This window comes from Pongo abelii, chromosome 3, assembly GCF_028885655.2.
Source record: "Pongo abelii isolate AG06213 chromosome 3, NHGRI_mPonAbe1-v2.0_pri, whole genome shotgun sequence".
In the NCBI taxonomy this organism is placed as follows: Eukaryota; Metazoa; Chordata; class Mammalia; order Primates; family Hominidae; genus Pongo; species Pongo abelii.
In genome coordinates, this window is record NC_071988.2 from 209,482,235 (window position 1) to 209,554,323 (window position 72,089).

The 72,089-nt window shown below is 39.8% G+C and overlaps 1 long non-coding RNA gene across 1 annotated transcript; it reads left to right on the forward strand.

The window, feature by feature from the left end:
- The first annotated feature begins 5,869 nt into the window (after positions 1-5,869).
- On the forward strand, positions 5,870-37,919 carry LOC129059198 (uncharacterized). The gene is made up of 4 exons (XR_008524921.2): positions 5,870-6,025; positions 27,166-27,251; positions 29,922-30,000; positions 37,651-37,919. It is a non-coding gene; the product is annotated as an uncharacterized LOC129059198 (long non-coding RNA).
- Positions 37,920-72,089: the final 34,170 nt, after the last annotated feature.

The following is a 72,089-nucleotide window of genomic DNA, read 5'->3' on the forward strand; positions in this document are numbered from 1 at the left end:
AGTTTGAGATCAAGATGCTGGCAGGTTCAGCGTTTGATGAGGGTCCCCTTCCTGGTTCAGAGACATCGCCACCTCCTCTGTCCTCATGCGGTATGAGGGGTCAGGTGGCCCTCTGGGGCCTCTCTTATAAAGATACTGATTCCGTTCATGAGGCTTTGCCATGTTTGCTATATCAACTCCTCCATTAAGTTAAGTATTATTATATTCCCTAGTTGTCAGATAAGGAAACTGAGGCAAAGAGAGGTTGAGGCACTTGTCTAAGGACACAGAGGTAGAAAGCAATAGACAGTAGGTGGCAATTCTGAATCAGCCTCCTGAGCTACTGTAGGAGAGTGGGGAAGGCCATTTGTGGAGAGATAGCCTTCACAAAGGCCAACTTGTCCTAGGGAGAGGAGTGTGGAATTGTTGGAGGGATACAGGGAGCCGAGGGACATTGTTTAAGATTAGAGATATTTCAGAGTGTTTATAAGGTAATAACAATAAACTCGTCTACATACAGGCTAAAAAAGAGATTGACAGTTGAACAGAAGCCCCTCAGGAGGCAGAAGGGGGTAAAATCGAGGCAAAAAGGGACAACTTTGTAACAAGAAGGAAAGGTAAAAAATAAGACTGGAGGAATGGGAGGAACTGCCATGTGGGGGGAGTGGCACAATGCTGATGTATTGATTTTCCTTGTAAAGTGTGAGGAGAGTGAAGGAGGAGGTAGAACGAGAGCTTTGAGTAGAGTGATGTTTTGAAAAACAAGTGTCATAGAGAATGGAGAGAACGGTGGATAATGAAACTAAGAAAGATCTCCTGGTAGTGACGAGAGCCTGGGTGGGTTTGGAGAACAGAAAATGACGGTGGCAAGCTAGTAAATAACATTTTTTTTTGGGAAAAAAAGTCAAATGCTCTGATTTGGAGGGTTTGCTAATTTTGTTGGTGCAAACACCAATTTTGTTGGTTCAAACATGGTTCATAACAAACCACTGGTGGTTTAAGAAGTGGCTCAAAAAATTTCTGCATGTTTAACCACTGACTGTCAGGAGAAGCACGATCTTAGGCCAGTGCATCACTGACCCGTACCGGCTTGTGTGATTTCCTCCACAGCACAGTGAAGAAACAGAAGCAGAGTGCTTGGGTTGGCCCAAGGTTGTGGTTTTACCTGGTGAATGGTACAAAGGAAAAGGGACAGAAAGATAAGAATATAACTAAGGGAGTGATGTGATTACATGTAATCCAGATTGCACAGACATAGCAGAGGTGATGAGAAACTAGTATTGGTGACAGTGAAGAACAAATGTACTGGGAATAATAGATATTTAGCGTCATTCTTATGGGGTGGTTTGTGTTGAGGGGAGAGGTTATGGAAGGAATGGAAGATCATGTGTAGGTGGTCAAGATCAGGTGAAAAATAAAAGCTTACAAGTCTTTTAGGGACCTGTTGAAAGCAACAGTACCGGATAGATTATGAATTGGAGTGACATACCTGGACGCATCCCTGGAATGCACAAGGTGACACTCTGTTTACTGTCCCTGAGACCTTACAGGTGGTCAGCTCCTTGGCTGCTTTGGAAGCCAATACCCATGAACCAGGACTCAAAGGGACTGTATAATTTCAAAATTCCACAGCTTTGTTTGAGAAAGCCCCAAACTTCTAGCAGAGAATAGGTGTTCCACAGTCTGAACCAACCGGTTTTTGTGGCTAATTTCTCATTCTTTTTTTTTTTTTGTATCCATTCCACAAACCTCTTTCACCCACACTCACAACTGTCAGACAAGATTGTTCTGCACTGTTTAGTACCTCTCTGCTTTTACACATGCTCTCTCCTTCCTATTTATACATAGAATGCCTTTTCTCACCACCCATCATCTTTGGCCACCTGGCAAATATTGACTTATTCTTTATGCCTTCTTTCTAAAGTTCTCCCTTTTATAGGAATTCCTTCCCTTGCCCTCTCCAAGATGGCTTGCCCTTCATTGTGATAGTGTAGTGTTCTGTGCAATAAAAATGGAAATATTTCTCACATTGCATTCTCACTTTAAATTTATTTATATCTCTCTAGCACTAGACTGCCACCTTCTTGAGGATAAGGATTATGTTTGATTCATACTGGTATCCCTATTACCTAGCAAAGCACCAGGTATATACATTCAAAGCTTTTGTTTTGTTTTGTTTAATGGATGAGGTCCATGTTGCCTGGAACCTACACTCAAAAGATCTAAATCATTCTGAAAAAATGACATAAAGACAATACACATATGTTTCCAATGCTACCTTCTCATTATGTTAGCAACAAGCCTAAGATGAGCATATGGAAGGAATTTTGAGAACAGGGTATACCAAAATGGTTAAAGGCAAGATGGCTAATATATGTAGTGATTTCCCATTCTATAACTGATATGGTTTGGCTGTGTCCTCACCCAAATCTCATCTTTAATTCCCACATGTTGTGGGAGGAACCTGGTGGGAGGTAATGGCAGCAGATCTTTCTCATGCTGTTCTCATGATAGTAAATAAGTATCACAAGATCTGATGGTTTTAATAATGGGAGTTTCCCTGCACAAGCTCTCTCTTTGCCTGCCACCATCCATGTAAGACGTGACTTGCTCCTCCTTGCCTTCCACCATGATTGTGAGGCTTCCCCAGCCACATGGAACAGTAAGTCCATTAAACGTCTTTTTCTTCCCAGTCTCAGGTATGTTTTTATCAGCAGTGTGAAAACAGACTAATAGAATAACACAAAGGAGAAACTGCTAACCCATAATGACACTTTCCCACTGAGCCAGGATGAAATCTTAAAACCCTTCTCAGCAAAGCCTTCCAAGCTGTCACAAGAAATAGTGTGGAGTTGGCATGTGGGAGGAACCTTGTGTACCACCCACAACAGAAAGTCTCTCTCCCTAGCAGCTGACTCTCAAAAGTGGTAAAGAATATTTTTCCTCTGCCTTTGGTTCACTGAAACTGTTCTAAATAATATGCTCCATTTCACTAATAAGTAAAAAGCAGCAGATTGAGTTTGTTCCCAAGCCTTAATTATAAATCATTTTATCTTCCACTAAAGAGTATATTTTGATGTTTTGAAAACATTGAAACCATTCCATGTCTTAATGAACAACATAGAAAAGAGTTCTACCTCTTGCATAAATTCATTTTGCTTAAGTATTTCCATGGTCCACTGTATAACACAGTCTATCTCTAGTTCAAGAAAATTCTTTTATAAAACAAACACTGTGTTTTATGCCCTGTTATCACATCATGATTCTTTATGTCTAGCTGATTAATAATTAGATGAAGATACTTTTTTAAAAAATCAAGAGGTGAATTTAAAAAAGTGTGCTGGGGAATCAGTTTTCTCTTTCAGTCAAAAAATATTTATGTATTTCTTTAGTTCTTGGACATTTTCTAATATCCTTTTTTTTTTTGAACAGTGTCTTGGTATGTTGCCCAGACTGGCCTTAACTCCTGGGCTCAAGCAGTCCTCCTGCCTCAGCCTCCCAAATAGGTGGGATTACAGGTGCACACCACTGCACCCAGCTATTTCTATTATCATTTATTTGATAATTTCATGTCTTTAAATTTCTTGTCATCTTTTATATTTTCCAATCTCATTAACCTTTTATCTTTTTTGTTTTAGATTTCCTCATGGTTGTTTCTAAATCTTTGCATGGAGTCATTTATTTCAGATATTGTATTTCATTATTTGAGAGATTCTTTGTTCTCTAATTTTTTCTATAATATCTTGTTTGTGTTTCATGGATTTACCATATTTTAAAATTTGTGGAAGCATAGTAATTGAACTTTTTAGTTATTTTTTTCAATGATTGTCTCTTCTCTAATTTCTCTCTTTTCTCCAGTGCCAGGTATTCTTCCATATTGAAATTTTGAAATTTGTTTTTTATTTGCTGAGTTTCTCTTATATACGTGCCTAATGAGTCGCATGTCATTCAAGAAGAGAAACAACTCTGGGTATGTCTTTGCAGGAGGTAATTGAACCAAGGAAACGGGAAACTACAAAACCATGGGAAGAGCGGTAGTGAGTCTGGGCCCAGCAGGTCTCTCCTGCGGTGCAGGGGTGGCGCAGGGCGCATGCGCAGGGCCGGCAGCAGCCCTTCCGCCATCCGGCGCTTGTGCAGGTGCCTCCCGCGGAGTCAGTCTAGGAAACGTTTCCAGGCGCCTAGTCTTTGCAATCAAAAGAATCAGAAATGTTGCTGAGGCCCTAAGAGACAGTTCTGCACACCTGCTCAAAACAGAGTCGGAGGATGGATGATGGGGGATTGGGTGTGCGCCTCTTTGCTGGCTAGGTCTCCTACCAGACTTTTAAAAAGTAGCACGTGAAGATGTGTAGAGGTCGGCACACAGCGCTGCTTAGGACTCTGTCTTCACAGAAAGTGGGTAAGCAGCTAGCTGTGAGATGCAAGTTCCTCAAATAGTAACAACAACAACAACAACAAATATTTAATTTGGAATGCCACCTTCCAAGTTTGGAGCACCAGCTTTCCCCAGCATTCCCTTCAGTTTCTTGGAGGAGAACCTCTGGGGTTTGGCACTGGGGAAATATCAGCTGTTATTTGCTTTCCATTTTGAATAAGGATTGAAGGATGGAAGTGCTGATTCAGTCACTGTTTCTCTCTTCAGCAACACGCCTGCCTCAGCCTCAGCCCTCGGCAATGCCTTCTGACTCCGAGCCGAGAGCCCTTCCTGACCTCGTGGCTGGGCGTCTCCGGCCTTCTCTGCAGCTCCTCAACGGTGTGGCAGCGCAGCGCAGGCCCTCCTGCCTGACCTTCAGAAATCTGTTGAAATCTTAAAATAAGAAAACAAGGAAGCTTGCTGCATCGATTGACTCTTCCTTTCACGAAAGATTTCTCTGTAGCGTACAATGCTATGCACTGGATAAAAGAAAGAAAGAAAGAAATCTGTTGAAATCACTCGTTCGTTGCTGTTGACCCTCTCCATACCGTTGTCTTTGAGAACCTGGATTGTACTTATAGGCTTTATTTCATGGAGGCTTAGGGCAAACAGGTGGCAAGGGCATATGTCTAATCTGCCATTTAACTCGGAGAGTTTTGCCTGCTTTTTAAGGTATCTTTGAGTACTTACTATGGGCCTCTATCTGATCTTTGCACCCTGACTTTTCATAACGGTACAGTGCACGTGCAAAATTCTGTTCAGTCAAGCCTGAACTGCCTTCTGAACTCAGATGCTCATTTTTGATTCAGTTTCTTTGTAGCCCTAGGAGGACCATTCTTCTTCCTTTCTTCCCCTATGTATTTGAATAATTCATCAAGGCCAAATTAATTCCATTTCCTTCATCAAGGTGAATTCAGCTAATTGTAGCATTCTCCCTTCTCTGAACTGTAATTGGACCACTATTACGTGATAAAGACATGTCTATACTAGACAACCTGGCACTACATATACTTTTTGTTTTATAATTATTCATGTGTTCTAATTAGTTAAGTAACACTCTACTAGATTCTAGAAGTTATTTAAGGCATGTCACATATATACTCACTGCAGTTAGATTTACCTTGCTGAAACCAATGTCTCTTTTAGGGCATAGCATGATACTGGAGATACGGTAAAATATTAATACACAAATGTACAATTTATTCATTACAAAAAATTTACACTGCTATCAACTACATACACACGTTCTTTTTTAAAATTTTTTAAATTATACTTCAAGATCTAGGATACATATGCAGAACGTGCAGGTTTGTTACATAGGTATACACGTGCCATGGTGGTTTGCTGCACCCATCAACCTGTCATCTACATTGGGTGTTTCTCCTAATGCTATCCCTCCCCTATGCCCCCACCCCCTGACACGCCCTGGTGTGTGACGTTCCCCTCCCTGTGTCCATGTGTTCTCATTGTTTAACTCCCACTTATGAGCGAGAACATGTGGTGTTTGACACATACTTTCTTTTTACTTATCTTGGTAATTTTTCTTTTCCTATCCTGAGTTTTCCAGACAAAATAGCTAAAGAAGTCAAGAAAACCAAAGGATATTAAAAAGAAAGTGGCAACAGACAACAAAAGGTATTAGTAATTGACACCCATTGAATCCTTCTTCTTTTTCCTTATTATTTTTATCAGTTGTGCTTATCTTTACTTGTACCACAGTGAGCACTAGGATTCTTCCGTGGTAGGTTGGTGTGTAATACTAAATGAGCACTCTTATAATATTTAGGCATTTCATAGTGTGTCATCTTAAATTAATGTAATTTTCATAATTTTTACAGTTTGAATATATTCTATATGCTATTTTAATTTTTTCTGAGAAAGAACTGTCTGCTGAGAAATAGTGAAATGAAACCCTTCATTTTGATGACTGGAAAAAGAGATGGGAGTAGTGTCTCCACTGCCAGACAGACTGCATCTCTGCTGCCAGACGTCCTGGGATGTTGCTGTGGGTTTTTGACAGGCTCCTTGCACTGTTAAAGTCAAATTCTTTCCTAGTAGCACACATCTTTCCAACACTAATCTATGTGAAAAATAAGAAAATCTTTCTTCCTGTTGTTGGCTGGAGCACCCCTGCATCTTTGAAACTATTATTTTGTTTGTTAGGCAGAAGCTCCTGGGCAGCTGCCAGCCTTCTCTATGGCGTTTGAGCACTGACCCCTGAGCACTGTATGTGACATATTATTAAAGAATTATTAAAGACCAATGGCATGCTTTGGTCATTTTTCTTATCTAACAGTCATAGTAAAACTGAAAACTAGAAATTATGAATGACAAGAAGGGGAAATTTAAATTAGGGCCCCGATTTACTTCTTTTTACTATCAGTTTTGATAATTTATTTTTCATTAGCAGAGGTATTTTACATGAATTTTCTTAGTCTTCCCTTCCTTTCTCCAGAGTGCAGGTTCGAACTTTATCTAAAAATTAATATACATTTTAAATTATCATACAATAATGGTAAAACATTAATTAAAAATTTATATGTATTTTAAAGTGTAATGCTACCATATAAATTATGTATATTTTATCTGTATATCTATCTGACACTTACCTATAACATGAATGAAAAGAGGTTATACATAAAATTCACGTTATTATTTTATTTGCCATGCAATTTAGAATTAAATCAGGATGTTGGCAGAAAGCTAGCTAAACCCTTAACTGACATGTACCCTCTCAGCAATGTAACGAAGGATGATCACACTCTGGCACCCATGCTAGGTATGTGGTAGAAAGCATGCCAATTCTTGGGACAACATACAACAGAAGGAATTTGGTGTAGGACATCTGGATATTTAGTACTTTATGCAAAAATACATAGATCCTTTATTTTTCCTTTTCTTTTGACATTTGTTGTACAAAGTCTTGAAAATCTATTCTTTGGAATACATAAGTTGGCCATATTCATATGCTTCTTGAAAAAGCTATTTTTAAAAAACTTTTAGTTCTAGCATTTAATGTTGGAGACCAGTACTACCCACTTGGGCTTTGCACAGTGATGGACACACTTTATATCTGCAAAATCTAATAAAGTGATGACTGGCTACGTGTGTCCATTGAACACTAGAAATGTACTTGGTGCAACTGAGGAGCTGAATTTTCATTTTTATTTAGTTTTAATTCATTTAAGTTTAGATAGCCACATGTGGTTGATGGTTACCATACTAGTAAAGCTATAGGCTATTAACAGTCTCAGTTTACCAGTGGTTAAGACTAGCTGAAGTATAAGATATTTCTTAATTACAGAAGGAAAATTGTCTGATGAAATATTAAGGACCTTTCATTGTACATGCATTATAGTGATATTAAAGTAGTTTCAAAGTAGAATAGCATAATATTAATAAATATACATGAATATATATTCATGCACATATATATACTTTTATACATAAATATGTGTGTTTATTCAAACCAGAGAATTCATTAAATCTGATTATACAGTAATAATATACAAAAACTGAAAAACTGCTATAAAATTTCATGGCTAGAAACATGTTGTTGTCAGTAAGTCTGTAAATATTGGTACATACATAGCAATAAAGCATAATAAACTTAATGACAAAATAAGTCCCACCATATATGCAGTACCAAAAAGCAAAAAAGGTACTATATTTTCATGAATGTTGGTGACTAAAAAGTAAAGCAATGTAAAATAGGTTTGATGAAATTTCTTTTAAGATAACCACAGTTTGCAAATAAAATTAATTTATCAAAAAGCAGCAGGAACTATACATCTAGATAGTAATGTTTAAGAGCATTCAATGTTGTTCCCTGGAACTCAGAAAAGTAAATTTCTGATTATTATTAGATAACTAGTAAAAAGTGAACAAGAGTATTTATTCTATGAATTTTAACCTGTGGGTTTAGTAGTTCTATATCTTAGTCTAAAATTTTAATAAAATAGCCTAAATTTTATCTCTCATCAGCATTGTAAAATCAGATTTTTTGTGTAGTTAAAAATAATAAAATGACAAGCTCTGAAATCCCTGTCTTTGATGTGATGGGGGTGGTGCTTTTCACCATCAGTAGGGGTAACATGCCCTCCCCACCTCTGATCTCTGGGGCTGAGCTTTCTGTTATTATTATTTGCACACTGGACACAGATCTCATAAAATAGATCTTAGTCACTGGAAAATGTATTAATGTATGGATTTTTCATACATATCTAATAGTCCAATCAAGGTGTCAACACTGATGAGGTTTATATGTGTCCCTGTGCATACATGTGTGAAGGGGGGCATTTGGGGAAAGGGAGGTGGAAAATGCTTCACTTGTTAGAGTCATGAATTAAATGATGCAAGTCTGAATCTACTTGCAAATATTATAATAGCAATGAACAATATGATGGTTATATTTAAAAAAACACTTTGGGAACCAAGCAAAAACAAAGCAAGCTGCATTTGGAACAGTGAGATGCTAGTTCCTGTAGCCTTCAATGTGCTTTGTGATTCTGGCTAAATCTGTGACTATAGTTTGAAAAGATGATAAAGAATTACATATTTGCTTGTTTTTTCAACCATTAGTTCTAAATTCCTTTGCAAGAGAGTGCATTGAAAAAAAGCACAAGACAAATAGTCAAGAGATTGTGCTATTTTTCTGACTCTTCCCATTACATCTCTGTGATCTACTACAAATATTGTCCTTAGATCTCAGTTTCCTTATCTATAAAATGAGAAAATTACATAGATGATTTCTTACTACATTCAATTACAGAATTATCTTCTGGAATGGAAGAGACAAAGCACTATGCAACCAATAACATTTCCAGAGAAGGCAACTGTGTTAGTTTCCTAGGGCTGCCATAACAAATTATCACAAAGTAGGTGGCTTACAACAACAGAAATGTATTGTCTTATAGCTCTTGAGTCTGGAAGTCACAAGTCAAAATGAGGGCAGGGCCACGTTCTCTGTGTAGACACTGGGGGAAGACCCTTCCCTGCTTCTCCTGGCCTTTGATGGTTGTCAGCAATCCTTGCTGTTCCTTGGCTTGCAGATACATTGCGCCAATCTCTGCTTCTGTGAGGTCTTCTTCCCTGTGTGTCTGTGTTCAAATTTCCCTCTTCTTATAGAGACTCCAGTCAGATTAGGGCCACCCTCATCCAGTATGACCTCGTCTTGACTTGATTACATCTGCAAAGAACCTACTTGCAAATAAGTTCACGTTCATAAGGAGAGGGAGTTAAGACTTGAACATTTATCTTTTTGACTGGGACAAAATCCAGCCCACAAGAACACCTGAAGGTACAGTCTATTTCTTCTTTCTTCTTTTTTTCTTTTGTTGAGTTATTTTAGTGATGTTCAATCTTTACATAAAATTAAAATCTTTTTTTAAAAATAAGTGTTAGTGCCAGAACTGTAAATGAAAATAATCAAATAAAAGTTAAGAATAATTAATTACTCATTGACTTTCCTTGCACTTAAAGCATCTACAATGACAATCTACCTCTGTATATTAATGTAGTCCTACTCATTTTAATGATATTTTACCTCTTTTGATTATGGATAAGATCAATCATCTTTAAAAACTATTTTATAATACCTAAAAATTGTTCCAAAGAGTTATTCTAAATAGTGAATATAAAACTGGGAAATGTGGTGCTTAGGAACCCTTGAAGTAATATTTCTGGTTATTGTCAGAACCAGATGTTAACATGAACCATGAAGCTGAATTGTCAGAAATTATCCTTGGTGGTTGTTTTGTAAGTAGAAATGAAAGTCCTGCTGGAAGGCCTGATGAGAGTTCCTTTTGGGACTCTGTTGCTCTCCCTTGCCATTCTGCCCCAGTCATAGCTTTTATTAGCAAACATACACTTGTGTGATATGGGACACATCTCCATGGTTAGTTGTGTGTCATCCAGAGCCTGACTTAGAAATAGCCCAAGGAGATCTTCTGAAAACTCTAGACTTACTGCCATTCAAAGGCTTACAGTGGAGTTACATCTAACCAAGGTTCTTAATAACAGCAGGTGAGGCAAAAATCCTGGAGTGGAAATGACACTTGAAAATCCCATAAATTACATATGAATTGTCCATTCACCTGAATAGTGGACAGCTGAATAGTGCAGTACATGTCAGTATCAGTGGGCAGGAAAATCCTCATTTAGTTGTCCAATCCTGTGGGGTAAACATTGTTATCCTTTTCCTGGTACTAAAACTTAGTTCAAAACATTTTTGTCACATGCCCAAGATCACACTAGAAAGTCATACAAAACTATTATCTGCAGCGAATACATCAAGGGTATTCCCCTTTACGTCCTCATTCAGAACATCATCTTTCCAGGCCCAGGCAGATAGATTACAAAAACAGAAACTGTGGAATCCTTGCATTGTAACTTTTTAAAAAATTTTACTTTAGGTTCTGGGATACAAGTGCAAAAGATGTAGGTTTGTTCCAGAGGTATACGTGGCGCAGTCTATTTCCCTGGGAGGAGTCAAAAGCCTCAAAGAAAGTAGTGAGATAGTTCTGTGATTCACACATAGAATAAAGAAAAATGGAAAAGCAATATGAATATAATTTGTATTTTTTGACACAAAGATGTGCAAACATACATAAAGATATATAGCATTCATTGTAAATGCTAGAAATAGGAAATAAAGCAAACATAAAACCCTATTTTAACTTTAAATAAAATCAACTCATTTGCTTGGAAAGGCATGAGAGAGTCTCAACAGGAGAAATCAACTGGAAGAACCGGGAGCCTCCACGAGATCCCTTTTTACCTGGATTCACTGTAGGCCGAGGTCTGCCTTCAGCCTTCAGTGCTCAGAGGCTGGGATCTCAGTCTTGCTGAGACATTCAGCATTGCTGGGCCTCAGTTGTGCACCCAGATTAGTGCAATTCAAAAGAAATGAGCATAGCCGCACAGCATTCTTGCTAATTTCCAGTGGAATACCTTATGGCCACACTGGCCAGACGTCATAGTAGTTGTTCAGACAGCCTCATCCTATTGTAAGCTGCATGGTAACCAGCCAAAGAATCAAGAGGATGTGTTGTGAATGCTTAAGGACATTGAGTTTTGCTAGTCAGGCGCATCTACCTCCACAATAGGCAGTATTTGTTAAATGGCCTAGAGACTTGATTTAACCTGACCTGTCTTTGGAAAATTCAGTGATTTGGACCAAACAATCATAATATAATTTCAGAGTTAGAATACACATATTTTTTTCTCCTTGCTTCCTGAAATGACGTCTATGGCTGAGAGAGAGCAAATTAGTTTGGGGAGGGCAGGTCCAAATAAATAATATCGAAGGCCCTGACAGGGGGACCCAGCCTGAGCATGTTCATCTTTATTTTCTACGGTTTCTGCACATTACGTTCTTCCTATCTCAATGGATGCCAGAAAGACAAAGATCCCTGAAGCAAAGTAAAATGTCTGTGTGTGTGTGTGTCTGTTATATGTGTACATATGTAGAGTAGATTATCATTATTTGTGGATTTGATTTTTGTGAAATTGCCTACTTGCTAAAATGTATTTGTAACCCCTAAATGAATACTTGGAGTGCTTTTATGGTCATTTGTGAACATGTGCAGAGCAGCAAAACACTTGAGTTGATCAATGCACATGGGCCCAGCCGAAGTCAATCAAAGCAAATGTCATCATGTGGCACATGACTGTTGTTGGAGTACATCAAAACTAAAAACTTGTGTGTGTTCAAGAGCACTAGCAAATAAAAGGCCACCCAGAGAGTGGAAGAAAATATTTGTAAGTCATATATCTGATAAGGGGTTAATATCCTGACTATAGACAGAACTCTTACAACTCCGCAACAACAACAACAAAAAACCTGATTTTAAAAACGGGCAAGTTCGCGAATAAACATTTCTCTAAAGAAGATACACAAATGGCCAATAAGCACATTAAAAAGATGCTCAGCATCACTAATCATTAGAAAAATGCAGATCAAAACCACAATGAGATACCACGTCACACCCATTAGGATGACTACTGTTAAAAACAACAACAGCAACAATACAGAAAACAGGTTTTTGGTAAGGATGTGGAGAATTTGAATACTTGTGCATTGTTGGTGGGAGTTTAAAATGGTGTAGCTGCCGTGGGAAACAGCGTGGCAGTTCTATTTTACAGAACTGCCATGTGGTCTAGCAATTCCACTTCTTTGTATATACCTAAAAGAATTGAAAGCAAGGTCTTCAGATTTATACATCCGTGTTCACAGAAGCATTATTCATGATGCCAAAAGGTGGAAGCAACCCAAGTGTCCGTTGACGAATGAATGGATAAACAAAATGTGCTATATAAATACGAGGTAATATTATTCAGCTTTAAAAAAGAAGGGAATTCTGTGATACGCTACAACATGGGTGAACCTTGAGGACATTATGCTAGGTGAAATAAGACAGTCACAAAAGGATACATACAGTGTGATTCCAATGATATGAAGCTCCTAGATTCATAGATACAGAAAGTGCAATGGTGGTTCTCAGGGAAGGAGGGGAGGCTGGACGGAAGTTAGTGTTTAATGGGTATAGAGTTTCAGTTAGGGAAGATGAGAAAGTTCTGGAGATGAATGGTGAAGATTAAGTAGTATGTGAATGTACTTAATGCCACTGAATGTGAACTTTGAAATGTTTAAGATGGTAAATTTTATGTTTTGGGTATTTTGCCACAATTAGAAAGAAAATATACATGATTAAGACTGTGGAATTTAACATTGTAATGCATTTTTCTCCAGTCATTTTAACAATTAAAATCACCCAGTCAGTGTCAATGGCATGTAACTGATAAGACCTTGGAAAGGAAAATAGAAGAATCTATAAAATCGAATGATTCAAATAAATGTTTCTTTGGAAGCCAATAAAATCATTTTAAAGGGAAAAAACTCTTAAGGAGGAATGACACAGATTACACCGTTCCTAACACACTGGGTACTGAGAATAAGGTTCAATATTTCAGGAAAACATTTGAAAAGAAGTTAATTCCTGCTGTAATCTGCCTTTCATAGAGAATTTTAAGAAAGGTAATACTCTACCTCCTTCAAAACACAGACATGAAATATTCACACACACATTAAGAGAAGCTCTAAAATTCTTGACACTGAAGAGATGAAATGTGGATGTCCTGACACCTTATTTGCACAGTCCATGCCTGTATAGTCTCAATTTGCATTTGCACCTGCAGATGGCTTTTTTCCTGAAGAACAATTTGTATGTTCAGCTATTTATTTTGCATATTTCAATTCACATTTGGCATGCATAGCAGCCTGTGTGACTGTTACTGAGGGGCCAATATTTGCAAGTCTTATCTGTGAACATGAATGTCCCTTGGGCCACATTTGGTTCAGCCATGGAACTTCGTTAAAGGTGGATGGGTGGCCTCTGTGGGTGAGTTAAGAGTGGCTTGGCTGTGGAGGCCTCATCTTCAGTTAGTTGTGCCGAAGTGCCTCTGGGAAGGCTTTTTCTGGGTTATTGAGTAAGCTTTAGTATTTCGGGGAGTGATCTGAGGTGTGGAGGAAGAAAGCAAGCCGGAGCCTCTGTGTCTTTATGATAATGTACTCCTTTCTAGCTTCAGCCTTAGGCCCCAGAGGCAGTTTTTCAGGCAAGCATGGAGCAGTGGGAAGAACAGGCATGGTGAGCTGGCAGCTCTGGGTTTGAATTTGGCTCCCTTGTTTAAGAGCTTTGTGATCTTAGTCCAGTTCACTGACCTTGCTGACCTTCAACCTCTCTATCTTTAAATTGGAAATAAGACTCCACTCACGAGGTTATGATGTGAATGCAGGGAAATCATGTAGGAAAAGCTGGTGAAGTGCCTGGCGTGGAGCATTTGCTCAACAAATGAGAGCTGACGCTGCCATTCTCATTTTATTCCTATGGATTTGAGAAGGATCTGAGGAAAGGGGATACGCTCTTCTGAGTTCGAAAGAGACCCTCAACACCGAGGGATGAGAGAGAGATGAGAGGGTCACAGAGGAAACACCGTTGCTTTGATTTGCCAGTCAGCAGCCAGACAGGTTTGTCTGATTTGCAGCTTTTAATTATCATTCTGATAATTTTAGAATGTGCTGGAAACAAGGTGGTCACCTTCAGAGACCACCCTCTGAAACCAGGTTCATCTCTGACCCTGAATGAAAACTCCAGGGAGGCATCGTTATGATGACTGTCCATAGCTTCGCTGTGTTAAGAGGTGCTCTGCCCTTTTAATTGGACTGAATAGAGTTCCTGAGAAACCTCAGGTTGAATTACTCACGTCTTTGCTGCTAAAATTGCACAAAGATATAAATTTGCTGCTTTACATGAAATCTGCTGGAGAGATTTAAAATTTATCAATCCTCTTAGCTTTGCTGCTTTTAAGAACACCAAAAAATGGCCTGTCTCAGAGAAACCTTGCATATTACAATTCAGTTTTTAGACATGGCAGGAGCTCATTCACAGTGGAATTTATTTCACATTACATTTGGGGCATGCATGAGATTTAAAAGCAATGCTTTTCCTCTAAAGTACTCACTACAAAAGATATATCACACATACTCGGGCTATTTAAGACTCACCAAGGGGAATACCAACAGATTTTTCTCCAAGTGTGCTCTCTGATCAGCTGGGGAAATAAAATCTTTCTTGAAAAGCAACGAATTGAAACAATTCTGGTGCATTAAAGCCTAGGGGTCTGTCCTTGTGTGGTTGGAATTTTTGGCAGCTTTGAATATAGAAGTAGTGTTTATATAGGTGTATGTGTATATGAATGTTATTTTTGCCCCTTTGAATGGTTTTCTGACTTACACACCTTCAGTGTTTTATTAATAAAAATATTTATGGCTCACTGTAATCCCAGCACTTTGGGAGGTTGAGGCGGATGGATCACTTGAGACCAGGAGTTCGAGACCAGCCTGACCAACATGGCGAAACCCTGTCTCTACTAAAACTACAAAAATTAGCTGGGCACGGTGGTGGATGCCTGTAATCCCAGCTACTTGGGAGGCTGAGGCAGGAGAATTGCTTGAACCCAGGAGGCGGAGGTTGTAGTGAGCCGAGATGGTGCCATTGCACTCCAGCCTGGATGACAGAGCAAGACTCCATGTCAAATATATATACATATATATATATATGAAGAAATAAAATGCCATTAGCAATTTTTTTTGGCTTGAATTACTTATGTAGCTGTCAAGAATCCATCAACTGTTTGTAAAAGAATCGATCTAGTACTATTTTTCTTAAAAACAAAATCTGTGGGCTCTTCAGTTGGGATATTCAAGAGTGACAGATTCAGATATGATATGATCTGATTCAAAATTATCATCAAGATTACCCTTTTCCCCTTACTCTTGATTTTGGGCTGAGAAACAGAATCAATAGGATAGACTGTGTGTGTGTGTGTATGTGTGTGTGTGTGTATAGATGAATATATGTATATATGAATATATGTATATAGATGAATATATGTATATATATGAATATATATGTGTGTGTGTGTGTATATATATATATATATATGAAAAGAGAAAGAGAGAGAGAGAGATTGAGAGGGCATTGAATTTCACAGGATAGGATGGCAGGCGGGGATCCCAGGAAGAGTCAATGTAGCTAGAGTCTGAAGGCAGTGTGGAGATGGAATTTCTCCTTCCTTAGGTGTAGGAGATCAGCCAGAGTGGTGGGAGAAAGCCTAACTGAACGTAGGTGATCTCAGTCTTTTTTTGAAGGCCTTTGATTGATTGCATGAGGTTCACCTACTTATAATATGGAGGGTCAGGTACTTTACTCAAGTCTACCGAGTTAAATGGTAATCACATCTAAAAAATGCCTTCACAGAAACATCTACACTGGTGTTTGACCAAAAACTGGGTACCATGACCCAGCCAAGATGATAAAATGAAATTAACCATCACATCATCCTTCTCTGGAAAGTTATCCTGCATAATTGCATAGGTGGTGGCAGGGAGCTGTAGGCTTCCATTGTCCTTATGGTTTAGCAACCCCAGCAAGAGAAAGGGAGTGAGTGCCTCTCTTCTGATTGTCTCACCAGAGTTCCTGGTCTGACCTGTTCACGTGTCTAAATCAAGAACTGGGGCAGGGGGCTGGGGTTTACTGACGGGGCAGGCTGCTGTCACTCCTCTATTGTGCTAGAGAGAAGTGGTCCATCAGCCCCAGCATAGGTCTGGGGAACACTTTCCTCATTGAAAAGGGTGTAGTCCCAGAGGAAGGATGTGGGGAGCACGCTGGGCAGGAAAAGGACTCCCTCCTGTCATCTCTTCAGAGCAAACTGTGGTGCATGAGGCAGGTCCAGCCCACTGCCTATTTTTGTATGGCTCATGAACTAAGACTGGGTTTTCCATTTTTCAATCAGTGAAAGAGAATCAGAAGAATGATATTCCTTGACACACAGAAATTATCTGAAATATAAGTTCGGAGTCCAGAAATGAAATTTTATTGGAACACACTTGTGCCCACTTGTGATGCTTTCTCTAGACGGCTGATTTCACATTGCACAGCAGAGCTGAGGGCTTGTCAGAGACAGCCTGGCCTGAAGAGCCTAAAATATTTACTGTCTCGTCCTCCACAGAGAAGCGTGGCTTGCCGTGTTATCGCATTGCAACCGCAACTGGAATTTGTAATACTAGGTATTTTCAATTCAATTTGGAAGCATCTGTTTAGACACATGCATATTTGTGTATTTATTCTAAAACTGGTTCCTCACGGAGAGTATCAACAATTTCAATCATGGAGAAGGTTCTAAACTGAAATGCTAAATTTCTTTCCATTTCCATCTCCAAGTCCTTCTTTCTACATGTAATTCCTTTCACCATTTTTTTAGTTTTAATTTTTTTTGGTGGCTATAAGCCCTAATTCAATATTATGCTTTCATTTATTTCCCGGTTGGCCAGCATTAAACATCAGCTACATGCTATAATAGATGGGAAACTTAGTTCCTATTCTTTCCTCCTTACAGTTTCTTACAGAACATTTTAAAAATTCAAGCTTATATATTAGCTATATTTATAACGTCATATAATATATACTTAACTCTTTATTTTTGACCTATGGAATTTAGAAATATGCCTTGTCCTCTTGCTCAGTAAAAAAAGAAATTTTGGGCTCCTCTTCGTCTTCCAGCTTCTGCTCTTGTGACTTTAAATGTTGACGATTAATGGCAGTTATGTTCTGTTCTGTAAAATTAATCTCACACTCTTGATCTCTAAGTTAAATTAAATTTTCATCTTATTCAGTGATTGGTGAACCCATTTTATCTCAAGATACGTATCTTTTCTACAGCTATTACTTTGATTATTGCTTCCCATCATTTTTGTTCTCTTTCTCTTTAATTCCTATTGGATATGTTTCCTTGCAATGATATTCTAAACTCTAAAATTTTTCTTGTTCTCTTCTTTCCTTTGGGGCATTTCCTTTACTTTTATTTCACATATTTTTGTTTATTCTTTAATTTCCATAATCTTTAAAAAATTGTTTACCTGCTTCTTTTTATAGAAGCCTATTATGATTTTCTTGTGTGTCTGTCAGAGTTGATCTCCTCTTGTTGAGTCTCGTTGAGGTTACTGCTGGCATTATTTTAATGTTCTCTTTTCCCTCAATTAGCTGTGTTTCCTGCAGTGGGGTTGTTCTGTTTCTCTCCCGTGGTTCTTCTCGTTTGCGTTACTGCTGTTCCTTAAGTGTCTGCTGACCTGCAGCTGTCCCTTCAAATCTGTAGGCCTGGTTCGGGTAACATAGCTCCTCTGCGCTGCAGCTTCCTCCGGCATTTTCTGAGTGGTAGTTCGCTCTGTTCTGACTTGTTCACTAATGTAAAAATAATAATAGAAAATATGGATCCAGTGCTTACGATGTAGCAGACGCTATTCAAAGCAGTTTAGATGAATCATTGTATTTAATCCTCATGAAAATCCTAGCAAATAGGCCTTATTATTCCCATTGTACAGATGACGAAACTGAGGCATAGAGAGGTTAGGTAAGTTGTCTAAAGTCACACAGCTTGTGAATGGCAGACTCAGGTCCTAACCCACGCAGTCTTGCTTGAGCAACCGTACTCCTTCCTCTTACCTGCTGAGCTATATGGATCTGATTCGTGGGCACTTCCAGAAACTTAAAAATTCTTCAGCCTGCTGGTGTCATCCTGCAAGTTCTTGCAATTTTTATTTTGTCTTAATTGACTCCATGTGGTACTTTAAAACTGTTGTTTAAATTTTTTTTTTTTTTGGTAGGAAGGGCCATAAATATCTGTGCTCAGTTTACTGTCCTGGTGAAAGTCTCAGCTGGGCTGACTCTGTTCTTATCATTGTGTTGATCACCCTGAGGGAAGTGGGAGGGGTGGAGGAGGAGAGACAGTGCCAGATTCCCGGGGGGGAACTTTCGGTGGCGGGATTGGCTGATGTGCAAACGTCATATTGCTCCACTGTTCTGTATTTTTTCTATGTTCTTGCGCGTTCTGTCTGCCCTCCCTTCTGTCTTAGTAGTTCCCATACAACCTTCAAAACCAATCTTCTCCAAGAAGCCTTTGCTAATTCTCCAGTCCGAGTCTTGGGCTCTGCTTTTCCTGTGCCTGGTGCACACCTCTATTACACACCCTCTAAAAACGCACTCTCGTGGCCTCCCTGAGAGCCTCAGCATGCGCAGGGCAGGGAAGTACTACCGCCCATGCCCAGCAAGCAAAGGCCCGGCCTTTAGCCATTGTCCATTGTTGTTTTTGTTTCTTTTTCCAGATGAGTGAGTGAAAGCAACTAATAGAAAAGAGGTCGATTTCTTATTTCCAAATACTTTGCAGGAATGGGGTTTATTCAGATAAATAAGATATCTAGTTGTATTGATACAAATCCAGCTGGGCTGTGGCTGAGAAAGTGATCACACATGAAATTCTCTGGGTGTCCTCTGAGTTCTATGCAGAATGGCTGTACCCCTAGGTTTCTGAGTCCAGCCATCTGTGTTATATTGTTGAGTTACAGAAGACTGCCTTGCCAAACCAATCTTTTCTTTTTTCTTTTTTTTTTTTAAGATGGAGTCTCACTCTGTCGCCCAGGCTGGAGTGCAATGGCACTATCTTGGCTCACTGCAACCTCTGCCTCCAAGGTTCAAGCAATTCTCCTGCCTCAGCCTCCTGAGTAGCTGGGACTACAGGCGCCAGCCACCATGTCTGGCTAATTTTTGTGTTTTTAGTAGAGACAAGGTTTCACCATATTGGCCAGGCTGGTCTCAAACTCCTGACCTTGTGATCTGCCCCCCTCGGCCTCCCAAAGTGCTGGGATTACAGGTGTGAGCCACCATGCCCTGACCAAAGCAATCTTTTCTTAACTTGCTACTCTGCATGATTTTTTTTTATCTTGAGAGAAATTTTAAAACATAGTCATGAATGAATAAAAACATGATCTGAATGCTATCGATAATAAAACTTGAAAAGGGAGACAAATTGTTTAGAGTTTTAGAGACACTGAATTGGTTTTAGTTTCTGGGCTTTGAGAAATAGGCCTATACCAACCCTCAAATTGGCTACCAAGGCTTTCCTTGAACCTCCAGCTCTATGACACTGGACATATGAAATAGGCATGTGACATCTGTGGCACTAGCTCGACATCCTATTTTATGATTATGTCTTTAGATCTATTTCTGTCTCTAGACCGACGGCACCAACTCGGTGCCTTTTATCATTGCAACAACCTCCTCAATGCTCCCCCATCCTCCAGCCTCGCTCTCCTCCAGGGTACTCTCCACGTTGCCTGCAAACTCAGCTTTCCAAGCAGAGAATCCATCGCGTGATACCCTTTTCACACATTACATTCTTAGAATAAAGTCCAGACATCACTGCGATGCACCTGAGCCCTCCCAGTCTTGCCTGGTAAAGCTTTCCACTCTCTTCTCTGGTAGTTTCCTGTGGCTGCTGTAACAAATGAGCACACACTCAGTGGCTTAAAACAACACAGATCGCAATCTTGCAGTTCGGTAGCTCGGACATGTGATGTGGATCAGGAGCTTGCAGTTCGGTAGCTCGGACATGTGATGTGGATCAGGATCTTGCAGTTCGGTAGCTCGGACATGTGATGTGGATCAGGATCTTGCAGTTCGGTAGCTCGGACATGTGATGTGGATCAGGATCTTGCAGTTCGGCAGCTCGGACATGTGATGTGGGTCTCACTGGGCTGAAATCAAGGTGTTCTCAGGGCTGCATGTCATTCTGGAGTCTTGAGAAAAAAATCCATTTCCTGGTCCTCTCCTGCTCCTCCGGGGCTGCCTGCGTTCCCTGGCTTGGGGCCCCTTCTTCCACTGTCAAAGCCAGCAATGCAGGTCAGTCCTTCTCACATCACATCTCTCTGGCTTCTTCTGCCTCCTTCTTCTACTTACAAGGACTGTCCTGATTATACTAGGCTGCCCAGATAATCTCCCTATATTTGGGTTAGCTTATAGCAACCCTACTTCCCCTTATGAAACATAACATTTTCACAGGTTCCAGGTCTGGCCCATGGACACAAATGGGGGACCTTACTCTGCTTAACACAATGATACTTCTTGCTACCATGTATTCCTTGCTCTGGTCAAACTAGAAAACCTGCTGCTGCTGCTCAGAGCATCATTCACATTTACGCTTCCTTTGTGCTCACATTGCTGTCTATGTCTGAATTATACCTTCCTCCCATTCTCTATATATTCTTGATGTCTCAATTGTCATTTTCTCCAAAGCCTTTTCTAAGTGGCCCAGGCAGCAACGCTCCCACCGCTACCATCCCATGCTACTTGTTTATATAGTTATCCCCCTTATCCTTGGGGAATAGGTCCCAAGACCCCTCGTCCATTCCTAAAACTGCAGATAGTACCAAGCCTATACATACTATATCTTCTTGTATACACATATACCTAGGATAAGGTTTAACAATAAAATAATAAATAGAACAATTATAACAATATAATGTAATAAAAGTTATGCACATGTGGTCTCACCCTCGGTTGCCTGCCAGTAACTGAAAGGCCAGCAAGCGAAACTGCTGAAGGGGGAGCTGCTACACCACCCACCCCAGGCTGACGGCACTGTGCGCTAGGCTGCCATTCCCATCCCATGTCAATTCCCAGAACTTGCCTTCACTTAATCATTTTTGCATCTTCTCTAATGGCCACCAAAAAATGTGCACATAGGAGGAGCTCAAAAATACATGTGGCCAGGCACGTCCCTGCAGTCCCAGCTACTGAAAAGGTTGAAGCAGGGAGGTGGCTTGAGCCCAGGAGCTCGAGTCCAACCTGGGCAACATAGTGAGGCACTAGTCTCTAAAATGTTTTAAATGTGCTATATGGAATGGATTTTTAAATGTATGAAGTCTCTGGGAGGGAATTATGATCTTCATTTAAATAGTTAAGCTCCTTCTGGTGAATTCTATCTATGGTTCAGAAGTTCTATGTATTGGACAGTTCCATAAATTGCTGCCACTGGGGGATGGGTGGAAAGGAAGCAAAGCTGCAGGCACGGTTTTCGGTCATGAAGGACCTGCCTATCGTGTGTCTCCGGTATTTCCTTACAGAGGCTGAAAGAGGAGACTCCACGTAACCCTGAAGCACTCAGAGTCCCTTCAGCATTACCCCTGGGTTTGCATTCTATTTGAAAACCTCTGAAGTTAGTTTTCTTTTTTTTAATTTTTTCTTTTCATTGCACAAGAAGAAGAAGTTATTTTTCTTACTTGGGAGAACATTCCATTTTTTTGTCTTAACACCAGACTGGTATGTTTTAGGTTTCCAAGAGAGATTTTTGAAATTATTCTACCATTATGATTGATATATATTTTAAAAATGAAGATATAATAAATACACACTTATGATGACAGTTGTTAGTATCTTTTAGTAATTTTTTAAAAACATAAGTTCCCAAAGAATAGGCCATTTTTCTTCTTCTCAAAAATATGAAACATTAAACAAGGATTATTTCTACTTGTTGGACTATTTAAATACAGCTATTCAGGTAAAATTCATAATCCCTCGTCACACAGATGAGAATGATTCTCAGAAAGCTTGAAGGCCTTTCCCTGAGTCTCAGAACAGGTGGGCTGATATCCAGTCTCAGGTCTTTCTAGCTTACAAGCACCTGCTATTTTAGGTATGATGATCCTATGTCCTAACAACACACATAGAAAAGACTCCGCATTTGCTTTCAAAATTAATTATTCTGAATATTACTGAAAATTCATATCTGACGAAGTACAAAATGTATAATATTTGGAATATGGAGTTATATAGATCTGAGTAAGTTGCTCAGACTTTTTGAATTTCAGTTTGTTACAAAAAATTAGAAATTAGAAGCTACCTCTCAATTGGGTAAAGATTAAAACACATAAATCAGCTAATTTATTTCATTATGTTTTATTTCCTACTGAATAGTTTGAAGACATCAGAGACTCTGGTGCCATAAAATCCCCTGCTCAGAAGCAGCATCCCCCACATACTACGAATGAGAACACCAGATGTCCTTCAGTATACAAACATATGTGGGCTGTCATATCCTCACGGGCAAATCACTGTATCACGTGAACACCTAACGGACTGACGGGATCCTTGAAGCGAATTGTTTATAACGAAGAAAGAGAAGAGAGTGATTGGGGGCCTGGAGCCCTGGTGCTTGGAGGAAGCGGATTTTCCCGGGACTGGCACCTGAGTGTCCGTATCAGTCATGGAGGAGTCAGGAGAGAGGCGTCACGGAAGAGGCTGGCGGGGCCGGGAAGGCGCTCTGCCCCGTCTCATGGTCCAGGGACGTCCACTCAGCCTGTGGCTGCTGCCCGTGGCTGGCTCTCTGCGGAGCAGCCAGCGCCCGGTGGAACAGGGCTTTCTGGAAGGTGGCAGGTCTCTGACCATGTCCTCGGTGCCAGCTGGGTCAGGGGCTGCTGTCCACACTTCCCACTTAAGCCGGTATTTAAGGCAGAGGGAGAAGGGAGGAGAAATGAGGAACAGAGGGGAGAGGTTCACATGGGGCAGTTGCTCCTGAGGAAAAAGAAAAGGGGTCCCCAGGCTGTCTCCCATGGCGTCCTTCCTGATGCGCACCCTCCATGCACTACCTGCAACCCCACGTGTGCATAAGAGGACGGACGTCTCTTCCAGCCAGAAGGGAAAGTGCAGAATTTCCACATCTACCTCGCAGCCGTATCTTGTAGAAAATGCCAGCAGGTAATTTGCTAAAAGTTGCCTGAGTTCTCCATGGCCCAGTGGTTTTTATCTGTGAGTTGTGTTCATCTTACAGATGGACTGTCTTTCAGGAATTTGCAGCTATGTCATTTTATTTTAACTTGTATTGTATCATAGAAAAAAAGTCAGATAGGCTCTGACTATCATTTTAAAAGCCTATTTCATCCATGACGTGGCAAAAATTCCCCATTTTTTTCATTTATTTTCTTATTCAGTCATTTCAAAAAAATAAATTATATAACATTTAAAATATTTTAATGTTTCCCATTTTTTTGTCATGCAATCCGTTGCTAGCAAAGTTATGAATAACATGATTCTCTTCAGTATATGAATGTATTCTTCAGTAAACACTGTTGAGCCCTACTCTGTGCCAGGCGTCGGTCCCTGCTATTTTGGAGCTCACTTGAAAGGAACTGTTGAGAGTCCTTGCCTCGCCCCCAACTTCCCCCACCACATGCAGATTAGAGTGAACAGGCTTTACATTTTTTTTTATAATAAACAATCTATGAACAAACATATAAAGCTTTGGTATCTCAATAGCAAATTATATTGCTGCTTCTATGTAAAAATATAGCTTTTCCCATGAAAACAAACAGAGAAATGTGCAAGAAATCTGACAGGAACTTCTTCTGGCTATTTTACCCTTGTTACTGTAGAAACTCCTTATGCTACGCTATTTTTATTGTGGTTATTTTGGCTGAAGTGTCCTCAGGAAACAGCTCAGATTCAATGTGATCAGAACATTTGCTTTCTCCTGTTGCTAGGGCCGTAGTGGATTCACCTGGCATTTTTTTTTTTAAGAGATGGGGTCGCCTAGGCTGGAGTGGAGTCACCCCATCTTGGGTCACTGCAGCCTCAACCTCCCAGCCTCAGGCAATCCTCCCGCCCCAGCCTCCCGAGTAGCTGGGACTTACAGGCACACATCACCACACCCGGCTAACTTTTAAAAAATTGTTTGTAGAGATGGGGGTCTCACTATGTTGCTCAGGCTGGTCTTGAACTTCTGGACCCTAGCCTCCCCACCCTCCCAAAGTGCTGGGATTACAGGCATGAGCCACTGCCCCGGCCAACTTCCCATTTTACAGAGAAGGAAGGTAGGACCCATGAAATGAAGTGAATTGCTCAGCATGGTGCAGCAGTCATGGACAGACGAGGCTGCAGTCCAGCCCTGCTGACCTTTCCTGTGCACTGCGATGTCTGTGACGTTCCACGTGCGACTCTGCAGTGCTCGTGGGGCTTCCAGGCCAATAGCTCTTTTGCTGGGAAAACAGCCGGTTGCATAGGCTGAAACTATTGCAAGGACAATTTGGTAAAATCTTGAAGACCTTAACCAAAATAGTGCTAGTAAATGAGGCTCAAACTCTCCCCATCCATCAGATTTGAAGCTTTTTCATTAAGGCTACTACTGAGCTTTCTTTATTCAGGAAACCTAATCAGCAATAAAAACCCGACTGATCAGTGCAATATGAATTTTACTGCTGTGTGGAGACACGGTTTTATTCTGCCGTCAGGAAAAGTGAGATCTAACTGGGGAATGAGTGACTTTATAATCCTTCCTGCATCTTTCCTGCTGGTCATGAAGGCGCCAATCCAAAGACTGCGTCCTCTTAGATGGGATCTGATTTTTAAACACTTCCGAGATGTCTTATTTTCCTTAGATCCTAGATCTGACATAACCCTAATGCATCTTGCATATTTTTTGGCTCCCTAATGGTTTCTGAGAAATTCCATTCCTTTTTTTTTTTGGCTGAAGTCGTGAAAAGACAAAACGAGGGGGAGGGGAGAGAGACGGACATTTAGAAACTGTATTTTAAATTGCAAACTCAGATTGCTAGGCTGCATTTGTACATGGAGAAGGAAGGGAGGAATGAATCAATAATTCAATGTTAAAACTGGAATCTTGCTTCAATTATGTGGCTATTTTAACCAGAGTTATTTCAATCCGACCATCGATAATGACTCCATCTCCTCCTAGTCCTGAGCCTAGAGGTTAGCTGGGCCTTCACCTGTGCAAAGGTCAGGGTCCTCAGTGTGTTCCCTTCCTCTGGGGCCCTAGATCCTCAGATGGCTTCCTTTGCACTTGATCCAAGTCCACTCACTCTCACACCAGTGGGTCAGAAAATTAGGCTCATTTCTTTTGGAAGCAGTTGTTTCCCATGGCGTAGACATATGCTATGACGCTCTGTTGAATTTCACAGTTCGTTTTGTATCAAGATATTTCTAAGCAGCTCTTCTCTTATTCATATGTTTGTCTACTGGGAAAATCACATGGTCACATCATATTGGTGGAAACTGTTGCTGAGGGGAATACAACTTGATTTCAAATTTTGAAAGATAAATTGGACCATCTAATTAGCCTTGGTCAATGCAAAAATCTTTGGCTAGGAAAGTAACGTTTTCTTCTGATCTGGAGCAGCGAAACAGGTTTTTAAATCAGTGGGAACAAGAGAGGGGAAAGACTTCCAAGTGTGTCCAGAGAAGAAGCAGATTTGTTTTACACAATCAGACTGCAGGGAGAACCTCTGAGAACAGACATGATCATCTCCAGAGACTTTTAAGTTACTCACAGCCAAGTGGAACATAAGGGCTTCTTATTCAGGAAAGGCACTTAACCATCTTCTAATATAATAAACAGACAGGGACATTTTAGCGTTTTACCAAAGAGAAATAAGTAAACGTAACTGTACCTAACTCCGTAATCTGAGCTGATCTGACGTGTACCATGTGACCGTAACATTGGAAGCTGCAAGGGGACCCTTGCAAAATGCGGGTAATGAGAGTCATCTCCGAATGAATGAGCAAGTCTGGGTAAAAAAACCCAAGCACTGAAATATTTAGTGAATGGAAAGGGCCTATGCATGCCCTTCACAAAGTTAGAATCATGGACTAAAATTAGAGTTGAATACAGTAAACCTAAGCTTTGGAAGGTTTTTGATAATGTGATTTTTTTTTTTTTTTTTTTTTTTTTGTGGTACAAAAGCAGCAGTAAGAGCAATAAAAAAAACCATTTCCCTTCTCTGTAGAATCACACCATATTAAGAACATATAAAACCTGTGCTATCAAATTAAAGTGTAAAACTAAGCAACTGGGATTGAGAAATATCATCCAGGAGTTTGAATTTTTAACTAGAAATTAGCTCTAAAGAAGTAAACTGTAAATAAGACAATTGGTATTGAAAAGTCTTTTCAGGGAGTCAGAAGAATTTAACCCTAGTTCCATCTCTATTAAATAGTTTATTTTGTGATTTTTGTCATGCCACTTAATCTTTTTAGGTCCAGGTTTCCTTATCTACAAAATGAGGTCATTAGACCCAGTGCCTTCCAGCTTTAGTATTTCTCTGATTTTGGAAATTTTAAATCAGGCAGATATTGGTTCAAATTTAGAGAATCTGACATAAAAACTTTTGTAGGAGAATAGGGTGAGAAGATTGGCCTAAATTATTCAGAAATCTGCCTTACTATTATACATTATTTTAAACCTATGAAGAGTAAGAAATTGTTATGAATTATTTAACAAAACAAATCTGTACGTAAAATAATTTTGCTGAGTACTGGTGTAAACAGGCTATCTGCTAAATATGGGATAATGACAAATACTCTGCATTTTTACAGATATTGAAAGGTGGAAATATTCTCTCTAACACACTAAGGAGGAATCAAAGGAACTGATCCTAAAACTATGTGTTGTCCAAGCAAAGGTAAGGGGTCAGCACTGTCGTTTCTGCAGCGTCTCAGTCTCATCACAAAAGTGAGAATTTATGGGGAAAAGGAGTTTAAAGTTTCCATTGTAAAGAATGTTCCTTCAAAGATAATTGAAAGGAAATTTTACAAGTGAAAGGGAGGAAATAAAAGCAGAAATGTGATTCTTGAAAGTATAGTTGAAATGTCCCAGTTATTAACCTCTCTGATACTCACTGTTAGTGATTCATGTCATCTCTCAACCTCCACTTTAATAATTGCTTTGTTAGTGCACACTGAAAAGATTCATATTAAGTGATTTTTCCACAAGGGGCTTCTCTTTCTCCTCTTTAGTGAACTGGACTGTAAATATGTGAACATGGAAGCTGTTTTGCCTTTTGTTTTTTTCTGAAACTCAGCAAATAAAGTTGAACTTTGGACATTTCCTTACGTATTTTTCTTCAGCATATGAAAAACTTCCTGGCACAGTTTTCTGTCCAGGGAAAATACATTTTCTCCACTCCTGATGGTTTTTTTCATGTGAAGGGAGATCCATGGCTGTCGTAATCTTTGACTTTCTCCATTCCTGGTGGAATAACTTATCTGATTGCTTGTAAGTTTGGAGAAATCTAGACATGTTGTCTTCATTGTCTCTTAATAGTTAAGTTTGGACATAGAGGGCATATATTTATCTCTGTTCCTTCAAGTTTTACAGGGACTGCCTGTGCTTGAATGAATAAGTCTGTTTAAAACTGGGATTCAATTTTAGGAGGCCCACTTTCCTCCAGATTTAAGCCAATATCCTTCAACCTAAATTTTGTCCATAATCAAGGCAATAATCTGGCCTCATCTACCTTACTCTTTGGTCCTTTTTTTTTTTTTTTTCTTCACAGAACTGTGTTCTGTGGTTAAAAACACAGTTGCAGAAGATGGAGATTTTAAAAAAGTTGGACTCCATTAAACAATTGCTAAGGTGTTATTGTAGTCCTTTCTGAATAATAGGAAAATAGGAGAGATGAAAAAGGTTTACTTGATATCAGATTGTAACATCATTATTGCTCTGCGGCAAACACAGAGTTACATTGCAGGATTTAAGTATTAAATGATATGTTTTTAAGGTCTAAGAAAGGACATTTGCTTCCCGATTGATTGGATTAATATAATGCAATTTAACACACGTTAACTACAGAGTCAGCCAGGCTTGAGTTTAAGTCCTGACTATTACTAACTAGATGGTGTTGGAGACTTTGCTCAAACTGAACTTCAGTTTTTTCCAACAGCAAAATGGGGAATAGAAATCAATTATTAATGAAAAGACGCCTATGAGGAGCGCCATAAACAGTACCCCAAACTCCCCCTCCCACATACGCTCCTTTTCATCACAGAAATAGTGTAAAATATATTTACAAATGGCATGATCATACTTTGGCAAATAGTTTCTCATGAAAACATTTTTGGAAATGATTTCTAATAGAACAAATGTAAAAACAAAGATATTTATATGAAGGGTCTATTTACATAAAATAGAAATTTTTCTAAGTTAATTGAAGGAATTACCATACTTTTTTTTTGGTAAAACTCATCAACATTAAAAACAAAAGTCACCTCCAAACTTAATTATTGCAGAAAAAAGTTGGTTGGAATAATGCTTTCAAGTGTACATCACTTTGATGTTCAAAGACCCCTGATTAGAGTGTCCTTTCTATAACCAATCTTGTTCCTTAAAACATCTTGAATGATTTGATCTCAGATCCCCTGAAGGAACTGCTGAGATCATCTGCACCAATCCTAAAAAAAAAAAAATCTCTCATGCCCCAACCCTTAGCAAAGCTAGTTTCTTGTGGGACTCTTAATCCCTTTTATCCTGCTTGACGCAGAGGTGCTCACCTGCTGTGCATCAGAAACACTATGGATACTTCTTGAAAGTGCCTGCAACAGAGATACTGATGCATCTGTTGTGGGGTGGGCCCTAGGTATCAGTAATTTAAAAAGTTTTTTAAATTAGGCCCAGATAATTCTGATTGCTTGTAAATGGCAAAGGTTGAGAAGCACTGCTGGAAGCTTTTGAGCTCCTGTTGGGTAAGTTCAAGCGACAGGAGAATCTCATAGTGATCATAAAACAACACTCTGAATTCTTGGAGAAACCCAGACTCATCTTATTTGACTAATTTCCTTAATGTGTACCCCAAAACTGTCCTAGCACGTTCACAGGTACACCAGGTAATGCTATTCTAATTGAGCACCCAAGAGTCTCATTTAGAACTAACTTTTTTTCTGTTATGTAAACAATAATGTAATCCTGACTCAATCTGATACATTTATTTTACTCTATCTGTCATGATTGCTGTTAACATTTTTTCCCAAAACTTGTCAGCAAAATGTTAAAGGGAAACTCAAACATTCCGTGAACTTCCTTTGACTATTCACCAATTCCATTCTTTTAATTACAGATGTGATTTGGTTTCTCTTATTCCCACCTGGACTATTTCGCACCTGGATAAATCTTGGTTGGGCTGGTGGAGGCTTATTTCAAGATGTTCTCCAGATCTGACCCACATCCCATAGGATTTAGGCCTACAAAGAATTCAGTGAAGTGTTAAAACAAGTAATACACTAACACAGTTGGCAAGCTCAGGATTGCTGCCCGGCAGTTTGGGATTGAGGGAAATGACGAGGATTTCTTTTTTCAGGGTGGGATGCGGTTGCCCTATTCTGCTGCTGAATGTATTCTGAAAAGAAGCCCTCCTAGGTGGCGGTTTCTTCGGGGAGGTATGATTAACTGAGCAAGACTGTTCTCTGTTTTGGTTTTGGAAGAACAACTGGGTACGGACACTTTATTTAAAGAGCACATTTGTTTGGCCTAAATACCAGTGTCTTTCTATAACCACACTCGAGTTTAGATCAGTAATTCATTTAATTTCTGATTTAAACTCATGCCCTAACTTTGAAAAACTATGCCTGGGGAGAAGAAAATTACCAGAGCGTTCACCATCTCCAAAAAAGCTTTCGGCAATGGAGGACCGCTACTTGTTTAGCACATGACTTTGGAGAAACCACAAAGCTCGAAAATACTAATTTTTTTCATTAGAGTGCCAGAAAAGTCAACCCAACAGTTTTAAACAGTGGTTTTTATATACTATTAAAAGCTCTATAATAAGCAACTTTGGGAATCAGGATGAAAGCTAATTATAGAACTTCTTTGCCATGGCTGTTTCTATTTACATCTTCAAAACCACAGAAGCAAATAATGTAGGCTTTCCTAATACGTCAGCATCTTCTTGATTTCTGAATTCTTTGAAGCTGCTCTAAATCTTTCCCTTGAAAACACATTGTGGTTGAATATTCCCAGTTCAAGGACAATTTCAGTTTAGAGTTTTTAGTCCAAGTATACTATTCTTTCCTTGAAATACTGAATCTCAGGACTCAGACAAAACATCAAAATTGTTACTCAACATGGTGCATGTTATCCAGTCCCTTTTGTGTGGGTTTAATTTTTTGTGTGTTTGCTGACTTCATCAGTAGCAGCAAAACACAGAAGAAACATTAGTCAAGAGCATGATGTATCTGCTATGTCCTGATCTTTTCTACCACCAAAAGGCAGGTGTAACTTATGAGTCGATTTTTAAGAAAAAGAAAATGTTAAAAGTGAAAGAAACTGTTTAGAGCAAACATTTCAGGATACTGCCATGTCTAGCTAGATTGAATGTTTCAGCTTCAGTCTTACTCCCAAAGCTTTGTAGCCAATTTACACTGTGGCAATTGACTCAGTTGGCCTGGAGAGCTATTATGAAAGCAATTCTCTCCAGTGCCCAGCCTTGCAGACACACCCAATTGACCCCGAATTAATCAGTACCCACCTACACCGCAGTTCTCAGTCCTGGCTGCATATTAGAGTCGCCTGGGGAGCTTTTTAACAATCCCCATGCCAAGTAATTAAATCAGACCAATTAAATTACAGTCTCTGGGGGTGTGGCCCAGTCATCAGCAGCTTTTACAGTTTCCCAGGTGATTACTGTGGGCAGGCGCGGCTGTAAAACTGCAGCTCTATCAAGAGCACATCAGTGAGGTTCCAATTCCTTGGGTATTTCCATTCTTCGTTTTACACAGTGTGGGGTAAGACGCTGCCTTGGACTCCCAGAACAGTTCCCCATTTTTAAAATGTCCCTGAATTGGGCAAACAGTCTAATAGAAAAAAAGCAAAAGGTAAAACATACATATCCATCATAGATTTATGGTCTCATAATTTCAATCTCAAAAGTAATCAGCATTTTTCTAAAAGGAAAATCTGCATGTACCTATTGTTTTGTAGTGATGAGTATGAAGTATTTACTATCCAATGCCTTTGGGACTGAGGGAAAAGAGATAGTCTCGCATCTTCTGCAGGCGTGAAAATACTACTGCTACTACTGAAGTCGCTAATATTTAATAAGCCGGGGCAAGGAGCCAGGACTTGCTCTAGGAACTCCATGTGTATTAACTCATTTGATCCTCACAACAATCAAGTGAGGTCAATATCATGATTATCGCCATTTTCAGCAGGGAGATAGAGGCACTCCTGAGGTCACACATCTCACGAGGTGAGGGAGAGGGATGCAGAGTCGGGCATTCTAGGTCCAGAGTCTGTATACCTGGGGACTCATAAAAAGGTAGGGAAATTGACTAATCTCTGCCCATAGCCTTACGTAGGCCCCAAGATAGCAAAATTCCTCTTTTAGGAAATTATCTTAAGAAAATAACCAGATACATGTATAAGTATGTTCATTAGAAATATAATAAAATATTCAGGAAAAAAATGAGTCAAAAGTCCACACATAGGGGGTTGGTTAAGCGAAACATATTATAGCATGTCATGGGGCCGTATGTTCCCATTTAGAAGCTGTGTTGTAAAGTGGTTCTTCTCAGCCCTTTTCATGTCATGAAGCACAAACTGAATGACAGTGTTTTTAATCACACCCTGCATTAACACTCAAGTTGGCTGGAAGTGACTGTTTGGGAAACTGGTGGCATAGCCCCCACCAGCTGCTGCAAGAGCTGACAGCATCAAAATCTTGGTGTGCCCATTCCTCGTCACCAAAGACCAGTTAGAAAGTTCTCGTGTGTAGGAATATATTTTGCTGTAGGAGAGTGTTCCCTAGATTTTGCTAAGCTCAGAAAAGGCGTACTATAAGGAAGCATCTTGAATATATTCCAGGCTGTTAACTCCATCAGTACATATAGGCACAGATGGTTGTACCAATTGTTAAAACATCAAACGACCTTCATATCATGGGCGCACAGCCAGTGCACCAAGAACCCCACCACCATCACCACTACCCACACACAGGGCTTCCCTGAAATCCGGCAGCCCTGGACCACCTCAAGGCAAAGCAACCGCCAGGTAAAGCCTAACTTGGAGGGCTTGGTTGTCAGTGGTGGCAGTTATTGTTCTCCATCAGCCAACATGTGTTCTGATTGGTTGGTGCCTAAGCTTGGCAGGTGTTTAAATGTTTTGAATATTACATGTGTACATAAAAAGAAGTTGATTCATGGATACGAATATGTGGTTTGATAGAAGAAAAAAGACCCAATGTTAGCTAGATCAGCAGGGCTACTACAGTTTCCAATAACCTATTGTCCATTTTGAAATAGGTAGAGAAGATTGGGAATGGTTCTAGCATAAAGAAAAAAAACAAAGATTTAAGGTGATGGATATTTCAAGAACACTGATTTGATCTTTACAAACTATATGATTATATTAAATTATCATGTGTACCTTCAAATTATGTACATCTATTATGCATCGATAAAAATGCATCAATAAAACAATTATTCTTAAAAAATCTAGGTGGAGAAGAGTTTCTGGAGGGATATATGTCACAGTATTATTGTTTATTCTGCTCTTTTCTGGATTTCCCACTCTTCAGCTTTGGGCAAGTGTATATTTAGAAAAAATAAAGACCAAAACATCATTTTTATTTGGAAGTAAACTTGCAATTATGGTTGAATCTGGGTCCTTAAATCCTATTAATTTACAAAAATATACTTTGTCTTTGTAAGCATCAGAAAGTTCCTCAGCTAGTGGAGGAAAGTTCCCACTGATTGGGACTAAGAATACTGGATGTCACAATGATGACCTAAAAATCAGAAGATCTTTTCCCCATTTTTTAGATACTACAAGAAATTCTCTTATTCATGTTGAACCCTAAAGAGTGGAAGGGGCCCCAGGAATAAGTGAGATGGAATTTCAAAGTCAAATCATTTTGATTTAAAAACAATTTTTAAAAATATGGTATATCTTCTACCTTTAGGCTGTGGACCAAAGTCTCATGCAAGTGCGTAAGTGGCCAGGGTTCTTTCTATGTGTTCCCATCAAAGGGCTCTTCCAGTCTCCCATGGGTTTGTGCCACTGTGGACCAGGGTCAGCGTGATTGCAGTCAGAGAAGGCAGCAACCTGTTTGAGTGGCGCAGGTCAGAGGCCCTCAAAGTGGCCCCCGATCAGCAGGGCTCCTGCTTTGCCTGGCTTAAGGAAATAATGGCATCTCCTTCGTGCCTCTCAGTCCCCCTTACAACTTCAATGCGATTGCAAAGGGCACCCTTTAGTATTGCTCTCAGCCTGCACTTCTAAATTGACAAAAAAAGGTCTAGCTTTTCCTTAATAATTGTTTGGCTCAGAAGGCAGCCAAAAATGGTTCCATATAGATTTATATGTGATTATCTGCTAGGAATTCTTTCTCCCAGAAAATACTTCCATGTAGCCACCTGGCTGTAATGGGAAATTTCATGTTCTTACAGGACCGCTCCACCCCATCTAACACGACCCAATCGTAATTCATTTTCCTTCTGCTCAGAGTTGGCTTATGAATGGTCATAGACCCAAGCCAAGCCCATCAGAATCCTCCTGGGTTTCTCTGTGTGTTTTGGTTATATGTGCATGGTACCTGCAAGTGTACGTGCCTGAGTGTGTGTGCTTTATAGGAACTCCAAGAATCAGTCCCCTTTTAGTTTGGGGAACTATCACACGTACAACTGGGGAGCTGGCGGTGGCCGTAAGGTCACGTCTTTCATAAGGAGGAAGCTGCGCTCCCAGGCAAGAGATGGAAGCGGAGGTAAGAGGTGGGGAGGTGCTCTTGTTGTTTTTAGGCCTGACTTTATCCTGCCCCTTCTAATTTTTAGTCAACCTATTTCTTGGATTCTGTGAGGTATTTCAGTTTGTGTTTGTAGCATTTAGAACCTGAAGAGTCGTGATTAATGCATTGTCTTCCCTATTTTACTTCTCAGCTTCTTTTTTGCCCTAGGATAATGCCCTAAGTGAATTAGATTCAGCAAAGTCACTTGTTTTGAGAAGCAAGGAGTGAGCAGAGAGAATTTGAGGGAGGGAGAGGTGCCACCAGGAAAGGTGGCTAAGAGCAGCATTAAGGTCCCGGAGGGATGGGGCCAAGAGCATAAGAGATGCCTGGGAGAAGTAGCAGCACAGAGAAAACAGAGTGTGACTAGCTCAGCATCATGCCAAAGGCCCTGCTGAGGTGCTGCTTGCAGGTGTTAGTGGTTTTTCTGTCTTCACGTGTTATTTAAAGATCATGTTATTTAAAGCTAGACATTTTTGGGGAATGTAGAAGCGAAGGCTGATAACAATACTAAAGGGTGCCCTTTGTGGAGTTTTGAAGTTGTAAAGGTGGACTGGGAGGCACGAAGGAGATGCCATTATTTCCTTATGCCAGGCAGAGAAGGAGCCCTGCTGACTGGGGGCCACTTTGAGGGCCTCTGACCTGCGCCACTCAGACAGGCTTCTGCCTTCCCTGACTGCAGTCACACTGACCCTGGTCCACAGTGGCAACAACTCCCTGGAGGCTGGAAGAATCCTTTGATGCGAACATATGGGGAGAACCCATAAGTGCATAGCTATGCACTTGAATGAGACTTTGGTCCACAACCTAATGGTAGAAGATATATCCCATTTTTAAAAATTGTTTTTAAATCAAAATGATTTGACTTTGAAACTCCAACTCAGTCATTTCTGGGTACCGCTCTCTTTCTTTAGGTTCAGCATGAACATGAGAATTTCTTGTGGTACCTGGAAAATGGGGAAAGAACTCTCTTATCTTTTGGTTGTCATGGTGATATCCAGTATCCTCTTTATCCCTGACAGTGGTACCTCTCGTGCAGCTGCCTTGGCAACTTTCTTGGTGCTGGGAGACACAGCGCCTAGAGTTTATGCTCCTGGTGGACCCCGGAGCCTTTCCCCTTTGAAGTCTTGCCACTTCTCTGAAGGCTTCCCTTAGGTTGAGGCAGAGGTCACTGCTATTGAGGAAATTTGTCAATTTCTATGCCCTTCTATAAGGAAATAACCTCTCTCTCTCTCTTTCTCTCTTTCTCTTTTTTGTTTTGAGACACAGTCTCACCCTGCCACCCAGGGTGGAGTGTGGTGGTACGATCTCAGCTCACTGCAGCCTCAACCTTCTAGGCTCAAGCAATCCTCCTGCTTAGCCTCCTGAGTACCTGGGACTATAGGCACATGCCACACACCTGGGTAATTTTTGTATTTTTTGTAGAGAAGGGTTTCGCGATGTTTCTCATGTTGTTCTTGAACTCCTGGGCTCAAATGATCTGCCCACCTTGACCTTCCAATGGGCTAGGATTATAGGCATGAGCCACCATGCCTGGCCCATCTCTCTTTCTGATTAGCATCTCTGAATACCCCTATGCCCACTCCACTGGCTTCCCCTAGCAAAGCACCCTAAAAGAGCTCGGCTTTTGGAACTCCAAATCCAGAAAAGGAATGTCTTTACCCTCTGCTTTCTACCTGGAACCCAAACTTTCCTTATGGCAAGAGAGGACAATGAGACCCACCTGCTTGTCACGAGGAAAAAATTATGCAAAGACAGCTAAAATACATTTCCACTACAGTACGTAGCCTTCACATACTTTCAGTTATGAGCTGCTTTTGAAAAACACCGGACAGAAATAATGAGTGCCCCATCCTTCTTGCCTTTACACCTACAATCCCTGCATAAGCCCAGAGTTTCTGCCCAGCCCTTGGGAGACTGTCAGACTTTGCCTGGCGCTGAATCTCATGGTGAATTTGCTATGGTGCTGACCTTGCTCTTTGTCTTTTTATTCAAATATTTGCCACTGTGCAACACAATCATATATTGCATCTATGTAGTATTGATATTAAAGTGTTTAGCCAATTAGGTAGTTTGGTATTAGGTAATTTAAAAATACTTCAAAATAATTTATTTATTAAACCCTATTCTTTTCTACTGAACATACGCCTCAAGAATGCTTCCATTTCTCCTGTTGGTTTCAGGCAGGCATCATTATGCACAAGGTCCTGTGTTGTTTAGGTGGCTCAGAGGAAGAGTGGAAGTCAGGCATATTTCAGGAGTTTAAGTTAAAACCTGTCCCAGGGGAAAGACTGTTCCCTGAGTGGAACAGAAGCAAGCAGAAAGCTGTGTTCAGAGTCTCCAGGATGCATGACAGAGGACACTGTGTGTGTGCACGTGGGTGTGCATGCATGTGTGTGTGTTTGTGTGCATTATCTCCATACACACACGCATAAATATGTGTACATATATATATTCATAATCCCATAACCGTACTCATTTTTGGCCTTCTCTAGAATCATAAATATATGTACTTTCTCACATTTACATTTGAATGAGTGTATTGAATGAATGGTGTCCAAGGATATATTTGAACAAGCAAAGTGTTACTGCAACATTGCACTAACTTGGAAGTTGTTTGTCAGAAAACTGAACTATCTGGAACACAAAGAACTGAGAAGAAAACAAAACAGATGTCTCAGAACACTTGAGTCCTGGGCACTTTATTTAGAAAAGTGTCATTTTCGTCTGTTTCCCCTTATGTTACATACAGTTCAACTGAGCCAGGCCTTTTGATTTCTGTGATGAAAGGCCTTGAATTTTGGAGCCAGCAGGGCTTGGGCTTGAATTCAAGCAAATTAACTCTTCTGAGGACCATTTTCTTAATCCATACAGCAGAAATAGTTACATCTGTGCATAAAGATTTATTATGAGAATTAAAGAAGCTAAATATGAAAAGAATCTAATGGAACCTGACATACAAAAAGTATTCTTTAACAGGCCAGGCGTGGTGGCTCATGCCTGTAATCCCAGCACTTCGGGAGGCCGAGGCAGGCGGATCACGAGGTCAGGAGATCGAGACCATCTTGGCTAACATCCTGGTGAAACCCTGTCTCAACTAAAAATACAAAAAAAATTAGCCAGGCCCGGTGGCGGGCACCTGTATTCCAGCTACTCAGGAGGCTGAGGCAGGAGAATGGCGTGAACCCGGAGACAGAGCCTGCAGTGAGCCGCTCATGCCACTGCATTCCAGCCTGGGCGACAGAGCGAGACTCCATCTCAAAAAAAAAAAAGTGTTCTTCAACAATAGTTTGTTTCTTTCTCCTTCTTTTCCCAGCTCATGGAAAATTGGAAGCAGGAGAAGAGAAGGAGGATTCAAAGATGGACAGACCAACGACGGCCAGAAAGAACACTCCAGCCTAATAGCCTAACCCTAAGAGATCTCAGGACGAGACTAATAAGAAAGACCCAGGTCCTCACTGGCGTCTGAGGCCATGACTGGGTCCCAGTAACCAAGAAAAAGTGGAGCCGTGCTCAGCCGGTTTCTCAGAACTGGTGAGGCATGGCAGAAACTTTAGCACTGCTCCTCCTCAAAATAAATAAGGTAAAAAGAAAATATTGGGGGCAGCAAATGAAACTTTGCTCAGCATAGAGGACAGCTGAGGTGTTCACATGGCAAGAAGTGGATCCATTTGGGGGGCTAGCTAGAGCTAAACCACTTCCAGGAGCAAGAGTCCACAAGCTTTTTCAGTAAAGGTCAGATAGGAAGGATTTCAGGCTTTGTGAGCCACATCATGTCCCTGTCACCTTTTCTTCTTGTGGCTGCATGTTTTCTTGCTTGCTTGTTTCTTTTGCCACTCTTAAACACGCAAGAAAGCATTGTTAACTCACATTCTGTCCAAAAGCAAGCTATGCACTGAATTTGGCCCGTATGTCATGGTTTGATAACATCAACTACAGTGTATTACACAAGATGACAGCATCGAGTGCCTTTTCACATGTGTTCCATGAATAAATGGGTAAGGTGCATATGTCCTGTTTTGGTCATCCCACTAGTAACAAAATTATCCTCCTTGTCATTTTGGATAAGTGCATTCATTGGCGTTTCCTCATGTAGATTTGCCTTTGCTTATCAACTAGAATTTTAATCAGCCAAAAAAAGAAACATTGGCACTCATATACATGTCTGAGAGAACAGTAAAAGTCCATCACATAATAAGAGGTAGCATTTATTGTGAAGTTACTGTGTACCGGGCACTGTATATATACTTGTTAGGGGCTGACTTTTGTCCCCCTAAATTCATATGTGAAAGCCCTAACCCCTAACATGACTGTTTGGACACAGGGGCTTTAAAGAGGTCACCGAGGTTGAATGAGGTCTTAATGGTAAGGCCTTAATTCAATAGGGCCGGTAAGAAGAAGGGACATGAGGAGTGTGCACACACGGAGGAAGGGACATGAGGAGTGTGCACACACGGAGGAAGGGACATGAGGAGTGTGCACACACGGAGGAAGGGACATGAGGAGTGTGCACACACGGAGGAAGGGACATGACATGAGGAGTGTGCACACACGGAGGAAAGGCCACGTGAGGACACGGCGAGAAGGTGGCCGTCTGCGAGCCAGGAAGAAAGATCTCACCAGAAACCAACCCTATCAGCATCTTGACCTTGGGCTTTCAGCCTCCAGAACTGTGAGAAAATAAATGCATGCTATTTAAGTCACTCAGTCTGTGGTATTGTTACCATAGCACAAGTGGACGAATACAGCACTATTTAATTCCTAAAATGTTGTTATAAGGAAGGTGGTGTTGTTATAGTGAGAGAGGAAATCTAAGGGCAGAGATGGATTAGGTAACATCCCCAGTCTGGTCTAGCTAGTGAGTGGCAGAGTTGGGACTGAACCAGGCAACCTGCCCCAGGACTTCTGCTCTTCTCCTGTCCCTCAGTGGGCTCTCAACCCAGGTGGGGAGGTTCTGCAGGTGCTCTCCCCTTCACAGGAAAGATGGCTCTTGCTGATGCAATAGAGGGTTCTCAAAGTGCTTCAGCGCAGGACCTCCTGAGGACATCTGTATACCTCAGGCATGCCCATCTCACTGCTTCCAAAAGGAGCTGAACCAAGTAGGGATTGAATGGACGAGTGCTGGGTGGGGGGTAGATGCTGGAGTCTGCCCAAAGAAGAAATAGGAGCCATATTTTATTTCTCTCCTTATGCCTTATATAATATGTATGCACTTATAATGTACACCATGGTGACTTTTGTATAGACATTTGCCACATAAACCTATATTTTTTTGGCAAAATGTAATGTGTACTAAAGGAACGATGAATTTTCCAAAGTAAGCCAGTCTTTCGGAATTTCATAGCTGTGAAGGGGATAAAGCAGACTTACCCATGCAAGCCAACCTTTCTCTTGGCTGCCCTTTCCTACCCTGGACTTTGTCTCCTCTGGCTCCTGATCTCTGAGCTTCGAATCCAGCCTTGGCTAATCCTTAGTGGTGTCACACTAGAGAAACGCCCAGGCTCAGACTTTGACGTTTATCCTGAACTGAATTAAGTTCTAGCTGATTGCATGGTCAAAGATTGTTGCTGTGATGGGAAGACTGTGACTCACATGGTCAGGGGTTGGAATTAGAGCATTCCCATGTCACCAAGGTGTTCACGTGGCCTGCAGTTTAATAACTAAAACTGTAACCGACATTGTCTTGACTGGGCTTATCTGAATGTTCTGAAGAAAAAATGCCAAGTAGCATGCTTCAGGAGGGCACGGAAAAGGCCCACATAGAAAGCTGCCCTCACTGGGCCATTGTTCGGTAAAATGACATTCATTTCATTGAGCTCCCCAGAGCGTGTAATTTTGGTCGTATGAAAGTGGCTTTCTGAAATGTCCCTAAGCAGACATGTTCTATTTCTTTTCCATAAAACATGCACTAAATACCTATAATAGGTATACAGGGGGATCATGGTGGAAATAAAGCCTGAAAGATAGATATTCGACTTAATCATTTGTTAAAAGAGATAATTTTTAGTGGGAAACATTTATTATACGGAATCACTGACTAACCTGGTATATTTTTATTTTCCCACTCTTACCTTGTAAAGTTGATATTTAAAGGTGTCAAATCTATGGCTAGTGTGCCTTATTTGACGTGGAAAATATGAACTTATCTGAAGTAAAAATCACCTTCCCTTTGGGCTAAGAAAAGGCTTGGAGAGGAGAAATCTACTAAGCCTCCACCAATTATGATACAGACCCAGCGAGCTACACAGTCACAGAAACTCCTGGGCAATGTCTCATTATTATGAGATTTTAAGATACAGCATTTTTTTTAATCCATAAAGGAACAAATTGAAAGGATGGGGCAGTTGGTAACATTTAGTTTAAGCTTTTTTGAGGAAAATAAAGTTTCAAATTAGAAACTTGACCAAGATATTGTACTGATGGATTCGGCCCTGGAGTCTACAGTCAGGCTTCCCAGTCTATATATAGTCTTTGAACAGGAGTATCCTAGAAGTCTATTGCCTTCAACACATAGCGCTTTTGGATCATGGAACACGATGCAGCTGTGTTTGGCCCAGTAGGGGCAGTGGCACAAGCTGAACTGAAAGATAAGGAGGTGGTTACGGAGCAGGGAGGCAGGCGGCCTTAATGTCACGGAGACCAGGAGGCCACTAAAGGGTCAGAGGCAGAGGAACAACATGAGAGATCTGTTTCAGGATCATCTGTACTGAAATCAGAGATTCAATGTTTACTGCCATGCGTTTCCTTTCTAACTTGCTTGTACGTGACTTCCTATTTCCTGGAAGGACAGGTGTCCACACTGCCTAGCAGAGGGGTAGTTTGGATTGTGACACCAGAAATGCAAAGAGAAAACAGACAAGTTGGCGTTTTCGTTTTTCTTCCAAAATAGGTTCTGAAGCTTATCCCCTCCATCAATACTTTTTAAAGGTAAAACAACTTCCTTTGTAAAAGCTGCATTTTACTGAAAGCAGATAAGATTCTTAGAATTGACAGCAGAGGCAAGGAATAAAGTTTATTCCAAGACTTGAATGGAAAAAGAGGAAGAACCCATAGTTAAGAGTCCCATCAGCTGAGGAGGGGCCGTGAGAGGGGAGACCCAGATGGACTGTAGTTTTGGGGCAGGGGAGGACCAGAGAGGGTTCCTGATAGCGGAACAGGGTGGTTGTTGGGGCGTGGATGGGGAAACTGGGGGGCAATTGGCGGCGTGCAGATGAATAGAGCTGTTGTTCAGAGTCAGCTGCAGCTGGTCTCCAGTGCTAGGAAGTCAAGATGGAGCCCTCAGAACATCAGCCCAGGTGGAACGGGCACTGCGACAGGCCCACTTGGGGAAGCCTCTTTTTCTGTTGTACTCATGGCTATTTGGAAGGCCATCCATGGATATGGCAGTGATCTGGATCTACCAGTCCGTGGATCACCAGGGCAAACATCTGCCACCTGCACCTCAGTCTGGACTCTTTCTTCCAGGAGGTTAACATACTCACAGGACTGTTGAAATCCTTGAGGGATCAGTGGTGATGTGGAGGGAACACCCTCACCCAGCCCACGCCTCAGCAGTGGAACTATGTGTGGGTCAGGTCAGTGGTGGAAACTCAGCCCTGGCCTCCACAGCCACCTCTCTGCTGGCCCCAGGGGTGAAGAGGAGAAAGACTGGGAGCAGGGAGAGGAATGGGTGTCTGCGTAAGGGTGAACGAGGCTGACACCAATGCAATGGGAACATTGGTGAGGCCACCTTCTTGAAAAACACTTCAGGTTTGTAGTTTACCAATTTTGTGAATTTTATCTTAAATATTTTAAAACCTAGGTAGTTTCTCCTGCTATCTGTGCAATATGAAATATCTTTTTCGTTGGCATGAGGATTTGAAAAACATAGTCTAAGCAAAACATAATTAGAAAGATAAACACAGTTCCTTCTTAATCATATGACGTACGTGAAAGCCTAAATGGAGCTGTTTTGTACATTTTGCTCTTCAGTATTATCTGCGTCACAGCTACCTGCTCCCACCCTTCCCTGTGAGACCCATTACAGCAGATAATGACGAGCTGGCTAGATCCAGGGAAGAGTAAAATTAAGCCTTGATGTAACCAGTGAGAGCTACACTAATTCCTGCCCACTCAGCAGTTGATGCTCTGATAGGCCCTTTATGTGGGTGGTTGTTGGGCAAGTTTTAGAAATGCAGTCACAATTAATTGCTGTGAACCTAGGCAACTATTCAGCCTAAGAAGAGATCAATGATGTCCTCTTCTTCTTCTATCCCTCTATCTTTCCATCATGGGGATCTGACATTACATTAGAATGTTTGGGTGATGGGAGGTTTGGTCTCTGAGCTCATCCAAATGGCTCACTGGTGGCACTAATGGGACCTCTCCTGTTGCATGGAGGATCTGCAAGTCTTCACTACGGGAAAGCAATGAACGCGTCTGCTCACTTGATAGTAGTTTGATTACATTCACAATAGCTGCCTTATGTGAGACACAGTTCCCTCCCCATTTGTGTAAAGTATGCAGAAAGTTTTCTTAGGTTATTTTCTTTTCTAGTGCAAGAGTTGGAGAAAGCATGAATAAAAGTTCTTGCTACACACCTAAGTATTTCATAATGTTATTTATTTTAATTTAATTTCTTTTTTACAGTCAAGGTGTCGTCTTGTCACTCAGGCTGAGTGCAGTAACGTGATCACAGCTCATTGCAGCCTTGACCTCTTGGGCTCAAGCAATCTTCCTGCCTCAGCCTCCTGAGTAGCTAGGACCACAGGCATGTGCCAACATGCCCAGTTAATTAAACATTTTTTTAGTGGGCCGGGCGAGGTGGCTCATGCCTGTAATCCCAGCACTTTGGGAGGCTGAGGCGTGCAGATTGCCTGAGGTCAGGAGTTCAAGACTAGTCTGGCCAACATGATGAAACCCCGTCTCTACTAAAAACGCAAAAAAATTAGCCGGGCATGGTGGCATGCGCCTGTAATCCCAGCTACTCAGGAGGCTGAGGCAGGGGAATTGCTTTAACCAGGGAGGTGGAGGTAGCAGTGAGCTGAGACCGTGCCACTGCACTCCAGCCTGGCAACACAGTGAGACTCCATCTCAAAAAAAAAAAAAAATTCTGTAGACATGGGATCTCACTATGTTGCCGAGGCTGGTCTGTAACTCATCAAGTGATCTTCCTACCTTGGCCTCCCAAAGCTCTGGGGTTACAGGTGTTAGCTATTGTTCCTCGCTCAATCCCTCCCTCCCTCCCTCCCTTCTTTCTCTCTCTCTCTTTCCTTTTCTTCCTCTCTTCCTTCCTTCCTTCTTCCTTCCTTCCTTCCCTCCCTCCCTCCCTCCCTCTCTGTTTCTTTCTTTCTTTCCTCTCTCCCTTTCTTTCTTTTTAAAAAGATTTTCAGCACATGTAAGCCCTTTAAACTACATTTTTCTCCAAACTTATTTATGTACAAAAGCATGCTATATTCCATCAACAATTATGACAGGGCTGAGTCACTATCAATAGGCCTACTTTTAAAATTATTTTCTAGGATTGGAAATCAATGCATGTTGATTCCACCCATGTTTCCTGCCAGACCCTGTTTGCTGCAAAGCTTCCATTAGGAGGCCACTTGGTTGAGAATAGGAGGACAGTTGCTGGCGACTTGAGAATAGAGAAGAGCTTAATGTACATTCACAAAATATTTTGCCACAATTTTTTGTCCAGTTGATAATGGTTTCATTAAAAGTATGCAAGACATATAGTTTTTATTCACTTAATAACCAGTATAATGAAACATCTGAAACAACCTGCATGTTCAATAATAGACAACTGCTTAAATAAATTACGGTACATCAACTTAGCTGAATATTATGCAATTATTACATGGAAATTATGAACTTACACAAAAACATTAAAAATGCTATAATATTGGAAAAGAAAGCAGAATAAAACATTATATCATGCTGTGATTAGACAAGAAAACATATGTTCATTGAAAAAGACAAACTAATTTATTTATCAATGTTGCAGAATAATGGTTAATTTTTTTCTTTAAAATATTTCCATTGTGTGTTGTCCCCTGATACCAGGTGCTGAGAAGGATACAATATCACTTCTGTTAGTGTCCCTGCCAAAAATGCATGAACTGAATCTAATCATGAGGAAACATCAGAGGCACCCAAGACGAGGGCCTTCTGCAGAATAACTTGTTTGTGTGCTTCAAAAATATCAAAGCCATGATTGAAATTTTAGCCTATGTTCACTTATAACAAATCATTCATGTAGAAAATAATTCAGTAAATAATCAGACATTTCATTTTTATACTAAAAAAATCATTTTCCAAATATAAATGTTGGTGAAATAAAAAGCTTTAAATATAAATGAAAATTTTATTGATTATTTTTATTTTAAAACTTTTACTTTAAACTTTATTAACAATTTTATTACATTTTTTCATTTCTGTTTGTGATATTTTACGATTGAAATTTCCTGAATTAAGTTGATCTGTGTTATCTTATATTTGTCAGAAAGTTTAATAATCTTTAATGTCACTGTTATTCCAGGAAAAGATAGAATTGTAATAGTCTGACAATGACAAGTAATTGGTTAGACTATTTCTTTTTTCTTGGCTTAAGGATACTAAATTTGTAATATATTAAGCTTACCATCCATCACAATTAGAAATATTTTTCTTTCTGACTAAAACAACCAGAATGTAATATTTTCATATTACTTGATGAGAAAAATCCATTTGCAGTTGAGCTAAAAACAAAAGAAAACAAACAACAGCAATAAAAAAAACAAAGGAAACACTGTATTGTTACTCTGTTCCATGGAGGTGAAAGAGAACAAGACTCATTATACCCCTACTTTTCCTGGATTGAAAATTTCTCTTGGGATCTAATTCCATAATTCTTTTTTTTTTTTTGTCTTATAGTAAACAATATAGCTGCCATTTTTATTTTGCAGATGACAACTGAATCTTAAACCATTTCTACCAATTCTACCAGTAAATCTAATGGGTTAGCATTAGCTTTTCATAAAGTCATAACTTTGCTCTGGTGAATACATTTTCAGTTGAACTGTACTCAAGAAAAATTCCATCCCAGCACTTTACTTAAAAGATTGTTTAATGTTTTGTTTTGTTTTTGGATTAGCTGTAATTGCAGAAAAGAAGTCTTCAGAGCACAGAGTGAAAGTCTTTACAGCTGTGATTGTCTCCCCAGTCGTAATGACAGGTTTAATTTAAAACTGCATCCTCTTCTCATTCAGATCATCTTAAGACCAATGACTCAGAATTGCTGTTTAGAGTTAGGAGTTGGCCATTGTATCAAGTGCCGATAATGTGGTCTCCACAGGAATTCAGATTCTGATTTGGGCCTCGCTGTGTTCTAATCAAGGAACCTAATGAACTACACTCATGGTAAGTTCATCTAGTCGGAAGCCTTGGACTGTTCCGAGAATCAGAGTCAAATGTTTTAAGTGGTAATCAAGTTTCCCTTGTTATTGCTCATATTTAATCTTCAGAAAATTCTGTGTATTTATGTCGATATTTAAAGAAGAATCTTTGATTCCATGTGCATGCTAAATGCGAATTGGCTGCATAGAGTTACGCCGTTTGACCTCCTTCAACACACGGTGCAGAGTGCAACACTTCCCTGCAGTGCTTCTCTTCTGTGACTTTTTTTTTTAAACACTTAAATTTGCATTTTTGTTCAAGGTGATGTGAAGAAGTTCAACACTATTAGCACATACAATTAATTCAGTACTTTAAGAGATAAAAATTATTTTGATCAGTCTATTCAACAACAATTTATTAAGAAGCTATTTTGTGCCAAGCACTGTGCCAGATACTAAAAAATAGTGAATGTGGAAATGGAAAAAAGAGGAAGATTGAAACTGATCTAATAGTCCTATCAACAGTTGTTTTTTAGATGAACATAGAAATTAACCCTCCTGGTCTTAAAGTTTGAAACTTAGATATGTTTTATCTGAGTTTCTTCCTCAGGAAAGGATCCCCAGGGCTCTCAAAAAAAAAGTATCAAAGAACTGAAACTCACAAGATCATGACATCCAGACAAAGAGATGCTGGACCCCTCATCCACCATGATTACTTCCTTACCCCTCCTGCATTTCTGTTTTCTCACACATTGCTACATTTTTCTTCCCGCTATATAAACCTCCTAATTTTAGCCCATCAGGGAGATGGATTTGAGACTGAGCTCCCATCTCCTGGACTGCAGCACCTGGTTAAAGCCTTCTTCCTTGGCAATACTTGTTGTTTCAGTGATTGGCTTTCTGTGCAATGAGCAGCAGGACCTAGACTGAACCCCTGGTGTTTCAGTAACAAGATTGCTGAGGAAAAAGAAATGATATTATACACAACATATGTGTTATATTGATTGATCTTGTTTATAAGTTATAGATCTGATAAACCTGAACTATAAAAATAGGGAATCAATAAATAGATTCATACATTTATTGGTTTTATTAGTTGACACTTGACAATAAAGTATGGAAGTTTCCTCCTCTTTTTTGGTTCATCAAGGCTATTCTATAAGGTGGGTTGAAACTCCAAGAAGGTTCAAAATAATCCTTCCCTTACACCCCTACAAGAAACTTCAGTTCATGAACTTAACACCAGTATGTATATTTTTCCAGAGGGTTGGGAATGATCTTGATAGAGATCAATAGAAAAGGAAATTGTGGACTTATTGGTAATAGAAATAGGAAGTATAGCAAATTTCAAAATAGAAATTGAGGTTTTTGCATTAAGGACTTGTAAGAGACTGCTACAAGCAAAAGACAAAAATCCCTGCTCTTAAAGTTTTCACATTTATGGTTATATATTACAAACTGTCTTTGCAATGAGACAGTGTGTGGTTTTGCGAACTGGCAGCTATGCAACAATATAATGGAAAAATAGTGCAAAACTTTTGCAGGGTAAAAAGGTGACTACTATAAAAGATGCAACATTTCATGAAATCAATAAAAGTGATATTAAAGAACTACACATTTCAAAACAAACTCAGTGACAAATGGAAGTTTATCAGTCTAAACCAGCTAATAACTGAAGAAAAGAGAAAAAAAAACAGCACTGATGAATAATAGCTAAGTTAAATAGAATGGCTCCACCACCAAAGAATTCAGAAAGATCACAGAAAATTGTTGAAAACTTGACATTCTTTACAAAAATTTACAAACGTTATTTAAAATATCAAACATAAGAAATTCTATACCTGTATACTATGCTATCAGAAAAAAATATATGCCCAATTCAACCCCTAACATCTTATTAATTTTTTTCCTTAGGATGAATCACAATTATAACCTTATTATTATTAAAAGTAAAATAAACTTATTTTATAACGTACATTTTATTGAGAAAAACTTAGGAAAGCCTCTCCCATCCCCTACCCCATGATTTACGGTGAACCTCTATTCAGTGGCTTTATGAAGAGCCACTGATCAAGGACCTTCTTTATCTCTATGCGAACAGCCTTCTTAGCCTTCCAATTTTGAGGTCCATTCAAGTCAAGCAATTCACTTTTGTTTTGGTTCAGCAGTTGGAGAATTGCTGTATTTCCTATCAACATATTCATCCCACTGGATTGTAAGGATATCTTTCATGTTTAGTATTCTCTAAGTCGGAGAAATGTTAAAAATTTAGATCCCCAAAATGATACTCAACTCCACTGATCACACATATCTATGTATTAGTTTTCTATTGCTGCATAAAAAAATGAACACAAACTTAGCAACTTAAAACACATATTTAGTATCTTACCATTTCCAGGGGTCAGAATCTGGGTGCAACTGGTCTGGGTCACCTGCTCAGAGTTTCAAGGGGTTTCCCAGGCTTCACCATCATCTGGAGGATTAACTGGAGAAGAATCTGCTCTCAAGTTCCTTCAGGGACTTGGCAGGATTCCTTGTCTTCAGGTAGTATGCCTGAGGACTTTGGCTTTTCACTGGAGTCTGCCGGAGGCTGCCCTCAGGCCCTAGACATCACTGGCAGTTCCTACCCACTCAGGCTTCTCCAACACTGACCTTTACTTTCCCAGGCCCACACCAGTGAATGTTAGTCCTGTTGCTAAGCTACAGTCTTCCAGAACATAATCAAAGAAGTGGCCTTCCACCACCTTTGCCATCATCTGTCGGTTAGAGGCAAGTCACAGGTCTTGCCCACACTCAATGAGAGGGATTACATGAATGGGTGACCACAAGGAGATGGTAGCAGTTGGGGTCATGAGAGGATATGACTGCTACAATATCCCATCATCAAAAACAAAAATAGGAATCTGGAAGTTGAAGTTCAAGGTTATGAAAAGCAAACTGGCTTTCTGTTTTTATCATTTCTGGATATACAGAACAATTGTATCAAATTTATTAATATGAACTGCATCATACTTAAGTTTTAAATATTAGTAGTATTCTATTTGAAAATTTTTTGCTGTCCTACTTAAATTTTTGAGGACATTTTATATGTTTAGGAATGATCTAAAATTGTGGAATGTCACTTTTTTCTAAATCTTCAAATAATTCTAAACCAAATGGAATACAGATGAATATTTTCTAGAAATCACTGACATTCACTATTTTAATTTCTTAGCCATTTATAATGTTTTTGAAGTTAACATTTACTCTGGTCACAGTGGCTCATGCCTGTAATCCCAGGGCTTTGGGAGGCTTGGCAGCAGAATTGCTTGAAGCTAGGAGTTTGAGAGCAGCCTGGACAATATAGGGTTACCCTGTCTCTACAAAAAAATTTAAAAAGCTGGGCATGGTGATGCATGCCTGTAGTCTCTGCTACTCAGGAGACTGAGGCAGGAAAATCACTTGAGCCTAGGAGTTAAAGACTTAAAGGACACAGTGAGCTCTGATTGCACTACTGCACTCCAGCCTGGACAACACAGTGAGACCCCATCTCCCCCTCTCTAAGCATATAAATATATATGTGTGTGTGTATATATATATTATTAAATAAGTTTATGGACTTTATAAAATTTATGTTAAAGTGGCAAGTATATAGTGTGTGCAGTTACAGGCATGAAGAACCAGTTAATGAATTATCCTGGAATTAAAACTTGAAGAGCATTCTGAATTACCTATTTATTTTGAATTGTCTTAGATCAAAGCAAGAGCACCAGTGAAGAATCTATTTGGCTGACATGGACCCTGTTCTTACTGGTTAATGATGAGCATCACTGTTCAGCTAGAACACTTGTATGATCGTTACATGGATGACTCCCTGTGGAAATGGGAAGGGAATAAAGAATACACATTTGGAATGAAGAACAGATTACAAACACTTGTTTGTTGGTACTAATTAACAGAGAATAGTGCAAGAGTTAGCTTTATTTTTTCTTTATTAATATTATGTATGTATAACTTTAAATATGTTATATGTGTATCTTACATATACATTTCTAGAGAACTTAGGAATAGAAATCTGAAGAGCTGAGTTGCAAACTCCCTATTTTCAAGGGTCGAACACTTCAGGTAGTTGGTGAATAATTTATTACAAAGAATCTCTACTTACAACTGTAAAGTGTGTGTATATATACTATATATAATTATACATATGTAATATATACATACAAAAAGACCGAGAGACAGAGAGAGACAGGGAATTTACGCACCAACCAACACAAATACATATGGAATAATAGAACATATGTTAATATCCCTAAAATTCAGTATGTATGAGGCCAGAAGAGAGCGTTCATAAAATATAAAGGATCAACGTTATGTATATGATGTTTTCTTACTGCAGTGAATTAAAATTAGATACCATTAGCAAAAGAATGGATTATAACAAAATAATGGATTCTACATTGAGATCTTCGTCGTCAACCATTCTCTCATTACTTCTCTCTCAACAAGTGAAGCTCTAGGTACAGAATGTTCTACAAGTTAGTGTTTCCAAAATTTCAGGAAACACACAATCTGTGTCTTACATAAGTTGTTTCAGAAAACATAAAAGGACTAAAAACTGCCTAACTCATTTTATGAGACTACTGTGATATTTTTAAAGTTAAGCATCACGGAAAAAAAATGGTAAGTAAATTTTATTTCTAAACAAGTTGCAAATTTCTAAAATTCAATTGTACATAGTTGAATCCAGCATAGTAGGAAAGAAATGAGTTTAATAGGATCAAGCCTGATATATCCCTTAAATGTAGAAATTTCCATAGTTTAAAGAAAACTCTACAAAGTAAACCACCATATTAATGAGTTTAGGAGAAAAATTCCATGATTATTTCAGTAGATATTTAACCACACTATTAAAACATTTTCACTGCAGCAGCCATTGGTGTAAGGCTTTACAAATATTAACTTATTTAATCTTCATAATAGCCATATGTGGTAGGTAATATTACCCACATTTTAAAGATGAGAAAACTGAAGCACTGGGAGATTATGTAATTAGGTCAATTAAGGTCATTCAGCTAATATGCAGAAAAGCTAAGATTTAGTACATGCAATCTAGCTCCAGCGTCCAGGTTTTCAACCAGTCTTTTTGCTGCCTCTTTTGCAATATATGGAGAAAAATCATTTGATAAAGTTAAGTTTTTATTTATTATAGGCATGGTAGAACACTTGGACCAGAAAAAAAAACCTTTAACATAATAAAAGCTATGTTTACTAAAAGTATTCATGTTTTAGAGGCATTCCCTTTAATCTCAGGAATAAGAAAAGAATACCCCCTTTCATTTTCCTGTCCAATATTTGTTCATTCAGCAAATATTTGTTGGTCATCTACTGTTGAAGGCCGAAAGAATGAGGGTCTTGATCAACTCAGTATACCACTGGAGGCTATATGAGCAAACAGGGAACTGTTCTCGTGAAAACAGGATGTTGGCAAACTGCAAACTGCATTGGCCACCCAGAAGGAATGCTAAGGGCAGTCAGACTCAGGCACAAGTGTTGCTTGTGAATAGGCACATCTGAAGCCTGTTAGCAATAATATGAACCATGATCAATCAAGCAGCTGATCAATCGTTAGCTCCTTCTCCTTGCTCTTTCTACCCAAAAAATACGAAGGGCAGGAGAAGCAGCGGTGGCTGCCTTTGCTCACTAGAAGCAGGGAGCCCTCCTCTTCTTCTTCCCCTGGCCTCTTCTTTAAAACAGTTTCTTTTGTCTTAAGTTTTCTTTTCTGCGTTTGTCCTCCTTCATTCAGTTCTGTGATGACGGTCTCAAGTAGTAACCGTAGCAACTGTCATAGTGACGGTCTCAAGTAGTAACCGTAGCAACTGTCATAGTGACGGTCTCAAGTAGTAACCGTAGCAACTGTCATAGTGACGGTCTCAAGTAGTAACCGTAGCAACTGTCATAGTGACGGTCTCAAGTAGTAACCGTAGCAACTGTCATAGTGACGGTCTCAAGTAGTAACCGTAGCAACTGTCATAGTGACGGTCTCAAGTAGTAACCGTAGCAACTGTCATAGTGACGGTCTCAAGTAGTAACCGTAGCAACTGTCATAGTGACGGTCTCAAGTAGTAACCGTAGCAACTGTCATAGTGACGGTCTCAAGTAGTAACCGTAGCAACTGTCATAGTGACGGTCTCAAGTAGTAACCGTAGCAACTGTCATAGTGACGGTCTCAAGTAGTAACCGTGGCAACTGTCATAGTGACGGTCTCAAGTAGTAACCGTGGCAACTGTCATAGTGACGGTCTCAAGTGGTAACCGTGGCAACTGTCATAGTGACGGTCTCAAGTGGTAACCGTGGCAACTGTCATAGTGACGGTCTCAAGTGGTAACCGTGGCAACTGTCATAGTGACGGTCTCAAGTAGTAACCGTAGCAACTGTCATAGTGACGGTCTCAAGTAGTAACCGTAGTAACTGTCATAGTGATGGTCTCAAGTAGTAACCGTGGCAGTCTGCCACAATGTACTACGTGCCAGACACTCTCTTAGGTACTGGGAATGCAGCTGTGAAGAAAATAGACCAAAAAATTCTACCCTCATAGAGCTTACATTCTAATAGAAGAAATAGGTAATTAGTAAAATAATTATGTAAGTTATATCAGTAGGTAATATGTGCTATGAAGAAAAAATAAAACAAAAATAGGAATAGTGGGTGCTGGGAAAAGTTACAATTTTAAATAAATTGGTCAGAAAGTAATCCTTGAATGAATACTTGAAAGGGGTAAGGTGATACTGAAGATTCTAGCCAATGCAGAGAGATGAGGGTAAAAGTGAAGAGATAAAACATCATTGTTAGAAGATGCTCTGATCATTTACATAGAAAATTCAAGAAGATCTATCCAAAAAATTATTCATGGCATTACAAATTCCTCAGGTTTCCAAGAAATAAATCAACATAAAAATCCATTCCATCATTTACATTACAAACAGTAAATTAAATAGTATACTAAATACCATTTAATTAAATACCTTAGGTTTAGCTTAACAGATAAAATGCATTTTTATGCAATTTAGGTTTTTCTTCATAAATATATGTTTTTAAAACTCAATTTAAAAACTTTAAAGAAAACCAAAACAAGTGGAAAGAAACATCATTATATGTCAATTGCCTCCAACTCAATTCAATATTTCTAATAAAAACTCTAGCTAGATTTTACTGGAAAAACTGAAAAACTGAGTCTAAAAAAATACAGTGAGGAACAACTGTCAACACTTAGCTAAGAGGACTTTGAGAAAGAAGCCCCAATCTGTTGTATTAAGACATATTACAAAAGTATATTAATTAAAAGGGCATGGTAATAGCATAGAAACAGATGAATAGACAAAGCAGAAATAAAAACATGTTCACTATACCCTTTTATATATAAAGATTTGAAATATGGTTGACCTGGCCTCAAGAAATCAGTGGTACAAGAGACTGAGATAAGAGGATAACTTGAGCACAGATGTTAGAGACCAGCCTGGGCAATATAGTGAGAACTCACTTCAAAAAAAATCAGTGGTGAAGAACATAATATTTATTAAATACTGTTAAAAAATTGGCTCCTTATGTGGAAAAAAAGACTTTGATTCCTACCTCACATCATATTAAAAAATAAACTCCAGATAGTCTATAGATCTAAATGTTAAAAGCAAATATATAACACTATTAGAGAAAATATAGGAACAGATCCTTGTGGTGAAGTGTGTGGGAAATGGTACATATTTATGAAATACTCCAAACGAATATTTTATTACATCAAAATTATGAATTTGTTTTAAATAAGAGAAACTGCCAGGAACAGTGAGGAGTCTGAGATTTTATTCTACTTGCACACTGACAAGTTAAAGTACCATAGTTTTATGGATGCTATAAGAAGATACGAGACTCTTGGGTCAGATACAAAGAATTCTGTTACTCATGGCCCAGCAGGCAGCATGAGGTTCATGTTTGTGCTGGTTTCTCATAGCCCCCAAGTTCCACTGGAGCAATGAAGATGGTCCTAGATAGATGCTCCACTAACAGTGGGTTGACATAACAGCCAAGAAAACCTCAAGCTCAGAAAACCCCAATATTTTTAAAAAGGCTTCAAATAAACTTGCCAAACTTTTGTCACAGAAGGAGATATTATCTTTATTAGACTGGACATTAAATATGCCCTCTAATTCAGATGAAGGCAGTATCTCTGTCATCCAAGGCTGTTTACTATATACACACCCTTGAAAAGATGGTACAGCACAAAAACTGTCAATGTCTTTGTTTGCAAAAAGTGCAGAAATATGACAGACCCCTGGTGAATTGTCTGATAAGAGAACAAATAGTCAAAGTAAACACATAGGTTATAGGCTCAGAGATTTTGCTTTAGATTTTTCTGACTTTCAAGAAAAAGATAGGAAATCAAAAATGGACAGTAGTTATAATCAACTCACATAAGGTTCAACTAAAAATGCGAATACATATTTAAAAAGTTGTTCAACATAACTAGTAATCTGATAAATGAAAATTAAAACTAATATAAAACATCAATATATACCCATCAAATTGACCAAGTTATAAATCAATTAATATCACATGTTAGCAAGCATACATAGACAGTAATCTTCATATCCTACCAGTAAGAGTGTATCTGAGACCACCATTTTGAGAGCAAATTTGGCATATTGGTGAAAACATTATGCATATGCCTTATACCCAACAATTTCATTCCTGGGAATAAACCCCAAAACAACTTTGCTCAGAGATGTGTGAAGATGTTCAGTTCGGCAATAGTTGGAGGCTATCTTCAAATCCATAGAAAGTGGAGATGGCTGTGCAAATTATGGTTTATCTATAAGATGGATGTCATTCATTAGAAGAAATAAACAATACCTAGAAATACTAAAATATAAATATGTCAGAGTCTAATAGTCAGCAAAAATGTAAAACTAACTGATATTTATGTGGATGTTTAAAAAACACACAAAATAACTCAATAATATAAAAAATCATGTTCACTTCCCTATAACCATTCTCTATTTCCTTTCCCTTCTTTTGCTTTCTCTTTCTTTCTCCTTTCCTTTCCTCTTTCCCCTTTTTCTTTTCCTTTCTTCTTTCCCCTTTCCTTTTTTTCCACAGGGTCTTGCTCTGTCATCTAGGTTGGAGTACAGTGGTGCAATCTCAGCTCACTGCAACCTCAAGCTTCTGAGCTCAAGTCATCCTTCCATTTCAGCCTCCCAAGGAGCTGGGACTACAAGTGCAAGCCATCGTGTCTAGCTAAATTTTTTGTACTTTTGTAGAGACAGGGTCTCATTATGTTGCCCAGGCTGGTTTTGAACTCCTGGGCTCAAAGGATCTGCCTGCCTCAGCCTCTCAAAGTGTTGAGATCACAGACATGAGCCATCATGCCAGGCCTCCTTTTTCTTTATAGCCCTGATCACCCCCTGAAGTTACATTACGTTTATTTGTTAACTTGTTTATCATTTGACTCCGCCAGTCGGTGGAAGCCAATAGGGCGCTCTTGACTGTCTTGGCAGTCTTTTCCCTGGTGGACACCAGCTCCTACAATAGTGTCTGACCCATAATATGAGCTCACAAATTATTTTTATTGAATTATTTATCTTTATCGATATTCATCTGTAAGTAAATGAATAGAAACAAAAAGTCCTAGGTAATTTGTGTGTCTTCAGGCCTCCATGGCCTCTGACATTAAGGAAAATCATGTAACATCATTAACCACATTTTTCTTTTTTTTTTTTTGAGACAAGGTCTCACTCTGTCACCCAGGCTGGAGTGCATTGGTGCAATCTCAGCTCACTACAACTTCCTCCTCCCAGGTTCAAGAGAGTCTCCTGCCTCATCTCCTGAGAAGTTGGGATCACAGGAACGCACCATCACGCCTGGCTAATTTTAGTGTTTTTAGTAATGTTGGCCAGGCTGGTCTCGAACTCCTGACCTCAGGTGATCCACCTGCCTTGGCATCCCAAATTGCTGGGATTACAGGCGTCAGCAATTGCACCTGGCCATTAACCACAGTTTTTGTTAGTGCTTTCACCTGGTTTTGCAGGACTCCTGGCTCCCTGAAAAATCCACTTAAGTACTTCTGAGAGTCCTATAAGGGGGCGTTTCCCTTTTGGAAGAATCCCTACGCTGAATCTATCTTGTTCTTTTCCTGATAGGGCAGCTCCTCCTTGCTGTCTTCTGCTCATGAAGCTGCCTAAAGGGTTACTCAGCACTGTGCAACTTCCAGGTATGCAGGAAGGACCCAAGGCTACTGAATCTTAAGGTTTCAGACAAGTGTGTGAGACTTTGTACATGAAGTTGGAGAATGCCTCACTCTCCACCCTGTACAGGGTTGTGATCCAGGGCTGGATTTCAGACCCCTGTCTCTACAGGAACTCTAAACAAGCCCAGGTAAAAGACACACCACATCCCTTTCTCCAATTAAACGGACAGCGAACAAAGATACAACTTTATCCTCTTTTCTTTTCTTTTTCTCCTTCCTTCCTTCCTTCTCTCTTTCTCTCTCTCTCTCTTTCTCTCCGCTTTTTTGAGACAGGGTCTCACTCTGTCACCGAGGCTAGAGTGCAGTGGCGCAATCTCAGCTCGCCGCAACCTCCACCTCCTGGGTTCAAGCAATTCTCCTGCCTCAGCCTCCAGAGTAGCTGAAATTACAGGCGCTCATCACCACGCCCAGCTAATTTTTTGTATTTTTTGTACAGATGGGGTTTCATCGTAGTAGCCAGAATGGTCTCAATCTCCTGACTTCGTGATCCACCCGCCTCAGTCTCCAAAAGTGCTGGGATTACAGGCATGAGCCACCTCACCCAGCCTATCCTTTTTCTTTAATCAAACAGCAAAATGTCTTCCTATCGGTTTTTGTAAATATTTCTAGAAATGTCATTGACCAACTAGCTTCATAAACACTCAAGCTCTGAATTGCAGCTAGGTTAGCTCTTCTTGATATATTTACATCCAAAAGGAGGAAAGAGCTTCAAAGAGGGTGCGGCCAACCCCGTACAAATAAGAATAGGTTTGAGAAGAGGCCATTGAATTTGGCACCTAGTAACTTGTTTGTAGTAATAAAGGAGTTTCTGTAGTCACCTGGAGGCTGACTTAAAAGCACTCAAAGGATTTTGGATGTTCTGTAGGTCGACTGGGCTCCATTAAACATTTGGCAACAAATAAGCATTTCTCTCTAAGACATTGAGAAATACAGAGCAATTCTGTTTATTTTCTTTAGAGATGGAGACATGCTTCTGTAGCCAAAGCAAAATTTGGAGCCATTTTGGTCCCTGGTCCCTGGGCGTAGGTTTACTCTTTTGTTTAATAAGAGAATCAACAGCGCTTTTTACAATCAGTGGTTTCTCCAGCAACCTAACTAATATTATCTCCCTTCACAAAATAGGCTCTGGCAGCCCAGGCTGTGGTAAACAACTCCTGAGAGTGCAGTCACTGTGGTCACTCTGGCCCCCTCCGCTCTCGCCATCTTCTAAACCCATGCTGTAAACATCCTGGAACAAGGGCTCCGCAAACTCAAGCTATTTTGTTCCTTCAGAGAACAAGTCACAATAAAAAGAGGCTTATAAAGGCGTCGTTTCTTCGCCAAGAGAGTTGAATGAATTCTTTTATCTCCTCGTGATTCATTCCTAATTGCAAGATTTTAATTTTTAGAAAGCATTTTGGAGGTTTTTGTTATTTAGTGGTAAAAACACAAAATGATGCACTCAGCATTCCAGATCACAGGCTGGAGAGGAGGAGGAGTTCTGCGGATGTGGCTCTCGCCATGCGAGGAGCCTGTGGTCTTGGTCAGCCTGGGCGACTGTAACAAAACGCCGTCGACTGCGGCTCTGAACCACAGGCATGACCTTCTCACAGTTCTGGGAGCTGGAAGGCTGAGGTCAGGCTGCCAGGCTGTTGGGTGCTTGGTGAGGGCCCTCTTCCTGCTTATGTCCTTACCTGGTCTTTTTGAGTGGCGCATGGAGAAAAAAAGAGATCCTGGGTCTCCTCTGCTTTTTATAAAGGCACACACTGATCCCATCACGAGCGCCCCAGATCCTGGGTCTCCTCCACTTTTTATAAGGGCGCACACTGATCCCATCATGAAGACCTCACCTTCATAATTTCATCTAACCCAAATCCCCTCCCAAATGCCCCACTTTCAAATAACATCACATTGGGTGTTAGCATGTCAATATATGACTTTTGGGAGGACACACCCATTTAGTTCATAGCACCTGTAATCAGTGAATACAAGAATCGTCGATCTCTGTAGCAGAAGAGGGTTTTCTCATTGCCTGACTGCTCTTGAGAACAGTACTCCCGGAGAGAAGAGTGGAGTGCCGGAGGTGATGACATTTTCATTCCATATGTGAAACAATAAATGCCCGATAGTGAGAGTTTTCAGAAGGATGAACAGGCTGTTTGTAGGAATACTGAGTTCTATGTGACTGGTGGTATCTAAGCAGGGATTGGTTAATTGTGGAAAAATTTTAAGAGCATTCAGAAGGGCCCAGAGAAGTGGCACGTGTCTGTAATCCCAGCACTTTGGGAGGCCAAAGTGGGAGGATCGCTTGAGGCCAGAAGTTTGAGACCAGCCTGGTCAACTTAATGAGACCCTATCTCTACAAAAAATTACAAAATTAGGTGGGCGTGATGGTGTGCACCTGTAGTCCCAGCTACTCAGGAGTCTGAGGTGAGAGAATCTCTTGAGCCCAAGAGTTCAAGGCTGCAATGAGCTGTGATCATGCTACTGCCCTCCAGCATGGGCAACAGAACAAGACTGTGTCTAAAAAAAAATGTGTGTGTATATATATGGCAGTCCAAGCACACAGGTCCCCAGTTCCCCTTTCAGTGCTGAAGCTATGTGTTTGAAAATCTACTTGGGGGCCACAGCTGCATACACCCTCATCACTTATGCACAATTCTCAGTCCTCAGGAGGCAATAGTTTAGACTTAAACTTCAAGGTAAGCAGACTACATTGGAGAAGGACAAAGGAGAGTTTTCCTTGGCTCCATAGGACACTGTCAAGGAGTCAGGGGCAGGACTGGAATGAACAGTATGAGAAATGAAGTCTGCACAATCGTGCGTGAACATCATGGGAAACATGACAAAGATGCGATGCTTTTGCAGTCTCCCAAGTTCCCTCCATGTAAAATCAAGTGTCACAAGCAAAGCAGAATACTTGTCAGTTCTTTTCAGCGATAATGTTGACACCGTTCCTCCCGGTTTGAGTTCCTTTCTTCCCACGCTCTCTCTACCCACAGAAATTCAGCCAGTTTTCCTGTCCCAAATCAAATAGGACTTTTCCCATAAAATAATTCCCTGATTCATAAAATACAACGACTATAATAATTCTCTGATTCCTGCTTTCCACATGTCTTTTGATCTATTCTGTTTAGCACTCTTATAGCTCTTAGCTTATTCTTTACTCTACCTTTTCTTACATACTAGAATCTAAATTTTTGAGGACAGACATTGTGTCTTTTTTAGACTTTTAGATCCCTAAGATGTCAAATACCCTACCTTATGGTTAGTACATCTCAGTAGATAGATATTAGGTGGCCGGGTGAATGAGCAGAACATTCTAAATGGGGAGAAATGGCAAAGCTACCTTGCTGCTGCAGGATTCTGCTCCGTTTTTCCATAGATCTAACCTATGTGGTCTTTTATTTCAGACACTGGGCTGGAAAGTGAGAGGCTCAAAACAATGTGAGAAGTAGAAAGCTGGCAAGTTTGTTGGGGCCATATGTAACTTCATGAAATATCACTGTTTCAAGGACTAAGTTAGAAGTTTTACCCTTTTCAGATAAGGAAAACAGAGTGTGAGTGGGGTTAGAAAGAGGAAAAACAGCAAGCCAAGTTGAATCACTCATCCTGAGAGGCATTCAAATACAGTTATGTAGAAAGCGACTTTCCTCCACAAGGGTAAACCCCTCAACAGCAGCTGGTAAACCTCAGTCCACAGCACGCTGTGTGAGAAAGGGAAGATTTCAAACAACCTAAATACAAAGAAAATGCTTTTTTAAAACATTCGTGATTCTTTTCCACATTTCCCTTTAGGATCTATTCGTAAGGAAAATATTCCGCTATACCTCACAGCAATATATCTTATTTTTTTTAATATGCAGCAACCGTCAGCCAACTCATAGCTGAAGCAGGGACATTGTGCAGCTCTTGGCGCTTGTTCTTAATATGTGTTCAGAGGGCTAATACTCTGTCAAGCAGGGAGGATGACAGCCAGAGCAAACAGTCACGGTCCTCATGGTGGAAAATAACGTTGCCAGGCAAGCCAAAATATAATTTTTTCCATGAATTTTCTTTCCAGGAAGTACCTCTGAAAAACACCTTTCTAGCACAGTAGTCATTGAATTCAGTTATATATTTTTAGACACCACTAACTGTTCTTTGTTTTTTCTTCCATTTCTAGAAAATTCTGCACATCTGGAAAGAACAGCAATGAACAGGAACTTGTGCCTTCGTGCTAGGCTCCTACTGGGCCTGCTTCGTTTCATTTCCTCCATTTTTATGACACTTTCCTATGCTGCTACTCCAGACATTCCATCAAACACCTCGCCGTGAACAAATTGTAAGGGAAGGAAATCTAAAGAAAGTCTGACTGAATTTCTGAGTGTCTCATCACCAGAATGACCAGGAAAAACTGCCAGGAGTGTAAGTTCAGGCCCCTAATCCCACTTCTCTGCAGTCTCCTCTTGGTCTCTGTGTATAAGCTCTCCTGCCTTTTTGCACCTCTAATCCATTGTCAGACAAACTGGCCTACTTGTGTTTGCCTCTGAGAGCCTGTCCACTTCCTCACATTAGGAGAAAGAACACAAAGAATCCTAGCTTTGATTCAGTTTTCCATACTTCAGCTATCAGTCTACCATCAAGCACATTTTTTACGGGCAAATGAAAAGTTATTGCTTTCAATTTTTTTTTTTTTTAGACTGAATCTCACTCTGTCACCCAGGCTGGAGTGCAGTGGCACTATCTCAGCTCACTGCAACCTCTGCCTCCCGGGTTCAAGCAATTCTCCTGCCTCAGCCTCCCAAGTGGCTGGGATTACAGGTGTCCACCACCATGTCCAGCTAATTTTTTTGTATTTTTAGTAGAGACGGGGTTTCACCATGTTGACCAGGCTGGTTTTGAACTCCTGACCTCAAATGATCCACCCACCTCAGCCTCCCAAAGTGCTAGGATAATAGGTGTGAGCCACAGCGCCCCGCCAATATTTTTGTTTCTAATAAAACAAGAACTAGTAGTGCACTCCGTCTAGAGCAAGATAGTGTGGTGGGGACAGGGAGCAAGCAGGTAGGGGATAAACAGGTCAAGAACTGAGTTCACAATTGAGGCTTTAAGCTTGACAAGAAATAAAGCAAGTTTGAATCATCTGGGTCCCTGGGGAAGCATTTGTTTAGAAAAAGTTCAAAAGTAAATAAAAATACCACGCACCTAGTTTCCAGGTATTGATTTATCTAAAAGGGACCTGGCTTTCACCTATTTGCAATATGTAAGTGCATTTCAAAGCTTTGCCTGACAGCTGGATGCAAGATGGGTGAGGCTGTGGGGGTGCAGGTGTCACCACACGTGAGAGATGCTGTGGGGATGCAGGTGTCACATGTGAGAGAGGCTGTGGGGGTGACAGTGTCATCACATGTGAGAGAGGCCGTGGGGGTGCAGGTGTCACCACATGTGAGAGAGGCTGTGGGGGTGCAGGTGTCATGTGAGAGAGGCTGTGGGGGTGCAGGTGTCACCACATGTGAGAGAGGCTGTGGGGGTGACAGTGTCATCACATGTGAGAGAGGCCGTGGGGGTGCAGGTGTCACCACATGTGAGAGAGGCTGTGGGGGTGCAGGTGTCATGTGAGAGAGGCTGTGGGGGTGCAGGTGTCACATGTGAGAGAGGCTGTGGGGGTGACAGTGTCATCACATGTGAGAGAGGCTGTGGGGGTGACAGTGTCATCACATGTGAGACAGGCTGTGGGGGTGACAGTGTCATCACATGTGAGAGAGGCTGTGGGGGTGCAGGTGTCATGTGAGAGAGGCTGTGGGGGTGCAGGTGTCATCACATGCGAGAGAGGCTATAGGGGTGCTGGGTGCCACCACATGTGAGAATACAGAAAACACAAAGCCGGCAGCTATCGGGAATTAAAATCAAATTCGCATAGCTGTGTAGTCTTTCAGGGGATGATTCTTGGCCTATTTTGAATATTCTGAATTAACTTTTTCATTTCCTACACTTCCTCCCTGACACAAGCATATTCCCTTAAAAAGAGAAGAATCATATCATATCTCTATGGAGATAAATATATTCCTTGGTTTAAAACAAAATCCTTTCTTTCTTCCTTATTTCCTTCATTTCCTTTCTCTCCCCTCTCCCTCCTTCTCCTCCTCTCCATCTCTTCCTTTCTTTCTTTTTTTTTCTGAGACGGAGTCTTGCTCTGTCGCCTAGGCTGGAGTGCAGTGGCATGATATTGGCTCACTGCAACCTCTGCCTCCCAAGTTTGAGCGATTCTCCTGCCTCAGCCTCAGAGTAGCTGGGATTACAGGCACCTGCCACCATGCCCGGCTAATTTTTGTATTTTTAGTAGAGATAAGGTTTCACCATTTTGGCCAGGCTGGTCTCGAACTCCTGACCTTGTGATCCACCCACCTCGGCCTCCTACAGTGCTGAGATTGCAGGCGTGAGCCACCGCGCCTGGCCTCCATCCCTTTCTTATTACTATTTTAGCTGAGCAGCCCTCAGGTGAGAGTGTCATCTGCACAGCGGGAGGCAGAGTCTGAGTTAGGTGCATGGTGGAGGCACACTGCCGGCAGCTGTGGACCGTGGGAACGATGCCTGGCAGGGTAAGGGTGGCAGGGGTGCAGCGTGGGCTGTTGGTGATTGGGAGAGGAAAGACGGCATCCACAAAGGGTGTGACAGGGGTGATGCCCACGGAGGGTGCTGAGGGAGATGATGGCTTCGACAGGTGTTGAGTACCTTTATTGGTACTCTGGTGCAGAGAATCACCAACATGGAAAAGGAGAAAACTGGGATGAACCCGTTAATGTTGGACTGGAAATGGAAATATCGTGTGGATCTCAATCGAGAGATAAACATACTATAATTACATGCAACATAATTCATCTGTTTCCTAGTTCTGTCCTCTGAGAGTCAGAGAGAAGTGACACCTCAAGAGCAGTGAGCACATCTTTTACGGGGTCTGTAAATGCCATTCTCCACTGAGAGGACTCATGGCTCCTTGGAGAGCTTGCTGAATCCTGAGCTGGGGAACGGAAGGTACAGATGGGCCAGAAACACCTTTTTGTATGGGAAGATAAGAAAATGGTCCCCAAATTATAAAACTATGTTGAGAAGACATGGTCAAATCTGGGATCATTTGATTGTCAAATAAGTAATGACATTAACAGATTATAACCAATTGAATAAAATGGGAATCCATGAGTCTATGCAGATATGAATGAATGAATGAGAGAGGTAAAATATTTTCCTTTTGTCTCTGATTTAAGCAATTCAGCAAAAACATCAAGGCATATAAAACATGTGGGTGAAAGTTAGATGAGGTACAAACTACTTGGATAGTCTCAAGGTACCTCTGCACAAAATACTTCCAATTCCAAAGGTAGAAGAGAATATATTTACTATGAGGGAACCTGGAAGATATGACCTTAATCAAGTGCTTATGTTTAATATCACCAGTAATGGGACAAAGTGAATTTGTTTGCAACCTGGTAGGACACAATGAGGAAAACACGGAATCATTGCTCTGATATTTCTGCTCAAAATGCTCAACTTGCATCTAGACGTGAAGAAAAATCACATAAACCTAAATAGGAGAACACAGTACAAAATACCTAGCCTCTAATTTTCAGAAGTTTCAAGTTTACACACCAGTCAGGTAAAGAGGGAGAAGGCATGAATACAGCGTGAGAGTAACTAAACAGACATGACAACTGTATTAGTCCGATTGTACACGGCTATAAGAAACTCCCTGAAACTGGGTGATTTATAAAGAAAAGAGGTTGAATTGACTCACAGTTCTGCATGGCTGGGGAGGCCTCAGGAAACTTACAATCATGGTAGAGGGGGAAGGGGAAGCAGATGCCTTCGTCACATGACAGCAGGAGACAGAGAGTGAGGGAGGAACTGCCACACTTTTAAAGCCTCAGATCTCATGAGAACTCCCTCCTATCACGAGAACAACATGAGGGAAAGTGCTGCACGATCCAAACATCTCCCGCCAGGTCCTGACACAAAGGGATTACAATTTGAGATGAGATTTGGATGGGGACACAGCCAAACCATACCAACAACTGAATATTAATATAACTGGATTCTTTCTATTGGAAAAATGGTGAAGCTTGAATCAACTATACGGATTAGATGGTAGTAATATACCCATTTAACTTCCTGATTTTGATGGTTATATTATGGTTATGTAGAGCAATGTCCTAACTTATTAGAAATTTATACTAACATATTTGGGAGGTGATGGGGCATAAGGTTGCAACTTAATTTAAAATGATTTTAAAAAGAAAGAACAAGCTCTTGTATATTATTTTAAATTTTGTAAGTTTAAAATTATTTTAAAATAAAAATGTGAATACATACACAAAGAAGTGCAAACAAAATGGGAAATTTGAACAAGATCTGTGGGTTGTATGAATTTCACATCCTAGCTATAATAGTGTACTATTGTTTTGCAAAATGTTACTATTGAGGAAAATTGGTTAAAGGGTATAACAAAACTTGTGTATCATTTCATACAATTGCATGTGAATCCATAATTAGTTTAAAAAGATTTTAATTATAGAAAATAGTTTTAAAATGTTAGATTTAAGGGAACTAGCATTTAATGAGCATAGCTTTTCATTGAATCATCATAACAGCTCTATGTCATTTCATATTATTTTATTCAATACACAGATTAAGAAAATAAAGTGAGAGAATTTAAGAAATATGCTTAAGACTTGATTGTTATTAAGTAGAATGAATGAAATTAGATTAAAAATGTCTGGGTTTACAGATAGAATAAAATATTGCAAAAAAATTTAGATGAAAGATTCCAAATATACTCAATTACCATTATTGATGAAACTAATAAATGCGTAATTTTTGTCAAATAAAGTAGATCTAAATCTTTTTTTAAAAAAATAATAGGTACTAAGTTCTCTGTGCAGGTTATGAGGGTAAATAATTTTTATTGCTAAGATTCCACAAAATCTAAATTTCAATATGAACCTGAAAATAATATTTTCGTAATTCATCTACAAAGAGACCCAACCTCTAAAAGTTCACAAGGAATGACTTTGGTATTTTCTTGGCAGAAATTGCAATTTTATAAATCAAACAGTTAGCAGTTGACATGAAAATACTTAAGAAAAATATAGGAACAGAAATAAGACGTGGGAATAGATGTACTGATTACCTAAGTAGGAGATTCTGTCCTCTAAAATTAGCTCACTTTTAGTGTTGGACACATGTGATATGCTTGCTGAGGGAAAATAGATTCTTCTTCAAGAACATGGAACATCATCAGGCAAATTAAGTTATTGCTGGTTATCTGCTCTCTGAAAAAAAAAAAAAAAAAGGCCCCTATTCTAACACTAGAACTCCAGATGCAGCTCATGGAATCAACATGTGTTGAACTAAACGTAGAGCACATGACAGGTGAGAGTTGCTGGGGCACGTAGGGAATGGCCACGCGTGGGAGCAAACGATGAGACCAATTCCTCTTTGGCAATAATAAACAGTCTTGTTTGTCTGAGACGCAGTCACACCCTGTCACCCAGGCTGGAGTGCAGTGGCGCGATCTCGGCTCACTGCAACCTCCGCCTCCCAGGTTCAAGGATTCTTGAGCCTCAGCCTCCCAAGTAGCTGGGATTACAGGCGCGCACCAGGATGCGCAGCTAAGATTTTTGTATTTTTAGTAAAGGCAGGATTTCACCATGGTGGCCAGGCTGGTCTTGAACTCCTGATCTCAAGTGATCCGCCCACCTCGGCCTCCCAAAGTGCTGGGTTTACAGGCATGAGCCGCCGCGCCCGGCCAATAAACAGAGTCTTAAAAATGTAAATTCAAAATCATAGGGAACATATTTCCGACTTATCTCTGGCCGCAGTAAAGAAAACAACGAAGATGGAAAAGCTCAAGAATGCAGTCAGCTTTCTCAATCCACCCTGACGTACAGTGTAAAATATTACCGACTGAAGCTCCGCTTTCAAGATAAAGGATGATCGTCAGAACGGCTGCTATTTGTGGGCTTCCCACAGTTGTCTAGAGTTACCAACTGGCAAGTGGCTGCCGGGAGATGAAGGCGGAGTAGCTTGGCCGTAAGACCATGTCCTCGGTAATTAATTAGTCCTTTGTGAGCAGTTCAGTACAACTTTGAAACGTATTTACAAACTTCAGAAGTTACAACAGATTTTTGGAAAGGACATTATTATTTAAACTGAAAATGTAAACGGATCTTGCTGGAAATCTAAAAAGACAGTTTGGATATATTTACACTGACATTTAAAAAATATCTTTTTTTTTTTTCAACCAAAGGAAATTCTTTATTGTAAACAAGATATAAAGTACAACAAAAGAAATATTGTGCAAATTGTAAGTCATAAGGATTTTTTAAATTAAAACTTTTGTTTTCTAAGGATCCAAGTTTTGATGTCAGAAATCTACACCCAATATACAAAAACAGTGTTAAATGGGAAGATACAGTGACATTTTTCACTATATATTTTAAGCAATTTACTTTTGTGTTGCCACTGTGTATATCATCCACTATATAACAGAATAAAAGAGAAATACTGTTAACAAAAGTGAATGTTCTAATAATAATTTTTCTACCCAACTACCTCCACATCCCCAAAAAACTATAAATTAACAGGACAACATTTGTAATTTAATTGCTTTGAAGCATAGCTGCGATTTGCTTTTGCATTTTTGTTTTGAAAGTTTAACAAATGACTGTATCTAGGCATTTCATTATGCTTAGAACTTTAGTTTGCCTGCAGTTTCTTGTGTAGATTTGAAAATTGTATACCAACGTGTTTTCTGTAGACTCTAAGATACACTGCACTTTGTTTGGAAAAAAAATCTGAAGATGAAATATACATTGTAAAGAAGGGATATTAAGAATCTTAGATAACTTCTTGAAAAAGATGGCTTATGTCATCAGTAAAGCACCTTTATGTTATGGGGATATAATGTGTGCTTTATTGAATTAGAAAATTAGTGACCATTAAAAAATATCTTTATGTGCTTTGCAGGCTACATCTCAAGGACTTTTTAAAATCTTTTGGGAATTATAGTTCAAATTTCCATATTTTTCTACCAAGTGTAAGGATATAGCTGGGCTATTCTCATATTAACATCCAGACCTCCTAAAAGCATGATTAACTGAGAGATTTAAACTAATGTCCTTTTTCTACTCTTTTAAGACACAAAGAATACTTGAAAGAACTATATTTAGTAGACACTATATTTAGTGTCTACTATAATTACTATCTAGTGCATTTAAATAATGCACATTTAAATGAATAATGTATAATTTAGATCAGAATTTTTTTTTAAAGTTAAGTGTGATTAAATACATTTCCCCCTCATCTTCAATTATTATTCGTGCTGATTTGCTCCTTCTTGAGTAAAGCCAGCTCACACCAAATCATTACTGGGTTATCCATGATTTTACGGCACTTGTCACTGGCTTCTCATTTGAGAATTAAGGTACCTTATTCAAGTATCAAAAATTTTACAGCCCTTTCTCTCTATCTTCTGTAGACTTATTATCCCTCTATTAAGAGAGACATAATTAATTTCTCTTAGAAACTCTCAGTACGAAGTCATAACTTATATTCCAAGTTCTAAGCCTTCTCTCCACTTTGACTAATTCTTATGTTGTAACAAAAATTATGCAGCTGAACAATACAGTGGTCTGAAAAAAGTGACAATATTTTTAAAAATTTTATGCAAATGTTATTTGCACAAGAATTTTAAAGTTTTCCTCTTAATGCAGTCCCCAATCAGATATTCTACAAATTGATTTTTACCTTCCTCTCCTGTTTAAATATAGAAATGTCTTAATAAATTGAAGTATGTTAAGACACTGTGACAGTCTCTTTAAAATTGTTGTGTTCAAGAAAAGGGTGGGCCAGGTGTGGTGGCTCACGCCTGGTATCCCAGCAGTTTGGGAGGCCAAGGCAGGCGGATCACTTGCGGTCAGGAGTTCAAGACCAGCCTGGCCAACATGGTGAAACCCATCTCTACTAAAAATACAAAAAATTAGCTGGGCATGGTGGTGGGCATCTGTAATCCCAGCTACTCGGGAGGCTGAGGCAGGAGAATTGCTTGAACCCAGGAGGTGGAGGTTGCAGTGAGCCGAGATGACGCCACGGCACTGCAGCCTGGGTGACAGAGTGAGACTCTGTCTCAAAAAAGAAAAAAAAAAGGGTGAAGATAAGATACTTAGGAAAAAAACTTAGAGATGCTGCTAGACTACTCACTAGATATTATTATACAATTATTGGAAAATAATTTTCAGACTGACAAATGTTGACTATATTTTGCCCCCAACAGATCCAGCTGCAGGGAGAATCCTGACCTGCTGACAACATAGCTTGCAAGTTTACTGCACAGTGCTCCATTTTAGCCCCGCCTCCAGGAGGTGCCAGGTCTTCGGCAATGAAATTATTCAAAAAGGATGTCTGAAATTATTCATTCTTTTCCCCTTTCCTTTGCTTTTGAGGCCCCTTTTCTTAACAGAGAATTTAGAAAAGTCAGATTGGGATCAGGTACTGTGATGCAAGGGCCTGGTCTCTTCAGTTCTGGTTTAGGCCTTAACAGAAAGGACAAGTACAATGCTTGAGGCTTTCACAGTCAACCAGTTCAACCAACACTTGGTGACCAGGTAGGATTTGGGGGCAGAAGCCCAACCAGGAACAAATAGTTTTATTTGTTAGAGTATAGCCTGCATCCCATCCTTTAGAACTTAAGAATAACCAACAGCTAAGTGGGGAGGTGAGTTAGGTATGGCCGAGGCAAGGGAACGGCATCCGGAGAAGTTAGCAGGTTGTGACCCCAAATCTGGGCCATAGTGGACAGTTTTCCATATTCAGTGTCATTAGTTGTTTTAATAACAATTGTCATGATTAATGAAAAATCCCTCATTGGGGAAATGCTGAAATGTGTCTTATGATCTTATTCCCCTAGATTTTAGATTGGGATCTCAGTAAGACAAGAGGTCAATATTACTCTGAGCAATTGTCGTCTACAGGGAAATGGATACACGAAGGTGATGGGGGGCTGATTCTGGGCTCCTCAACACCAGCAAGTAAAGATAACCCTTCCCCGCATAACGTAAGTCTCTTCTATTGATAAAGAATGTGTCAGGGAATTTTAATTATCTATTGCATTAGATACTTATGAAACTTTGTAGAAAAACAAAATACTTGTGCACATGAAAAGAAAAGGTATTTGCATCCTATAAATTTCTATTTTAATTTTTGCTAGTATTCATGTTTGCATATTGCATAATTTTGATGTGTTGAAACACATTTTATTTTGATTTTTGCAGTTCATGGTAATATTTATGCTTCCATCTACTAACAGAATTGACAATTATATATAGGATTTTATTATAAATATTATATTATTATAATATTATCCATGTAGTCTGATTCTGACCAACGATGTTGCACTTGACCAGGTTGCTCTGAAGTTGAAATGAGCCAGTTCATAGTGCTATAGGCTTAGGCATCATTGTGTGTTACTGAAATTTATTTTTGAAGTTTTAATTGCAAAATGTAACAAAAACAAAATTGTTTTTATTTGTGTTCCTGTACATTTTTTTCAGCATATGGCTTGTGATTTCTATTTCCTTATAGGTGAGCTTTTAATTTATAATGATCATTTGCTCAGCAGGAGAAGGCCTGTAACTTTGTATACTTGTATGCACGTGTGTGAGATCAAGCCTTTATCAGTCATATTGTTATATATCTTGTCATTTATGTGTGTCATCACTATCATTTATAGAAATTATTTTAATTTTAATATATAAAAATATTCATTGGCTGTTTTTCCTTTGATGATGCGTGTTCTTAGTATTGCACTTGTTCCCCTACCAGCCCAGGCTTTATTTAAACAGAATTGCCTACAGCTCCATGGTGTCTTAAGAAAGCAGTCATATAGTAACTGAGTATACTGAGGGAAACAGATTGCCCCACCATAGTTGCAAAAACTCCTCGTGTCTTTAGCTGTAATTTACCATTTTTAAGGGAGTATTTTGCCAGTTGAAAATGAGTTATTTAACCCAAAATGTATATCCCTAACAATGTACACATCTCCATTTGTATCTACTAATATATCTAGTAATTGTTTTATTTTTGCTTTCATCGGAACATGTCTTTCCAAATTTACACAGCAATATATTATTTTAATAATTCTTTTTATACTGGGATCATTTCAATTGTGTAGACATTTAAACTCACAGTTTTTAAAGTCTGAGAATTGATCATTTTTCATTATTATCTAAATATTTAAGATTCTAAGTATGAACTAATTCTGTACAGTGACTCTACACTGTCTTAACTGGGACCATGATCCCCTGGAAATTATCCACCAGATCTATCTATTGATCTATCGATCTATTGATCTATCTATTTATCTATCTAATCATCTATCTGTCTTAGCCCTGGGGTAAGTTCTTAGCACCTAGATCAGTTTTTCACAGTTATTCTCCATGCATTTGCTTGCTTTAGGTCATGTGAGGTGATTATTTCAGAGTTGATTCCTAGGTTATGACCAATTTATTGGATTTGTTTCTGTGGTGGAGCTGCAGGTGTCTGAATTTATAACAAATTCTCCAGTTGATTCTTATACACACTAAATGCGAAAACTAGAGCGCTAAGAGTTTTCCTTTTCTAGGCTCATCTAAGTACAATCAAATATAATGTAAGTTGTATTACCCAAGTTAAAGAACATTTAAAAATAACCAATATTTAAGGATGAAATATAAATTATTTTTTCCACATCAATCATATGAAATTGTTAAATATCTCTCCAAGAGATTTTAAAGAAAATTAGTTCCTTTACCTGTAAAAATATACAAGTGACCATTTTCTAGACATGAGTTACTTGAATTTCTTTAAATTACTCTCTTCTGAATGAATACAATTTACTATCTATTGACTGGCAAATATTTACTGTTTTATTAAAGTGTAACATACATACATAGAAAAACTGTCCAAAGCCTAAGAGTACAGTTTTGTAAATTTTTACGAATGGAGCACACCCATGCAATCAGCACACATATCCAGGAAGACAACGCTGTCAGAACCCATCCCTCCTACCCGGCACTACCATCTCCCCAGGGAGCATTTCACCTATTCCGATTTATAATGCCACACTTCTGTGGTTAGCCTAAACTACGGATTTGTTTAGGCTAACTTTGAACTTCATACAATTATAAGCCCTTCATTTCTGGCTTATTGTCCCCCAACATGACGTTCCTGAGATTCAGCCATGCTGCTGCCTGTTATTACTTTATTCTCATTGCTGTATGATATTCCATTTTATGAATATTCCATACTTTACCAAAGATAGAAATGCGTGGATCATAGATGACCCAGCTAGGAGTATAAGGATGCTGGATGCTGATGGTGTTTAACAACAAGAGTCTGAGAAAAAAGAAGAGAAAGCACTCTGATTTACAGCACTTGCCAATTTCCGAGGTGCAAATCTTTTCACCTTTGCCAATTTCAAGCAACCAGTGGTGCATCTCATAAGCTGGTCAGCCGGCCCAGCACCCGTTTGGCAGATAGCACCAAGCAGACTTCTCGAGAGGCTTCAGCCCCACCAGCAGACCAGCAGTGTGTGACAGTTCGAGTTGCTCCACATACTTAAGGAGGATTTTTACTGCTGTGGATTAGTTTGCTTTTAGCAGTTCTGGTAGGGATGAAGTGGAATTGACTGTGACTTTTAATTGGCATCCCCTTGTTGACCAATGACATTAGTCAGCATATTTATATTAGCAGCATATTTTAATATATTCATTGGCTATTTAAATATTCATTCTGTGGAGTGCCTGTTAAGTCTACTAACCATGTTTTCTAAGTTGTCTTTTATTTTGGTGTGAATTTTTAAAATGTAACATAAATAAGTTTCTTATTCATCATAACTCTTACACAACTGGATATCTGTTTCAGAATCTCAGAGTATCAAGCCTAGACTTTGTGTTACTAAGAGAGCCCACGAAATCTTTTCAACTGCAACTTCCCTGATCTTTAAAAGCAGATTAGAGCTTCACCCTCCACTTAGAGCGGAGAAAGGTTTTTACCTTCTAACAACTTCTTTGTGAAGTTAGAATAAAAACATTCCCTGTGCCATCTGCTGGGCCTTGGCCTGCTTTGTGCCTCTGTCTG